Source organism: Nothobranchius furzeri, chromosome 17 (assembly GCF_043380555.1).
Source record: "Nothobranchius furzeri strain GRZ-AD chromosome 17, NfurGRZ-RIMD1, whole genome shotgun sequence".
NCBI lineage: Eukaryota > Metazoa > Chordata > Actinopteri > Cyprinodontiformes > Nothobranchiidae > Nothobranchius > Nothobranchius furzeri.
The window spans coordinates 40,751,304-40,822,272 of NC_091757.1; the positions used below are offsets into that span (position 1 = coordinate 40,751,304).

Here is a 70,969-nt window from a genome sequence, read left to right on the forward strand (position 1 = left end):
TTGTTGAATAGTGTAGAGTAATAGAATCTAACTGAGCCTATTGAGCTGAACAATTGTTGTCATATGTAATTATATTTCCAGAGCTACTGAGAATTATTTTAATAGACAATCAAATTGATGTTATGTTAGTTGAACTGTGAACCCAAACATGATTGGCTATGCCAATAGAGTGAAGCATTTGTTTAAGTCTGTAAGACTTTATGCTGTGATGTGACGAGAAGGGTCGATGCCAACTCGCTAACAGTCCTGTTGTTTACAGGCTGGGTTTTTTTTTTTTCCTTGGGTTTGATCCCGACTCCTATGATCACTCACTTGGAACGAGAACTGGATTTCTTCCTGACGAGGGAGATGGCGAGCCTTAACCACTGAACGAACCAGGACATCTCAAGTAACTGAAGAGCAGACTGCTCTCTTCTGTGAACAATCTCAACGGTGTGGTAGGAAAAAATCGCACCACCGGACTGACTTTCACCCCAAGCGTGGGGATTTGACTTGACGCCGGCTGACTTGTGACTCATATGATCAAATCTCATACCGACCATTTTACTATTGTCGATTGTTTTCATCTGTTTTTGTGTGTTATCTTTATGTGTTATATTTCCCATTATTATTAAAATTTAGTATATAAACCGTTTCATGCTATACCCGTGACTCCAGTCATTCTTAAACAACCTCCAATTCTCCCCGAACCTAATTATTGGCCCATTTGTTTATTTTTTCTTTTAATTATCTTATTGTATCCTGTAATCCGGTTACACTAGCATTTGGTTTGTAGCTACTACAAAGATCACTGACACATGGGTTTCTAAAGCTTATGCAAACAGAAAAATCTGGCATGTAGGTGAATAAAAAATATAAAAAGCATAAATTTGGCACAATCATTTGAGAAAATTACAAACTTCACGATACTCAAAGTCCCTTTTGTCCAAATGAAATGTCCAACATTCCTGGATGGTTTGACCTACACTAAAGTGCATCTATTCTTCTCTCTTTCAGATCAAAAGCATTTAGATTTCTTGTTATTCATCAACGTTTGTGCAAAAATACATTTCATAAAGTTAGGAAGAGCTTTGTTGTTTGTCTAATTTATCGGAGGCTCTTTGAAGCGGTTTCAGAGATGATTTCATTATTTTCACAAATCAGTGAATGGCACCACCTTCCTCCCAGCTACAAACACCTCCATGATGTTGCGATCGTCGCCTGTCAGAATAGAAAGGTAAATATCAGGAGAAAACCTTCTGGATATAGACAAAAAACCAATAAAAACCAATGAATCCAAAGCGTGGGAGTGCAGTAGGTCAGGAGGAAAGGGTTGTCAGTCAGACGGTTGTAGGATTAATCTTAGATTCTGGCTCCTGGTAGAGAAGGCTGCTGTTGTGTCCTTGGGCAAGACACCCACCTTGTCTGCTGGTGGTGGTCAGAGGGACCGGTGGCACCAGTGGCAGCCTCGCCTCTGCTAGTGTACCCTAGAGCAGCTGTGGCTACATTGTAGCTCATCACTACCTGGGTGTAAATGTGTGTGTGTGTGCATGGGTGAATGACTGCTTGTGTTGTAAAGTGCATTGGGGGGTTCTAGGACTCTAGAAGGAGCTAAATCAAATACAGGACATTTACCATTCAAAACTCACCTAGATTCAAGAACTTTTCCAAAAGATTCTGTAATTAAAATGATAAAAAGTGAATAAATCATGTTCTTATTTTGACTTGTGTTAAATAAAGACAGTGCCTAATTACCTTTGGTCTATCAGACTGGATCAGGTCTATGGGTCCACCGGGAGCTGCCACATTAACCCTTAGGGCATCAAAATCTTTCCCCACTTCAAAGTTCCCTGTGTGGTCATCCAGAGACAAGGCTACAAACAGAAGTGTCATCAGAAAAACTAGAGATCGACTGAAATGGGTTTTGCTGATACTGATAACGATATGTAGAGGCCACGGTGGCCGATACGTGCTGCCGATTTTTGTGGCTGATATCTAGAAGTTTTGCACTTCAAAAGCAAGCTAAAATTTCACCAGTAACAACCGTGGATGCAAATGCACCATTTCTGAACCTGAATCGTGTTTGAATTCTGAATTTAACCAACTCTTGAATTTTTATTTTGTGGATTGCTCAGTAATAAAACAAAACATTTAACCAAAGTTAATCAATAAACTGAAAAAGTAATAAATATAAAAAATGTCAGCTGATGATGATGTTTTGTAGCATTTATTAAGCAGGTGTTTTTTGGGAATGTACTAAATGTTAACTCAAATATATTCAGCTGCAGCACAGGGCTGTCTGTGAATGTGCCTGACTTTAAATCCCCTTTACTAAAGAGGAATATCGACTTATGGGATATAGTAAAGAATGGCTAATATCGGCCTGATATACCAACTTAGTAGGGATGTGTATTTGTGAAATTCTGGTGATACGATACGTATCACGATACAATATATCACAATATATTGCTATACATTGAGTCAGACATTATTAGCAATTTTCTTTACTGCACTTTTAACATGAGGTATAATAACAGAGGGATGTACATTTTAATGGTGTAAACAAAACCTATCGCATACTGCTGCCAACTAGCGGTCAGTATTTGAATTGCACCAAAAGAAAAGAAAATACACAAATGTTTGCATGTAAATTCTTCCAAAAATTAGATGCATGGCTTTTGAATATCGATATAATATCACAGCAAAAAATATTGCGATATTTTGCCAAACTGATATTTCCTTACATCCCTACAGCTTATCATTAATAAAAATGGTTAAGATTCTCATTGTGGATCATAGCAGAGCCTATGTTTATGCCAAAATAAGGATTTGGAAAGACCAGAGACCTGTATCCATGACAACAAGACTAGCTGAAGACTTGAATATTTCAAATATTCGAAATGATTCTTGTGTGTTACCCTGACTGCCTCCCAGTGTGGCCAGTCTGAACACTTCCTCGAAGGTGAGCGTGTTGTGTTCTGGATTCTGGATCGTTAGGACTTTGGACGCATCCAGAGCTTTTCTCACAGCATCGAGCATAGAAGAGGAGTAGCCCCCCGCCACATCTGATGCACCACCACAGACGCGTTAAAAACAAAGATGCACACAGTCACAGTTACAGGTAAAGAAATAACTTACTTTCTACCTTTTAATGCATTCCTCTAAGACAAACACCTTCGCTGCAGTGAATTAACAACAGAACTGGATGAACTTCTAACCCACCTGTACCCAGCCCACACTTCACTTTGTGATTCAGGACGTTGCGGACATTTAACACCCCGCTGCACAACCTGGATGAGGTGAAGAACACAGCATAACTTTAACTTGCTTCAAAGATTTTTGAACGCAGCTCTGAGTAGAAACTTACGAAAAGTTGGAATTGGGACAGTGGGACAAAGAAGTTCCTGTCTCTCTGAACAGAACCAGCTCTTTGTCACTGAGATGGCAGCCATGGGCCATCACTGTCTGTGAATCATCAACATCAGGAGTTAATATCTGTCCTTCACATGTTTTAACCAAAAAAAAAAAAATTCTCCAACTGTGCGTCCAGACCTTCTCGGTGAGAAGATTGGACTTGTGATACACATCCGTGTAGGACTCTGAATCAGGAAACAGCTCCTTTACAAGCTTCACTTCCTCAGTGTTTTCACTGATGTGACTCTAATTAGGAAGTAAAAATCACTTTTTAACTGAGAATTTTGAAATAATGCCGTGGTATAAGGAAATGTGTCATAAGCTATCTCCTCTTTTGGTTGGGTAGTGAGCTCACCTGAATGTGCAGGTTGTTATTTTTAGCTATCGCTCCCAGCTGCGTGAGCAAAGCTTCAGAGCAGGATGGAGCGAAGCGTGGCGTCACCACCGGCTTCACTAAAGGGTACTACCACCACCAGCATCCCCAAAATAACAACAAAAATGGAGAAAAGCAAACATTTCTGACAGGTTTCTTCTTAGGTTTTGTTTCTCATTCCACTCCTGATTGTATCAAACTTTGTTACCTTTTGGTTCAAGAGCTCTTTGATGAACCTAAAGGGAAGAAAATATTATTTATTTATTTATTTAGCACAGCTGCATTTACAAGCTACAAATTAAAACAACACGTTTCTGCAGGACACTTTGCATTGCATAATTTAAAGGTGCATTGTGTAAGAATGAAGTAAGAATGACATCCTGTAGTCAAATGCAGTTACTGCAGCCAATTTTCCAAACACACGAGTCACTTTCTCACTTCTGTTCATTTCATGGCTGTTGCCAGCTACGGATCAGCGCGAGAAGGCTCTAGATGACGGGCAACGAGTCCTACACAGTAAGTTATAATATCGAGTTGTTGGTAATTGAAAAAGTAGCTTGGGATATTTTTAGAGCCAACTATTTGTTTCTAATTCACTGTTAACATTGTTAGCTCAATGTTAGCCTTTAGCCTTTTCATCCAATATTAGGATCAAACAAAAAGATGCCGTGGCCTTTTAGGATTACAAGAAATCCTTTCTGGGTCACCCCTGTTACTGGCTCAGGTTCTTAATACACTAAACAAAAATATAAACACACTTTTTTTTATTTTTTTGCTCCCATTTTTCATGAGCTGAACTCAAACATCTGAAACTATTTCTACATGCACAAACCCCCCATGACTCAAATATTGTTCTGAAATCTGTCTACATGTGTGTTAGTGAGCGCTTTTCCTTTACCAAGATAATCCATCCCACCTCACAGGTGTGGTATATCAAAAGGCTGATTAGACAGCATGAATAATGTACAGGAGTGCCTTAGATTGCCCACAATAAAAGGACACCCTGAAATGTGCAGTTTGATCAAACCACACAATGCCACAGATGTTGCAGCCTTTGAGGGAGTATGCAATTGGCATGCTGAGTGCAGGAATGTCTACCAGAGCTGTTGCCCGTGAAATTATTTCTCTACCAAAAGCCGTCTCCAAAGGCGTTTTAGAGAATTTGGCAGTACATCCAACCGGCCTCACAACCGTAGACCACATGTGACCACACCAGCCTAGGACCTTCACATCCAGCATGTTCACCTCCAGGATCACTGAGACCAGCCACCGAGACAGCTGCAGCAACAATCATTTTGCAAAATCAGAGAATGTCCGGTCGCCAACTATATTTCAAACAAAAGTAATCATGGGCTGTAAATTTCACTTTTGTGAACAGAACCAGCTGAGATGATAAACTGGAGTGATGCAGCGCTCCAGGAGCTTCTCTATGTTAGAGCTGGAGGTCAGATCACCAGAGACTGCACAGGGACTGTGAAGGACAGACACCTTTAGGATTGGTTTGTTAAAAAAAACTTAATGAGCGCAGCTTTGATCACATTAAAAAGCTACTGCTACTGCTGCATTTACCAGCCGGTGGTGAACTACAAATGCCGGTGCAGATTCAACAACTCACAGATTATAACCAAATACTACGTTCCTCTTCGGCCATTTTGAAAGAAAAAAAAAACTGGCAACCCCTCCAGCCAGAAGGAAATCTGTTTTGATTTAACCTTCCTTCCAACATGATTGAGACATTAGACTGAATGTTTACATATTTTATCTTTAAAGGTTGAATATGGAGCATTTAAAATAAAAAGCTATATTTTAAATGAATAATACCTCCATGGGACATTTAGAGGTGTGCAGAATGAACAGTTTTTCCTTTAAAAACTATATAAAAAAAGAATATTCAAATTTTAAGTCTGTCGAGCACAACACTGGGTTTGTGTTTACATGTACCAGCCACTAGAGGCCACTGTTGTGCTAAAAAGTCCACTCAGCAAGGCGAGGCTGGGACTGTTTAAAACGGCGGACTTGATGAGTCAAGCAGCTGATTCTGAGCCCAGAAGATGTTCTAACATTAAAAACTGTTGTAAAATAAACTTATTAGTAGAAATTAGTCCTTACTCTGTATGATTGTCACATGGTGCTGGTTCGTCACTTAACATGTTAGCAGTGAACCAACACCCCAACGGCTGGAAAATGTTTTCTGTTGTTGAACTACCACCTCTAAACACTAGATGTCACCATTTTCCATATTCAACCTTTAAGGTTTGTTCAAAATCAGACCAAAATCAGACTCACCTAATGTGATAGCAGCATTTAAGTTTAGTTAGTTGAACAGATTTTGAAAAGTAAAGCGATAAATAAAAAAATGCATAAATATAAATGTGACCAAATCTGTAATTGGTGCACTGGGACAACGGATTGACCCTCATCTTAAATGTGAAAAATGCTATACAGCTCACTGCAGGAAAACATCCAGCAGTGGAGGTCAATGGGATACCCTGGACAGGCTGCAAGTTCATTATAGGATAACAACTTCATAAACCAAAATAAGCAGGCGACATGAAAAGTAAGACAGCCGTCATTAGGTTTATTATAGGATAAAGGATTATTAGAGAAAAACAGTCTGCACCTACACCATAACAAATAATAAATTTAAAAAACACAAAACTATTTAACAACTCAAATAAATGAATTTTCGCAAAATGTCAACAAAATGTAATTTTAGGAGTAGTCGGGCTCCTTTGTCTTCTTTTTAGATTAGAATACATTTTAGCAGTTTGACTTGTTTATGTATGGGAAAAAGCTAATTATTCCCATGATATATTTATTTATTTATACATACATTCAGTTACTCACCGGTAGGTTTCATTCTCAGACTCCTGAGAGGTTTCTTTGTAATGTTTTACAGAACTGTTCCTGTCCATACACACCTTCCCCACCAGGGCACGCTGTCCGAAGTCATCTGTACAAATGCACACAGCTAAATTTCAACAACATGAATGGATAATAGTGAGTGGAATGCAGTGGGGCCCCCACCCTGGAGCAAACCTCCACATCCTGCACCCTCAGGAGAACCAAGGCCTTCTCTGGTGACCACCCCTGTTTACCCTGCTACCCTCAGGAAGATGCTGCAGGTCAGTCAGCTTCTTAAATAGGGGCATCAGAAATGCAAATACTCCCCGACACACACATCATGCATGAACAAACTGCACACATTTTTTATGCCCCTTTTTATCATGATTGAATAGAGACATCAGTGTGTTGCTTCCTCTTTGTGTTTTTGTCTTTGTATCTGTTTTTAAACAGACTCATGAGTTTAGTCTCAGTGGGAGCACCTCCAGATATGGTAATAAAGGACTATTTTATTCCATTTGATTCTTTACATTGCATTTTATAATGGTAATTTAGCCAGTTGCGATTATTTGAAGCCCCTAACATATAAGTCTGGTCAACCTCTCATGCTCCTATCAGCCTTTTTTAACTAACAACCTCAAATTCAGTCATGTTTTTTGGAGGATAGGGGTGACATGAGCATTTCATTTATGTTTGTTTACAACTTTATTCATTTATAGGAAGGATAACTGACCCATAGCAAACCAGATTACAGGTTTGCTGCTGCATTTCTTGTCATTTTCTGTTTGAGCTTGTCTTTAGTTGCATTTATAGCAGGTCTATGGTGGGGTTATGTGGACTTATTTGTATACTTCTGTAGATAATCATGACAAACTGTAAAACAATGTTGGAAAATTACACAGTCAAATGTTTCAAATGCAGGTTTATAGGAAATAAACAGCTTAACCTTGATGTCAGAAACAAAAACAATTATGATTTCAATAAAGCTGCCAATAAACTTCCCTTTTGGTATGTAAATTATTAACTCATGACAGTACTTCTCTACCAACAGCTGTTTTTAAGTTAGCTTATTGTTTTGTTGACACAGTCTGAATCATAAATTGGATAAATAATCCACCTCGTCTTAAGTACCCGATAGGCCATCAAACAGCTGACATCAGCTGTGGACTTGTTGTGTTTTTAATAAACCATGTAATGAGCAGGCTACTGGATGTCTGGCAGTACAAAGTTAAGGGTTCAGTGACCACGATTACATAAAATGACCGAGTGAGGCTGCAAAACCTCATGTACGATTCCGCGTTTTCACCGTTACTCATTTATGTGAGCCTGCGTTCGGCGTTATGCAACAAGACAGTGAGATGATAAGAACAAGGCATAAAGGTAAAAGGCTGCTCTGCTTTTCAGCACATTTCTGCTGAGTCCAGAGGAACAGTTGGTAAAAATAAAATAAAGCTCAAATATCTGATATGTTCCTCTTTCAGAATCAAGCCAAACATGTGACGGCTTGATCACATTTTTATCTGCTGATCTAAAGGATTTCGGGCATGACATCATCAATTTCCCTCTGGGATTAATAAAGTATTTTTTGAATTGAATTGAATAATCCCATGAATAGAAAGAGCATTTTTGTGTTAAGTCAGCTAAAGAGGATAGATTTTCTTGTTCTGCAAGATGAGAAGTTATGCAAAAAAAAAAAAAACATCCAAAACAATCAACTTGATTTTAATGGAAAATGTATGTTTAGCTAAAAAAAAAGAAAAGGTGGGGTATAGATGCTGCAGTCATGCAAATTAGGAGAAAAGTCAGCTTTCTGCTGTGAATCAATCCTGAATCATGAGCTCAAATATGCTGTTTAACGAAATGTTATTCTTGTTTTCTGCATTGAAAGGCTGATTTGAATTACAGTGTTTCCCTGTGCATGTGTGCGTGTGCAACTTCGTACGTGCAATCCTCCCCAGCAGAAGAGAAGAATCCGTGTGAATAGTAGCAAAGTAACAGGCTGTAGTTGTTCCATTTCTTAGGGTTCTTTTCTGTAAAACACAAGCTTACATTACAGGAAGACCACTTCATTTCAAACTTTAACCCTCCCACTGTCTTTATGGGTGACCCGCGAGGAAAGTTGACCATTGAGCAGGATTGATGGTTTATCCCTTGAGGTCCATGTGGCAGGGGTGAGGTGGTGCTCACTCCTCCCCCCTGCCACATGGACCCAAGGGATAAACCATCAACCATGCTCAATGGCCACCTTTCCTCGTGGGGTCACACCCATTAAGACAGTGGGAGGGTTAAACCAATGGTGTCACTAAATTGTGAACTTGGGGTAAAAATTCTGCATCCTGCTCACCACTACTTGTGTGTAGACGTTATGGGCAAACTGTAAGTCCTTGAAACGGGACTCCACAGGAAAGGTGTAGGTGTTGAGCCACTGCAGCAAAGGCATGTCTAGGGCTGTGCCAGCATAGCTGTACTGGGAGGCATGAATGTGTGTGTCCACCATCCCAGGCATGAAGAACTCACTGTAACACAGCAAAAAAACAAAAACAAAAAAAAAAGGTGTGTAAATGTGTTTATTTGTCTCATAAGGATTTAATTAAGTTAATCTCTGACTTGACCCGTCTAGTGTGTCATAATTCATTCTCTTACTGATCCTCCAGTTGGATGACTTTAGATGGACTGAATCCAAAGGTCTGAGACAAATCCTGTAACTCTCCTCCTTTGTCAATAAAAGCAATCTGATGACAGAAAGAGGTAATTAGATGTATTTATAACATGTGTCAAGCTTTTAACCAGAAAACCTCACCCTCTTCCTGTATTGATATTTACCAAAAAGTTCCTGTATTTCTGCATTCTGTTATAATTTTATTCAATAGGTTTATTTTACAACACCTAACAAAAATGTAAGAAGGTTTTTTTTTTGTCTAAAGTGGATATATATAAATGTCACAAGGACTGTCACATATAAAGAAAATCATATATATAAATTAAAACATTTCTTTTTATGTTTTATGTTAAATAATAACACTAACCTGTTTGTCTGGGTTACATAATGAATAAATTGTTTTTCTTTAGTAAAGAATAGTTTCACGGAAATTGCTGAATGAGAATTTATTATAATAAAAGCGCAAATGATCAAGTCACCGGGAAACAACTCAAGATAAAATATTATAAGTTTATAACTTTTCATTGCCTTCGTTTTATCAGATCATTTATTCAGTTGTCAATTTGAAAAAGAAAACATAAACTGTAAATAAACCCGATCAAATTAGAGGAGTTTGTCAAACCTTTCCTCGGGTGTCCACTCCCAGGAGCGCATCTTCTAGGATCTGGAGCGGTGTCTGAGGCGTCGAGTGGACAAATGTCCCCCTGTAGACAAACGCAACAGCGGAGCAGGACCTGACGGAGGAGTCCATTACTACAGCAGTGTGATATGTTGCGGTGAGATACCTGCTGCAATAAAACGCGGCTTTTATCTTCCTGATCACCGTCCACTAGAGGGCGCCTCCACCTGACCGCAGAGCCGGTACGCAGCCAATCAGATTAGAGGATGGGTGAGGTGTGTGTGTGTGTGTGTGTGTGTGTGTGCGCGCGCGAGCAGAAAAGGTACGCCAAGTTCACAGATGAAATGAAAACAGCTTAAAACCAAAACACAGCTTTACACTAATCTTCATGTTGTATCAAAAAACATGTTCATTTTTATTTTTAAGGCCCATTAATTTTTTTTGTTTATGAAATAAGCAGTTTTTATTTCCAGAACTTATTTACAAACTCACGAGTTAACAAGAAAACATTAATGACTGAAATTACAAGATTATTATTAAGCATCATGTGTAAAAACACATGATGTTTCAGTCATGAGTGTTTCAAAGTGATGAGAACCTCCATGACTAACACACGCCACGATGATGAAAAAAAACGGATAAAGTTCGTTCTTGATTTTATCAGGATCACATGACAGATGAAAACATGAATTCTTTAAGATGACATCATACAAGAAAATAAACATTTTATGGACTCAGGTCAGGATGAGAAAAAAGGCTGTCAGAACAACTGAAATAAGGCTTAATAACATGGAAAATAAAGAAATAATGTTATTACTTAACATTTATTTATAATTTAATATAATCCTGTGGTGAAATTGTGATATTTTCTTTTGTTTTTAATATGCTTTTAGATTAATGTAATGATGCTAAATTGGTGATTTTGATGTTTAATATTGTTGTGTTTCAAAACACCGAGGTGTTATCGTTTTTTTTTTTAGATTTAACTAATTAAAAAATATATTGCAACAAATAAGCCCAGTACAAAGGGATATGTACCCTACAGGAATCTATCGTTTTACTACCCAAAAGTGTTCAAAGCTTTTACTAGTCAGAATTGTACTTTCACTTTAAAATTATATTAATAATGTAAACACGCACGCACGCACACACACACCAATAACCAAATGAAAAATAAAACAGAATAATTTTTGGTTTTATGACCATGACATGGATTAAAGCTTATTTCTGTTTATGAATGAAACAGTAACATTTATGGATGTGGCATGCCTGAAACATGAGATAATTATAAATCTAGTTTTAAAAATTATTTGTATTAGCTAATGCTAATAAAACAACTTTATAGCAAGTTTTTTTTTAATTTTATTCGGCAATTATATAACATTAAAACCGTAATAAAAGAATAAAACCATGTCTTGACATATGTACATTCACCTGAAGGATTATTAGAAACGCCTGTTCAACTTCTCCTTAATGCAATTATCTAATCAACCAATCACATGGCAGCTGCTTCAATGCATTTAGGGGTGTGGTCCTGGTCAAGACAATCTCCTGAACGCCAAATTGAATGTCAGAATGGGAAAGAAAGGTGATTTAAGCTATTTTGTTGGTGCCAGACGGGCCGGTCTGAGTATTTCAGTCTGCTCAGTTACTGGGATTTTCACCCACAAGCCACAACCATTTCGGGTTTACAAAGAATGGTGTGAAAAGGGAAAAACATCCAGTATGCGGCAGTCCTGTGGGTGAAAATGCCTTGTTGATGCTAAAGGTCAGAGGAGAATGGGTCGACTGATTCAAGCAGATAGAAGAGCAACTTTGACTGAAAACCACTCGTTACAACCAAGGAATGCAGCAAAGCATTTGTGAAGCACCAACACGCACAACCTTGAGGCGGAGGAGCTGCAACAGCAGAAGACCCCACCAGGTACCACTCATCTCCACTACAAGTAGTAAAAAGAGGGTACAGTTTGAACAGCATCACCAAAACTGGACAGTGGAAGACTGGAAAAATGTTGCCTGGTCTGATGAGTCTCGATTTCTGTTGAGACATTCAAATGGTAGAGTCAGAATTTGGCGTAAACAGAACAAGAGCATGGATCCATCATGCCTTGTTACCACTGTGCAGGCTGCCGGTGGTGGTGTAATGGTGTGGGGGGTGTTTTCTTGGCACACTTTAGGCCCCTTAGTGCCAATTGGGCATGGTTTAAATGCCACGGGCTACCTGAGCATTGTTTCTGACCCATCCTCTGATGGCTACTTCCAGCAGGATAATGCACCATGTCATAAAGATCCAATAATTTCTAATTGGTTTCTTGAACATGACAATGAGTTCACTGTACTACAATGGCCCCCACAGTCACCAACACCTGCAGATCCTCCACCAGGGGGCAGTAAACATCAGAATTGGCAGTAGAATATTGGTGTTTAAAATCTGATTCTGTGAATTTACTCAAAAACTCTTTTGCAACATTTTCAAACTTTAATCATTCACACTAGACACATCCAGGAATGTGGCGGATTTGTTCTGTTTATTTTTCTTTGTCACTGTCAACGTCTTCTTCTTCTTCATCCTCAAGACCAGCAAAGAAATCCTCATCATCACAATCAAGATCATCTACGTCTTTTTTTCGTTGTCTTCGTCCTTTCTTTGTCAGTTCCTCTTCTTCTCTGTTGTCTGAGTGTGAGTTTATCCTGCATAGCGGTGGAAAATGAATAGAATCAGCAGATGATAAACTTTTATGTGCTAGAAAAATTGACAAAAATAAACAATTTTGCTGGATATAAAAAATTACAAAGAAATATCTGGTGATAAATGGATCCTAGAATTCCCCCCGAATGTGACGTCCATGGAAGAAATCCTAGCAATGTGTCATAATATCCACTAGATGGCAGAATAAGGCAGAATGCAGCACGTAAAAAATCATTATTACGACATTAATATACCTTACTCCATGGTTCAATAAATAAACTTTTATTAAACTTTGATATATATTTTTTAAATTGAAAGAAAATTCAGGACTAAATGAGAAAACTTTTGCACTTACGGAATAATAATATCCTCTTTCTTCCCACACTTACAGCAGATGTCCAGCTGGAGCGAACAGGGCTTACAGACTATGTGATATGCATCTTTCACTGTCTTTTGAGAGCACTTCACACTGTGAATAGAAAACATGCATCTGTTTTACAACAACAAATTTACTGAGTGAAACTTAATGCATTCAACTTTGGGTTTGAATTTCCTTTTATTCCAGCAGGCTATAAACTACTTTATTAAACTTTTTTTAAAATATGAGGGCATGCTTGCTATTTTGTCAGTTTCACAATATTGTAAAATAAATAAATACATTTCTTTTTATTAAATCAGGACATAACGAGGTGGCGGGGGCGCAGGAGTTAAGTGCTCGCCCCGTAATTGGAAGGTTGCAGGTATGAGCCCTGCTCAGTCTGTCACAGTCGTTGTGTCCTTGGGCAAGACACTTAACCCACCTTGTCTGCAGGTGGTGTTCAGAGGGACCGGCGGCGCCTGTGTATGGCAGACTCGCCTCTGTCAATGTGCTCCAGGGCAGCTATGGCGGCAATGTAGCCCATCACCACCAGGGTGTGAATGTGTGTGTGAATGACTAATTGTGTTGTAAAGTGCCTTGGGGGGTCCCAGGGCTCTAGCAGGGTATCTGCAGGTTTAAGGGACCAAATTTAAGACTTTTTAAGACCTTTTTTAAGGCCATTTTGACCAAATTTAAACAATTTTTTAAAATTAAATATAAGCTATAATTTCTAGCTATTGCCTGCAACCGGTGCTAACGACGTCTCAAACGTGGGATTAACATCCAGTTACCATTAAACTTGCACTTCCCCATGGCACAAGCTCCCACTAGCTTAACCAGCTAATGTGCTCATCTAAAAATAGCCCCCTTTCACAACCAACTGAATGTGTACGGTTCCGCTTATGCCAATATCATACACATCTTATAGAAATAAAAGAATGTTGTTTATTGGGTCTTTGGACATTTAAGACCTTTGGAAACTGTATTTAAGGATTATTTGTCATTTTTAAGGATTTTTAAGGCCTTAAATTTGGAAAAGCAAATTTAAGACTTTTTAAGGACCCGCGGATACCCTGTCTAGAAGGTGCTATATCTAATACAGACCACTTGCCATAAAAACAATGGACTTTTTACTTATCAAATTATCAAATGGAGTAATGGATAATGTTGTTTTTGTTAATGTGTATAATTTCAGTTTTAACCCAGTTTTAAAACTATGCGACATGTGTATCAGATGTTGAATTGAAAAAGATGTATTTACTGTTTTGTGTGCATCTAAACTACTGTGAATTTTAGCTAGATTAGAAATATCATTAACTAAGGTGTCCTACTCACCATTTTCTGGGCTGGGTTAGGGGCTTGTATTTGTTGTACTTGACTTTCCACTCGAGAACACCCTTACAGTGCTGACAAAGCCCATCGTGGATCTTTGAATTTGCCTTCTATAGTTAGAAAATATCAGTGGAAGAATTGATTAAGTGTTAGAATAACAATATAATAATCTGAACGAGAAAAAAAGATAAGTTAATGCATCGTAAAAAGAAAAACGTTTATTTTTTTGGTTTTGCATTGCAATACATATTTTTTATTGCCAATGCATAAACAAGTTAAGAAAAAGTCAGTAAAGACGCAGTTTTTACAATGAAAATAATTTCTCTGCAAACAATTTATAACTGTATTATCAATAAACTTAATTTTTTTATTTATTGTAAGATTGTGATCAAAAGTGTTGCAAGTGCCCAGTCACACATCATCTATTTCTATACAATAGCGTATTTAGTCAAGAGTAAAAGCGATAAAACACAATTTTCCTGTTTGCGCACACACATACACACACCGACCTTCACTTGTAAACTCGCTCCATGTTTATCATTTTTGAAGGCAGTCGAGTTTTGATGCTTCTGGCCTCGCGATCGAGATATATTTCCCTTTTGAGAACTCATTCTATCATTTATTGTTGTAGTTTAAACACACTCATTTAGGCTAAACAAAACCAACAAGCACGCCGCTAAGCAGGACAGTACAACCCGGAAGTAATAGGCGCACTTCTTAAAACGTCACTAAGGTCAAAACTATCTTCTCAAAGATAAGAAAACAATCTATATATATTATTATTATTATTACAAATTACAAATAACACATGATTTTAAATGTCGTTTATTTTGTAAATATTAATTTTAAAAACGTGTTGTAAATGACGTCAACAACTGACTGAAACGCCTTTAACAACGCTGATTGGAGCGTTTTTTTGTGTAATACGCTCTGATTGGCTGTAACGGATGTCATTGATAAGACCAAACCGAAACGTTGCGGCACCGAGAAGAACCTCCCAATCACTCCTCAAATGGTGGAGTGGCTGGAAGCTACATAAAACTCATTGCAATTGGCCTTTGACGCTGTCAGCCGCCAGGCTCAGCTAAACATCCATAACGAAGACGTAGATGTTGTCGGTAGCCTAGCGATACTGCCGAGAAGTGTTCAACGAACCACCTCCGAGCTCTTTTCGGGATTTAGAAGTGGATGAATTTTGTTGAACAAACACTAATGTCGCCGCTGAGCCGATCAAACCGGAATCTCGAGAGTGGGTCCATCTTGTTGTTATTCCGGACCATATGCTGAGAAAACAACCGAGGAGAGAAGGAAAAAGAGGAAGAGGAGCCAGAGGAAGCAGCCTGTTCAGAGCTGCGGTTCCGAAATAGGGATACTAGCATCAAAGCTGGGCTTGAACATCCTCCTCCTGGTGTCGAAAATAACACCAGACTGCTTCGACATCGTATTATCTTAAAAAAAAAAAAAAAAAACTAGCTGTGGTTCAGGTAAGGTTGACTTTATTTCCTAATGAAACAGAAGTCACATTAAACATCATAATCTCACAGAACACAGTCATTCGTGAGGGTTTAGGGTTTAGTGCCACTTCAGCAAGATGCTGAAATAGCACCGTCCATCCAGTGAGAGGCACTTAAAGAGACAAGTAGCTTTTCTTTTATGATCACAAGAGTTTAGTCACATGCTGTTCAACAAGAGGACTGGGAAAACTTGTAGAGGCAAAGGTGAAACATAACACTTGGGCAGCATGCCAGTGTGTACTCTCTTACATTAAAAGCTGATGTTTGTCACAGTTGAAGAGATTTTAGAGCTCTGTTTCCAGTTTAGGAATGGCTTAATTATTTACATATATGTATTTGGATGTTAAGCTACACTCAACTATTCCATTTATTTAGAACTTATGAACTTCATCAAGTGCAGTTTTGCTTCAGGACTTGAAACCAGATGTTACCATAAATCTGGACAGAGGTTCAGAAATTTTGCCATTCAGAATGTCATTCTTGTGCACAGCTGTAGTTACTAGAAATCAATGAGACTCTTCAAATGAAGGGAAGTTTTTTTTTTTTGAGGGGATAAAGATTATTGTTTTGTTTTATCATTCTTGGTCTAGAAGGTGTTTTTTTAACCATTCAATTTTTCCTGTTGGTGTTTTAAGGATGAATCACCTATCCTTCAGTGAGCTATGTTGCCTGTTCTGCTGTCCACCGTGCCCCAGCAAGATTGCCGCCAAGCTGGCCTTTCTGCCGCCAGAACCCACTTACAGCCTTATGTGTGATGAGAGTGGCAGCAGATGGACTCTGCACCTCTCCGAACGGGCCGACTGGCAGTATTCAGCCCGTGAAAAGGATGCCGTAGAGTGTTTCATGACCCGTACATCCAGAGGGAACCGCATTGCCTGCATGTTTGTGCGCTGCTCACCCAATGCCCGCTACACACTTTTATTCTCTCACGGGAATGCAGTGGACTTGGGCCAGATGAGCAGCTTCTACATCGGCCTGGGTTCACGCATCAACTGCAACGTGTTCTCCTACGACTACTCAGGTTACGGCGCCAGTTCTGGGAAACCCTCGGAGAAGAACCTGTACGCCGACGTGGATGCTGCCTGGCATGCGCTCCGGTCACGGTAAGAACAGATGAGCCAAATTAAAGAAGGATTATGTAGTGACACCATCTAAGCCCTCAGATAATGTGGGACCAAATGTATTAATGACAGCTCCTTGTGATTTGCTTTTGCTTTGCTGTGAATGTTGGGACACAAATATGGGCAGATTTCACAGCGTTGAGAAAGGATCACAGGAACCAAAGCAGGTGTGAGAATCGGAAGGAAAAGCACCTAAACCAGTTAGATCTGGTTTACAAAGTAAGATAACTATGACAATTTTTACCTGATTCTCCCCCTCTGACAATCTTAAAGGGACTTTACGGAGTTTTGAATTTTTATGCTCGCGATTGCCCCCTCAGGTCAAAAGCGTAACGGCAGCTTCAATAGTAGGCTCTTGCACGAGGCGCGCATGCTGTACGTGCACACTCCTTAACGAAAATAACAGCTGAGACAGTCCCTTGTGTGTGTGTGTGTGTGTGTGCGTGTGTGTGTGTGTGGCCCGGAGGACAGGAGAACACGCAGCTAATTAATTAATTTGGTTCTGTACCTTTCTCTTCAGCACAACTGACAAAGGTTTATGATGGGTCAGTCCTCCTGCATGCTCAGATCGTTCCCTTCCCTTGCTTGAAAAATTGTTCCAAAATGAAAGTTCAACCCACATCTTTTTTTTATCTGTGAATTCAGTGCCGTTCGGCGAGTCTCAAATAAAAATTTGGGCATCTTACTGTAAAAAAATATATATCATTAACTCATTCACTGCCATTGACGACTAAAGTCGTCATTTGAATTTTTTTTACTGTGTGGGTGTTGGACGAGCCCCCGCACCGTGAGAACAAACATCTCAGCTCTAAAGCCGATCTTCATACGCGTACGTCACACGTCACGTGATCAGGAAGCAGAACATCCACGTGTTAGGAGATCGTTTTGGGCCGCTGCTGTAAAAAAGGTGAGGCGTGAACCGGAAAAGCTTCTGCCGATCACAATTCAACAACGGATTATGAAAGAACGGATAACGCTCGAAACGCGCAGATTCTTCCTGATGTAAGAGGTGAGTCTCCACTTTGTTTTGGTCGTTTTGGTGTTGACATCATCCTAGAGCGCAACGTTCTGTGACTCTTAAAAAAACAATAAAAACGGTGAGAAACGCTGGCAGCGAATGAGTTAATGTAAAAAAGAAACACTAAATAAACTATGTTCACATCCTGAATCGAACCCAGGACTTCTGCACGAGAGTCCGACGTCTTACTAGGTGAGCTAAAGCACCAGTGATGTCCTTTGTATCTGTAACATTTATATCCTTGATGACACCTGAAACAACGTCAAACCAAAGAACGGTTCAGAGCGAAAATGGCTATTTTGTTGCTAATTTGCAGGAAATATCTAGGAGAAAGTTCTACAGAAAGTAGCTAAGGGTCCTCAGAAATGTAGCTAGGTTCGTCACTAGGCGTTAAGAACAGCGACAAAGTGGCACTGCCTCTCTCTGCTGCTAAAGCTACGGATAGAAAATGCTACGGGCTATGAGCGTGAACACGCTTGAAGCAGCCTGCTCGACCCGAGCAACTCTCTTTTTCTGTGATTTTACAGAAAAATAGGCAATCACAATAAAAATGCCAGGGCTCATTTTACAGGACCAGGGCATTGCAGGAGAATGTATGAAGAAGAAATTTATTATTTCTATACATGTTTTGGCTGTCAAACTTCCTTAATGCCCCTTTAAAGCCTGGGGCACACTGACGACAGACGCGCCACGCCGTCATAAAAAAATGCTCTTATCGTTACAGAGAGTGGTTACACGGGGAGCGTAGCGCCTTGTCCCAGAAGCGCCGCGCTGAAGATGGGTGCCTGTTCTATTTGAAGCGCCGTGGCACGGCTGTTTACAACGTTGTGAAGCACAGACATTATGACGTGGAACAGCTTTACGGCACAAACTCAACCGCACTATTGATAAATTTAAAGTACTATTGATCTTCAAATATTCTAATAAATAGCGTACTTACCCATTTTTAATGAATTAGTCTCTCAAATCGTTACGGCAAATCTGATCACATAAAAACAAAAGAGTCACTTTCCGCTCCCTGTTCTCATGTCCCGCCTGATGTTGTGACCATCGCACGACTTTCCAATAAGTGCTCAGCGGCACTTCCTGTGTGACCATTTGATTTCCCAAAACTACGGCGTGTCTGTCTCCAGTGTGTCCCGGGCTTTAGGGATGCCCCTGATCTAAAGATAATCTTATCAGATATTCCTGCACCATTGCGGATTGCCAAACGGTTCGCTCGGCACAGCAAAGCTGGCATTGTGGAAAATGGCAAACTTGGAGAGTCAAGCAGCTGCTTCTGAGCCCAGAAGATGTCGTTACCCTTCTCAGAAAAGATGCGACCATAAAAGATCTAAAACCAGAGTGAGTTTAGGTGAAGTCTACAACAGATGGACCCAAATGAAAAATTCTCCTATCGGCAGCGAACCTGGTATCCTAACGACTGGAAACCTTGTTATGTTGTTGCAACTACAACCTCCTCATACTAGATGTCGCTTTGGTGTTCGTGATCCATGTTCCACCTTGTAACATGTTGGATTGTCCCGGTCTGATTTTTGGAGACAAACAAGGGTGCTGCTGCCTGTTGAATGTGATATGTAGATAATCAGAAAACAAGGTGACAGAATCACACTCATTCTTTTATGTTCGGTTACTCCGAAGTCACGTTTGATCTCGAGAGATTTTACGAGATTTCCTGTCCGACCAGAGAACGTTCATGTGTGACATCTGTTTTTGTTGTGTGTAGTTGTTGCCGTGTGACTGCACACCACACACTCTACAACCAAAACTTGTACATCCATGATTTTTTTAGTGTCACGTGTGGCCTCTCACATTTTGAAAACAATAGGATAAAGTTCTGAAGAAGCTGAGGGAAGGTGTGATTACTAAAGGGATGAAATAAATGAGAATGAGTTCTCAATCGACTCCTCTGGTTAGATAAAGGTTAAGTAAAAAATAACGAGACATGTTGTGTATTATTGATATGAAGTATAGTTTCTGTTGCCTACTCCATTCATATGAGCTTGAGTTTATTCAAACAATCATGAATTTGACAATGATCTGGAATTTTTACGGTAATTGCTTTCAAAGGCACAGTAAATAAAATTTTGGTCTATTTTTTTCCCTGAGTAATTTAATATGTGTATTACAACTTTTTTAATTTAGTATAAATCTGTCTCTAGGCCAGTGTTTAGAGTATCTGTGCAGTTAGAACATTAATTCTAGCAGAAACCAGCCAGTAGCAGACCGTGGCTCCAGAATGAAAAGGTCAAGTTTTGCGTCTTTTAAAGCTGAAGCACACGGTCAGATATTTAAAGTGAAATTTCAGTCGTCCCTGTTTTAGCTTAGCTGAATAAGCTCTGTTCAACAAATAAGTCCCGTTTCCACTATGGGAACATCTGGGTAATTTTGCCAGCCGTGCATATGTTTTGACAGGTTGACCCACCAGCTTGTTTGAGTTGATTAAATAAAAATGCAGTTCACCAGTTTTAAATGTACAAAACTAAAGAGTAAATCTAACCAGAGGAATCAAGGAATCTAAAATGAGCCCGTACACAGATGATGCTGTCACAACTTTCAGTAACATTTGTATGCACTACTCATCCTCCGATAGGACTTTTCTTCATGTACGCTATATTTATCAGTCTGTTTAGCCTCACGCTGCTCATTTCCTCCCATCCATGTTGAAGGATGTCTGCTTTTTGTCTCCAGCCCTCCGTCATCTCCTTCTTTTGTGCTTTTCAACAGCATAGACATTATTCTCCACGTCGTTAGGTCTGATTTATAACAGGAACTTGTGGATTGTTGTCATAGACAATACACCCTGTGTCAAACTCGGTTCATTAAATGATTGGTTTTTCAGGTGACAATCTTAAATGGCACAAATTCTGCTAATAAACCAAGATTTAACTTTTTAATGTTTTGTTACTGTTTGAAAATAACAATAATTGTAACATTATAGTAAACAGATCACAGTAAAAATGACTTTAGTTTAAGGTTAATGGAGGCAAACAAGAACAGAAATGCACACCTGACAGGTGATGGAGTCAATTCAGTGTTTTCTAGTGATTTAATACATCTGTCTTCTTGTTGGAGGGTTTTTGTTTTGATATAGTCATTGATCAAATGGGGATCATACGTCATATTTAGAGCTAAAAGGCCGTCCAGAGAGTTATTTTGGTGGTTGAAATTCGGTTTTATAGCTTGAGACCAACGGTTTGGTCAAACAAAGGTGAGGTCCAGGGATTGGGTAACGGAAGGTTTTAAAACCAAACAGCTGTATGATTGCTTTAATGTTTAAATGAGCGATTTAAAGGTGCTTCTTGAGATCCTTGACGGTTCAAAACAAAGAAAAGTAGTTGTTTATTAGCTACTGACTTTTGCTGCAAGCTACTAAATCTTTTTTCCCAGAATAAATCGACTGTCCTAATAAGAAAGTTTTTCAAAAGGAAGTGAACAAGTTAAACAGGAAACATGGTGATGAATTAGCAGCTTCTGCTGTGAAGGAGACCAACCTGCTTTTCTGGAGATGTCACTCACTTTCTACCTCATGTGTATTCACTTGTAAGTCGCTTTGGACAAAAGTGTCTGCTAAATACATAAACATATTCAGCCCTTCTTCTGTTCTTTGTCCTCTTGCTTTAATGTTGAGGTGTCATCATGGATACCATGCAAGAAAGAGGAGTGGTAAAAGCTGCAGGGTGTTATTTTTTTCATCTTTCATTTTTGTTGATTCATCAGGGATCAGCCCTACTCCCACTAGCAGTCATAATGTTCAGGCATTGGCCTTGGGTTTCATTACTTAAAATAATTGAACCAAAGTAATTTAATAAAGTGGTAGATATGTAATATTTCATAAGCAGGAACACCCATGTAAAGTTTTTATTTAAAATTTTTATTCAATTGTCAGACCTGACCTTATGTTTTATTTGAATTAACTTGCCATGACATTTAATTAGAATCTGGGACCTGATGAAATAGATCAAATTTAAATGTAAATAGATGTATTGGTTTGGTCACTTGTTCAGATTTGAAATTTTGAAGGAAATATTTGTGACAGCGAGAGATTGATGTTGTGTCTGCAGTGATGGGGGGGGGGGGGGGCATTGTAGCGGTATGTGTTGGTGAAAAGAGCTGAGGCAGAAGGCGAATCTCTCAATTTATCGGTCGATTTACATTCCAACCCTCCTCCATTATTACAAGCTTTGGGTAGTGACCGAAAGAATGAGGTGGCGGATGCAAGCGACTGAAATTAATTTTCTACGCAAGATGGCAGGGCTCTCCCTTAGAGATAGGGTGAGAAGCTCCGTCATCCTGGAGGGGCTCAGAGTAGACCCGCTGCTCCTCCACATTGAGAGGAGCCAGTTGAGGTGGCTCCGGCATCTGATTAGGATGCTTCCCTGGTGAGGTTTTCCAGTCGTGTCCAACCTGAAGGAGACCCAAGGGAAGACCCAGGACACACTGGAGGGACTGTCTCTCAGCTGGCCTGGGAACACCTTGGGATTCCCCTGGAGTAGCTGGCTGAGGAGAGGGAAGTCTGGGCCTTTCTGCTTGGGCTGCCGTCCCCACGACCCGACCCTGGATAAGTTGAGGAAAATGGAAAGATGGATGCTTGTGACAGCCAAGCTAAAGCCCAAACAATTCCTGTTCTGTTTTCTTAAACAAATGACACTTATGTAACATGAGTGATAAGTGACTCCATCATTCCTTGTTTTACTGCGTCTGCGTCCTTTGTTCTGTCTGATGGCGCTCTCGTCTCTCCAGAGTTAATTCTCATCCGTTACACCGTTTAGAACTGGGTGTATTTGTACAGCACAGTTTGAGTTTTTCTTAACCAGAGAGTTTCTGTTGCTGCACCTTGCAACCGCTTTGCAATGAAGCCTTAGTCTCACAACCCCACTTCAGAACATTTGTATCCATTTAAGCTCTTACTCCAGTATATACTACCCCTACTGGGCTTGTTTACGCACCCATGTCTCTTCCATTTATATTCCTGGTTGCAGTCTTCAAAGCTCCGTGGCACTCGTGGCGCCGTTCTCCTCTCTGGGGGCTGTGCCAGTTTATAATCGACTGTCTTTGTGATATAAAGAGTGTACAACCTGGCCTTTTGACCCCACTGAACACGAATCAACTAGATGGTGTTTATTACATCAAAGCCCTCCCTGCATGGCCTCACATTAGTCTGCTGCCTGCGTCTTTCATGTTGGAGATTAGAAGCTCAGTCTGAACCGCAAAGTCGCTCTCACGTCTTCTTACTTCCTCTTGATTAATTTTTTGTTTGAGATTTTTTTCATCGTCTCTGTAACTTTCTGCCTTCTTGACTGTTTCGTGACAGTTGACACACTCATGTAGGCTGCTTTCATTTTGCTCCAGTCATGTGACGGGAACAACCACCTGTCATTCTGATGAGGATTTAATACCCAGAGATAACAATACACACTCCTCCTGCAGCTCAGCCACATTAGACGAGACACTCCCTTCACCTGGAGGGTGTCGGATGATGCACTTGGTGTGTGAGTCAGCAGGTTTCCACATCGTGAAACCTGCTGACTCCTGCTGACTGAAACCTTCTTTATCTCACCAAGTATTACACAGGATGGAAGAATGTGCCAAGTGCTTGTTGCAGCACCAGACAAGTAGTGGCACATAACAGCGTTATATATTTCTAATGCACATGTCATTTCGTAGCATAATGGCTTAACCCCCACAGATATGAATTATACACTAAATCTTCGTTTAGGGAGGAAATTATGTGTTTAAACAAGCCCATGTTGAGAAAAAGGGAAACTTTTTTTGCCTAACGATCAATGTACATCTTTAACTTGAATTTCAAATGTATTTACCATTTTATTTTGAAAAGGCAAATTAGATGCAACAGGAAATGTTAAAGTATTTTTGTTTTCATGTTTCCAAACAGAATCTGGAGCAAGTTCCCGGTTCAACAGACACTTCTGTGGTAATGAAGCTTTTAGACCCATCATCAAACGGTGGTGTGTGTGCGTGTGCGCGCTACTCAAAATGGCACCGTATCATTTCCTGTTCTTGTGGAGGTGGAGGCGGTCCAGCAGTCAATCCCACTAGTCTACTATTGAGTCATAGCCTAGCAACAGATTTTCAGCTTGGACCTTTCTAGGTTGTGGCCAAAACAAACAAACAAAAAAACGAAGAAAATAAAACAAGTGCTTTCTGGTCAGTTATTCTCATTGAGCATTCTCACCATCAAAATGCTATCCACGTTCTTGGACACTGAGCAGCGAGGAGGCTTCTTTCAAAGCTCGATTGTCTACGTAGGGTCGTGTTTTTCTGTAACTGAAAACTGAGTGAGTTGATCCCGTGGTTTAAGGCTGTACAGTCATTTGGGTGGAGTGCAGTCACTCACCTGATTAAACACAGAGCAGGATGAAGAGCTTTAACTCTTTTCTCACATCTTACCGTTTCCTTGTGTGTAAAAGAAGATACTTTTACTTCAGACACTGGCATCTATTGTCATCAAACCTCTTGAAGGGACAATTTCAATGGGAGGACTCATGTTATAATGTTCGAGGCTTAACGGGTCATTGAGCATTTCGGTGAAGAATCCTCCCACTGTGGTGCAGATGAATCTATTTATAAATGCTTTGCATATATCTAGGCCTCTGAAAATATGCACAAATCATACACTACTGCTAAGGAACGAAGTATTTTTGATCATGTGGGAGCAGAAGGTGGGCAGCTGAGAGGAGGAGTGATGCAGTGCAAAGGAACAAGGAAGAATGTGGTGCATAATGGATTGGATTTGTGTCAGGGGAGGTTTAGGGGGAGGACTGTAACCAGGGAGCCTGCAGTGTTCGATTCAGGCTGATGTGGAGTAAATTATAGACTAAACATCTGCAAGCTTTGTGTGGCTGTCTTTGTTTATGTGAATACTACAAGATAGAAAAAAGTGTGTGTGTGTGTGTGTGTGTGTGTGTGTGTGTGTGTGTGTGTGTGTGTGTGTGTGTGTGTGTGTGTGTGTGTGTGTGTGTGTGTGTGTGTGTTTTCAGGTGGAGTGCTCATTGCTGCTCTGCCCCTGATAATGGCACTGGTTGTTAATCATAAAACTGTAAACATAAAGCTCTTGGGATCCTCAACTTCTTTGTTTATTGCCACCTGTCCTGTCACCGGGTGGCTGATGGCTGTGATACACACTTAATATTACATTAACTTCACATCATGGTGACATCCACGGTGGTGTTTATCTCTTTTGCATTGGCTTCATTTTAGTTGTCTGATATGATGGGATTATTGAAAGCAATCAAGCCAACAGATAAGCAGTGTTGACAGTTTCATATACAGTTTCTCTTTTCGTGTGTAATTGGCAACAACCCAGCAAACTAAAAACCTGAGGAGCTGCTGACCCTTGGTGTTAAAGGGACTTTGGAATTTTTATGCTCGTGATTGCCCCCTCAGGCCAAAAGCTTCAATAGTAGGCTTGTGCACAAGGTGCGCATGCTGTACGTGCACACTCTTGAACGAAAACAACAGCTGAGTCAGTCCCGTAACGGTGTAATTTACAGTGTAATGGATTCGAATTACATTTAATTAATGACCATAAGACATTAAAGATTCATATAGAGTATGAATCCCATCTAATGGACACTGGGTTATTTAAATCAGAAGATTGGATCTTTTTATCACAGGGAATTTAAATGAACACTTTGCATGAACTGAGAGACAAGAGAAGAGAGAGTCTTTCAAATGTTTAAGGAAATGTATTTACTAAATAATTTTAAACAATTTAACAAGACTAACTCTAATGATGAATGTTCTGTTGGAATGAAATTTGAGGTGAATGGTGTGTGTGTGAACGATGTCAAGTTCAGAACCTCCATGTCCGGAGAAGCGAGTCTGAGTGGGAGATGATGCTTTGCTCCTAACTGATCAAGTTTGAGCCCGTGGTCATAAACACATGAGACGCCAGTTTGTCACATCCACATACCCTTCAGTGAGACCTCTACGGTGGATCCAGAATGCCCAGACCTTGGACCTTCCTTCCGGTACTGGAGCCAATGGTACAGCGTCACAGCACGACAGACATGTCCTTGGATTGTCTCCAGGTAAAAAGCGACAGGTGTTTCACAGCGTCAAAAAGGGGGCTCTCCTTGGATCAGCGAGTTCAGCTTTTATTCTGAAGGAACCGTTGTTGGTTGATAACAACGACAGATTTTTCCCAGCTTGATAGTTCTTAGCTTAAAAAGAAAAGTATAGATGGCCTTTCCATACTTCACTTAACATGCGGTGAACTTCAGGGGATCTTGAGATCTTGTTGAATACTGAATTAAAATGGCGTTGGAACTGTTTTATTAATCTGGATGTTTTTGATTCTGGACGAATCAAAGCTGACAGAATTAATAAACACCACAGAGACTATGCCACGCTTCAGACTAGGAAGGTTCTGATTGGATCAGAACAGCAATGTGTCTTGTGATTATTTCTAGTGACTAAAATAAGTTATTTACTTAAAAACATATTAATCATAATATTGTGATTTCACAGATCGTTCACATTGTATTATTGACCAACAGTTGTTTTGATTAGCTTTAGTGAAAATAGAGTTCTTTGATCTAATGAAAGAAAAGAAGAGTCTTCATCTTCTGTCTTCATTGCTGGAACGTAAACAGTTTAGAAGTGAATGCATGACCTTGAAGCTGTTTCATGCACTCTGGCACTGTGTCAAAGGGAACAGTGGTTAGAGGATAATAACCCTGAGAAATGGCTCCTTCATCACATTACAACCAGGGATGCACCGATGGATCGGCATTTGATCCCAGTCGGCCGATAGCGCCCCCATCGGTTTTGATCGGAGTTTTCAAAATAGATCAAAGCAGACCGATCAGGTAGGGTTGTCACGGTAACCGGTGTAGTGGTAAACCCCGGTAAAAAAAAGTTGACAGTAATAATAACCGTCTTGTTTTAAAAAAAATATATCTCGGTGGGTTTACCGTGGCTGCAGTGTAGGCGCTGTGACCCTTACCAGCCACCGTATCATCTGCTGGAGTTGCCGGCGGCACATGCGCGCTTTGTTGTTTACAACCAAAACTTTCTTGACGCTAAAGCTGAAATAATGGCCAAAGGAGGAGACGGCAGTGCTCAGGACATTTATTATCCCTCAAAGAAGACACAACTCTACAGTCAACGCAAGGCAAGCTAACGTTAGCGTTTTAGCTAAAATGCGTGATCCGAGGATTTGGGTTGAGGGAGAATGCAACGAGTCGCTATATAAAGCAGCCGCAGCGCCGCTACCTATTATAAACCGTGTCGCGGACACCCTCACGTTGAAATGACGCTATGCATTACGGGGCTCCCAGGGGCAGATAAGAGTTGGTCTCTCTCCGAGAATAATTATGAATTTAACTATTACTGTCTGATGACATTTTCCCAAATCTGCAAAGCTCACTGGAAGGACACAAACCGAGGACAATATTTTCCTGATATAGGGTTTATTACTCAAGTAAGGGTAAAAAAGTATCTGATTAGAAGGCTACTTGAGTACTGAGTATCATCTGATCTAATATTTTTAAAATGATGACATCAAACAGACATAAAATAAGAAGTTATGGGCAAATATTGGTATTTTAAAGACTAAAGGGAAAAATGTAAACAAATAAACAACATAATTACAAAATAACACATTTTAGGCAAAATTTAGACATAAACTGAGGACAATATTTCCTGACATACAGGGTTTATTTAATAGTGTGAAAATGTAGCACGTTAAAAAAAATACCGCGATAATACCGAAAACGGTAGTAATTTTGGTCACAATAACCGTGAGGTTAAATTTTCACACCGTGACAACCCTAATGCAGACCATTTTAGATTAGGTTACATTTCCTTTATTCCCAGATTATGTAGTTTGTAGCACTCATTATAATGTTGTAGAAAATTTCTGGCCAATCCACGTGATCGGTATCGGTGATCAGCATTCTTTGATGTCGGTATCGGTGATCGGCAGCAAAAAATCTGATCGGTGCATCCCTAGTTAACAATGTCCTTGATCCATCCAAGTATAAGCTTTTGACCAGAAATCATTCCAACCTGTTTGAAGGCAAGAAAAAGTTGTAATTAAAATAAAGTCTAAACAAGCCAGGATTACTACCATCATAATACATTTTCACATACAGCATGAAGTGTCAGATTTTTTGCGGCGTGCCAGACATCAAGTAAATGGGTAGTATCCTGATCCTTATATCTGCCCCATTCTGGATCGGTTCAGAAAACATTAAAAACAGTCTTTTAACAATCTGGTTTCCAATTACTAGTAATAACTCAGAAGTTTTTTGAAATTCTTATGCATGAGGGCAGCCATTTGTACATGGGCATCAGTAACAACCTCCTTGATGTTCACCTCCTTTGTGAAATTGTCAAATGTCTGTATAAAGGCAGCCTTCTCCATGACCCCACCTTAACGGCCAACCCATCTTTTGTCCACATTGACAACACTGATGATGTCCATGGTGTCTAGCTCCATCGTTGTGTATGTACAGCACATTTCTGAGTGACCTTTTTTTTTTTAGAAATATACAGAAAATTGAAAAATAACAATGAAAAGAAATATTTCAACTGATCTAAAATGCTTTTTCATTACCTGGAGAGTCCATCCTCCCGTCAGCTAAAAAAGAAACAGAATTGTAAGCATATAATTAATATGAGCCTTTAAAAGTAAACCTATTTAATTACCAAGAGCAACCACGCAGTCTTTTGCCTGCAGTTTCTTGATAATGGCATTCCTCTCCTCCCAAAACTGCTTTATTGTTTTTATACAGTAGGTACCCTGGACTGCATAGAAGGTTGTGGATGCCACCATGCGGATATTCATGAATCTGAACAGGAGAGCGATCTTGGAGAAGTTGTTCCCTGACAGCAGAATCTTGGTTGACAACATGAAATCACCTCCTTGCATCCCATGTTTCAGCTTTGGCTGGCTGTTCCAACTCCATAATTTATGTCCACGTGGGCAAAACTGTATTAAAATACAATAAAAAAAAAAGTGGAAATGGCGCTTCACACAGATTTTATTTTCCTACAGTTGTACTACTTCCTCATAACATGTGTGGCCAGCATTAGAATATAAACTCACCTACTCAATTATCAGAGCTGTACCTCTCGGACGTGACTTTACATGAAAAAGAGTATGGCCATCACAATATGTGCCTGTGCTGTGGTCACTTTAGTGGCATTTACTGAGAGGCAGTTAGAGGAAATTGGCCATCTGGAGCAAGCTTTTGCTGTATGCTATGCTTGCTTGCTGGTTTATAAGGTCACTTTCAACAAGCACTTGATCATGTATTGGGAAAATTGGAATGGATCCTGCTGATGGCTCTTCTAAATTCTCTTCCAAATCTGCCTCCACACAATCAGCAATGTCCAATACAGCATTATCCAGGCCAATGCGAGGAAGTTGGTCAACTTTATCCTGTGAGGCACACCTATTGCACAAGAATTTTTAAAAAATATAATCAGTGAATAGAAAGTGAGAGTGGGGATGTTACTATGGTATTTAAAAAAGCCAATTATGAAACATACCTTATTGATATTGGAGGTACGTAATCGGAGTCATACGGGTCTAAAGCTCCTTCTCCTTCAAACTCTAATCTTGAAGTAAAAACAGCAGCAAAATATGACAATATATACTGACACATATCATTTCAATGACAATAATTTGTTACTTACAAACTGTTTTCCAAACTATTGGCTTTTTCCTCGTCTAAATAGTCCTCTTTCAGCTCCATCGATTTGATTCTACAAAAACATACAGAATACATCAATTGTGAAAACATAGGTTATCCATCAAATGATAAAAAGCCCTGCATATTTACCTTTCCTCCAACATTTCTACCCCTTGATCTGCTTTTAGAGGTTCAACTCCTGCGATCTGGAAGTCATCCCTGTAGATAAGTAGTGCACAGTATTTCTTTTATTTGATGTGGAGAACAATAATCTGAAATAGGAGTTACATTTAGTTTACAAGTAAACTTACCTATCAGATTCCCCTGCAGTTACTGAACTGGGGCGATGGGGCCCTGCAAACACTGCTGTAGATGGCCCACGTGGTGTCGATGTTAGTGGTCCCTTTGATAAAGCGTGCTTCTCATAGCTAAAACAATAAAGCAACTTTTAATACTCCAGTCGTAATGTGCACATGTTTACAATTGAGTCAGCTATATTAACACTTGATTTGATTTGCGACATAGTTTTACAAAGTTTAGACTGTTTTACACAATTCTAGTAAATTACACAAACAATATACTCTGATGTGTAGACACACTAGACAAGCAGCCTATGAATGTTACTACTATGATATACGAAAAGCCTCCAGCTTGCTTTGAAAGCATCCACAACCATTTCCCCACATGTGTTTAGTAATAATTTACCTTTCCAGTAACAATGATGACAGCTTCAGGCCTGTTTTCATACCAAGAGACTCACTCAGCATTTTCCACTTCTCAAATGCCAGACCGATATTTATCCTCATTTGTTTCCTTCGGCAATCACACTCGAGTTTTGCCCTTTTCGACGCGCTGGAATACACTCTTCTTAGTTTCTTTGTCTTGTTTGGGATCTGAGCTGGAGTTCCGCTGGTGCTTGAAGCAGCTCTCTTCTTGTTCTTTGCTGAATCCATGCTACCAAAACCACCTCTCGCTCTGCTGCTAAGCTATAGCTAGCAAACAAACGCTGCGGGGCTATGCCTGAGCGTGAACTCGCATGACGTCATCACACATTACGCTGCCTCTGGAACACACTGGGGAAGCCTGCATGCTCGACCCGAGCATGATCTTTTCTGTGACTTTACAGGCCTACAGAGGCAATCACAGTAAAAATGCCAGGGCTCATTCTACAGGACCAGGGCATTACAGGAGAATGTATGAGGAATACATTTAAAATTTCTATACTTGTATTGGCTGTTAAACTTCCACATAGTCTCTTTAATGGTGCTGTAACGCCCATCAGTGTGGTCATCCTTTCCAATGCTGTGCTGGTTCACTATTTATACTCTGTAGACCAGCTAACAATGGGTCAGTAAACAGTTCCTGTTTTGCTGCTGATTGTCTGACCAATTCTGCGTTTTCTCTCTAGTGTTCCTTACTGCCCTTCAGATGCTGGTTTCTTATAGCAACAAGCCTGCATTAAAGTCCTTGTGTCTCATTAGTTTAGTATTAGAGCTTCAAGAGGCTGTCATGCTAAGCTGCTAATGTTGGTGCTCGTTGTTTAATAGTCGTGCACGACGTAACCATGCTGCAGTAAAGACAGTGTTGCAGTGTTCTCAAAGTGGGATTCGGGTTGTCAGCAGACTGCTTGCTACAGTGGGTCACGTTAGCCATAATCAGCTGTGGAATGTCTTCTTCTCCTCTTTGCCTCCATATTCTTAGTTTAATCCTCACCCTCAAAGTGGCAGTATTATCTTTTCTGCTACTTTTAGCTGGTTTTCTCTTTTCCTGCTCAGTCAAGGATAGAGAGGAGTACTGCTTTGTTTCTAAAGGTTTGATGTTTTCATTTTCGTAAGAGGTGATGTGTGACAGGGGTCATGCGGGATGTTTGTGGCCTTTCTGTCTTTAAAATGGTGTTAAATATTCTGCTGCTAAAGGTGAATCCAGGGATGTGGATCAAAAAGTTGCCTAGACTCTAAATGCTATATTGTGCCATTTTGTTAACACTTGTCTGTTTTTCTTTTTCATCATTTTACTTGTCCCTGTCACAGGTATGGCATCCGCCCAGAGAGCGTGATCGTGTACGGTCAGAGCATTGGCACTGTGCCCTCTGTGGACCTAGCATCTCGCTACGAGAGTGCCGCAGTCGTCCTCCACTCCCCGCTCACCTCCGGCATGAGAGTGGCTTTCCCCGACACCAAGAAGACCTACTGCTTTGATGCCTTTCCAAAGTGAGTAGACGCTGTGCACAGATGGCATGTGTGAAGACAGGGATACATGTATGACAACAGCTGAAAGGCACGCCACCTCCTCTGTAGGGTTCAGATCAGAGTGTGCTTACGTACTCTTGTTTTAGTTTATACTTGCATTATAGATTATACTATCACAGGTCTGTAAAGCGAGAGCTTGCATCCAAAAAAACACAAGCTCAAATCTGTAGTTTTGATTTCATAATGTACTTCTGTCTAAATGAGGCACATAAAGGATAAAGCATCTACATGGCACCATCTAGTGGTGCATTAGTAAAATGCCAACAGTTTCCTTTGCTGTTCTTTACTACAGTAATTCAATCCTAGTCAAATTTCTACCTTTTTGTTTGTTCTTTTTCTCTTTTCCTTTTTAAACATCAAAGCATTGACAAGATTTCAAAGGTCACGTCACCAGTCCTGGTGATCCACGGTACCGAGGACGAGGTCATCGACTTCTCCCACGGACTGGCCCTCTACGAACGGTGTCAGCGTCCTGTCGAGCCGCTGTGGGTGGAGGGCGCTGGACACAACGACGTGGAGCTCTACGGACAATACCTGGAGAGGCTCAAGCAGTTTGTGGCACACGAGCTGAACAACTTGTAGAGGTGCTAAAAATAAATCCATAACAGGGTGGACAGGGAAGAGGAGAAGGGAGAAACACTGTGGTTTTTAGGATAGGTGGATTTATTGTTTATTTTCAATTAGTGATTAAAGCATTATTAGTGCCCATTTGCATTTAACTGTTTTGTGGTGACTGACTTCTTATTCTCAAACTCCTCATCTCCTGGCTCAAGGCCTCCACTCCAACCCTGCAGCCTACACACCTCCAACGTTCCATTTTGCTTTCTGGATCTTTCTTAATTGATGTTAACCATTGCATGGATGAAAAAGCCGAAAGTGCTGACGGACACGGACGACTTATAACACATTCATGCAATAATAACAGTGTACTAAACATGTTCATGTTTATTCTTCCTGCCTTTTGAGGATCCATACTTGTTAATGTCTACTCAGCTCTTGGAAAATGGCCTTTTTACAGAGAAGTTGCTGGAACTTTCTCTGACTCTTGAGGTCAGCTGTGGCCCCACACATCGAGCTCATAATATAGATATTTTATTTCCCTTTGCTTTAAGGACTGTTTCTACCTTTTTTGTATGTTACATAATATTTGCACATATCGTTTGTCGCTGACGAGCTGAACAAGACAAACTCAGATCTTACCCAGCTGTGCCAGTTTTGCCAAATGATATCTCAGACTTTTGTTAATTCTGTCAAATCAACACTCATCATTTTAAAAAAATGATCCAGTTTGATGTAAACTCTTTGTTGGTTGGCTGAAATTTTGAGGATTGTCAGTAAGGTGTTGGACATTTCCAGCTCTGTCACGTGAACTGTGTAATGTGTTGCTTTTAGATGGTATCACACAGCTGTTGATGAGAAAAGGATGGGCACCTTTCCTGGGAGGGGAAAAAAAGAATAATCCACCCGGTAGTGGTTATGAAGCCCAGGTTGGACAGACGTTCCTGCCTGCGGGTCGTAAATATAACAAGTGAACTAATATGTGTGATGGTAATTATCCTTATGGAACTGGAGCAGATCTTTTTAATTGTAACTTTTTAAAATATATATGATGAAACGTAGCTACTGCGAGAGCTGCTGTCAACACTCTGATCACAACCTAAACCACTGACGCCAATCAGGACGAGCAGTAAATCGCACGATCACTGCTGCTCCTGAGTTGTTGTTATAGTGTGGGAGTTTTCATTTTTTATCTTTTACTCCATTATGCTTGAACTGAAGAATGAATTGACGCCACACTTTGTTTTCGACTCACTGCGTTTCTACTGGGACATTGAGCTTTGCCAAAGTGACTGGCTCAGCGTTAAAGACCTCCATCATGAACAGATCATTTCATGTTTGTCTTAAGTGTCTTTCTTCTGTGCGATGATTCTGAAGCCATTGTTGCACATTACTTTGCCCTTTAATGCTGAGATAGGAAATGTAAAGCTCCAGCCCCTGAAAGACAAATGTCAAAGTGCTGCTGCATGCCATGTACTGCGTTTATTTTTATTTTTGCTTTTGGTTTATTTTGCAGTCATTAATGTCTACAGATGTCAATATTTTCCAGCTGTGTCAAACGTGAGTCTACTTCTACTAAAGGAGACCATTTGGAGCCAATCGGTGCTACTGTAAACCTTCAGGTTTGGATACTCACCTGCTCAGAAGCAGAGAACGTGATGTTTGTCAGGTTGACCAAGTGACCAATCAGGATCAATAAATATTTAATGCATGATCTGTTAACATTTTTATTCTACTGACATTTTTATTTGAGTTATAAACTTGATTTTTTATTGTAGCATGTTCTGCAACAATTTGTTTGTGTTATTTTTCCTTCTTGGGGTTAGATGACCTTTTTTAACCAACCTCCTCCACAGGTCTTTCCTGATTAAAGTTGTGAAGCATACTCTAAAAAAAGACTTACATTATAGTTATTCAACCATGGAAACAGTAAAATAAAAATGTATTTTAAAAAAACATGATCTTGTTTGACTAAAATTGTGATGATGCTAAAGGTTCTCCGTCAGCCAGGTCATGGTAATCTGAAGGGGTTTGAATGAACTGGACTACGTTTTGCTTCTCATCCTAAGAGCTTTGTTCATTCTGACAGGAATATGGGAGAGTCTTAACTTATAAATTGTAGCTGTCTGTTGTTGCTTAATCAACTGAAACTACCTATGAATACCCCCTCTTGAACCCGTGATGGGTCGTCGTTATGGCTCATTGTGTGGGAATGGTCATGCAGGAGTCCCTCCTGAAACTTTGGATCATCAGCATGACATTTGTTTCATAATTTTTAATAGTTTTAACAGATTTTAGAGCTTTTTTTCTATTAGTAATTTGACGTACCAATTAAAACAATTTCTAATATTACAAAAAAAAAATCTATCACAATATACAGAAATGAGGGATTGTTAGAAAAAATACAGGTCCTTCTAAAAAAAATTAGCATATTGTGATAAAGTTCATTCTTTTCTGTAATGTACTGATGAACATTAGACTTTCAAATATATTAGATTAATTACACACAACTGAAGTAGTTCAAGCCTTTTATTGTTTCTAATATTGATGATTTTGGCATACAGCTCATGAAAACCCAAAATTCCTATCAGTACATTACAGACAATAATGAACTTCATCATAATATGCAAATTTTTTGAGAAGGACCTGTACACTTACTGATTTTTCAATTATTTATTTATTTATTTATTTATTTCATTTTCATTCCTCCCAGCAATGAAGGCAATGGACTGTAGACTATATGAACCAGCAGGTGGCAGTGTGGCTCAGATTTTAGCCTCCCAGTAGGTCAACACTTGGAGGCTAAAGTTATCTTGAATCTTGGGAAATTAATTTGTGGCCATTTATGTTTGGAATTAGATGCAGAATTAACCTTTCTGCACAAAATCAATGAAGGTAGCCATTTATCTGTGCTCAAGATATGATCCCAGATGCATTAACAGCTTAAGGGCAACGTGTTATTGCTTTGAAATTAATTTATGGAGCCTTTTCTAATGATTTTTACCAGTTTCAAGTGGAAGGCAAATCAATGACCTAAAGCAGAGACTGAACATTGTCCTTTTGCATCAGAACACTTTAACTCTTCCCAGTGTTAACAGAGAAACTTTGATGTATATGGATTATAAAAAGTTAACACTTATAAAAACTAAGATTACTATAGCACTTAAATGTAAATGATTATCAAAGTAGTTCCAGCAACTGAACTGCAGCAGGTCTTCATTTAGCAACTGGGGATTAACATTTGCGCGTAACTTTTTGCTGCAAAGGGAATCATCTAAACTTGTTTTAATTAACTGACATGCCTCATAGGCAAAACAAAAAAACAAAACCCTGTAATGTGGGAGGTCACTTCAGGGCCTTTACCAGTGATATAGCATTTTTAGCGTGCTTGGCTGAAAAATGTCTCCTTGAACACAAGTTGACATATTTATCTTTTGAGGCAAACAGTTTAGATGTTAGTTTTGAGTTAAAAGATTTAACATTTGGAGCCCAGTCCTGGGAAATTTTCATTTTCACACGCCTGTTTGGTTATTCTCAGGACAATGTGATAATACGTGCTGTACCAGCTTTATGCAGAGGCTTGCATTTCCAACGGTGAAATATTAAACAAAAATGAGACAAGTCAGTATTCTCATTCTGCACTGTCATTAATTTTATTATCACCTTGAGTGAAACGCACCATTCACATGGATTATTTGTGGTGGATGTGAAGCTGAGGAGATGCTTCCTTCTGTCACAGCTGTTTTTATAACTCAAATACAAAAACATGAAAATAAACATTATTGTTAAGAGGAAGCTGCTTTTAAGAAAAAAAAAGACTAATAAAAAGACTTGTGTGTTTAACTGAATTCAGTACATGTAATCTGGTTGTTTTAGGGGTGAATGCTTGGCTTGAATGCACGTGTATTCTTGGATTTTTACAGATGTGTTTAATTGTTGCCAGAGGTAAATCCCCTTAGCTAAAATGTGGCATAAAAATCACAGATACATATTTCTTAAGTAACAAGTAGCAAGTTTCCTAAAATCTCATTGGTTAGAACAGCACAGGTTAAGGAGATAATAGAGAGAAGCTGGTAGGGATGCAACACGTTCAAACATAACACCAGGCTTTGATCTGCCATACCCAGACCTGATGAAACTTAAGACACAGCATAGCTGTGCTTCCCAATCCTGGCCCTGAAGTGCTGCTATCCAGGATGTTTTAGTTTTAACAGTTTGAACACACCTGATTTCAATCAGCAGGTGATGTAGGCTTCTGCAGTGTATGATGAGGTGCTGCACAGATGAGTCAACCACTGAATCAAGTGTGTTAGAGCAGAGAAACAACAAAAATGACCGGCCCTCAAAGACCAGGATGCAGAACCACTGGCATAGAGGGCTAGAACAGAGGCCTGCAAACTGCAGCTCTGAAGCCACATGTGGCTCTTCAACCATTTTGAAGTGGCTTTTTGTAACTTTAACCAAATGCCATGAGTCTACTATTATAAACTGACAATGAAAAAGTTTTCTTTTAACAGTTTTCACATCTAAACTGTTGCAATAAGAGCAACAGAATGAGCCTTAAAATACAAAGGCAGCATATTTTTGTGATATAGATGATGCATTGTGCAACATTTTTCATCATTTACAGTTCTGTCATGGGCTAAAATTGGATTGTGAGATCCGTTTTATTTCGTTGATGCAACTTTCTGATTTGCAGTGTGGTTGCTTTCAACTTCAGCGAAAAAGTCAGCCAAATTTCTATGAAAGTGTAAAGTAGTATTTCCAAGGACAGCGACACGGCAATGTGGTAAACTCCATAAATATATTATCTTAAAATATACAAAACAAAGAAAAAAATAATCTAACTTCTAAAATTACCTGGAAAAATAAGAATTTTTTAAAATAAAAGGTGTGGACGTATTTTTCTTGATTTTCTTTTTTTCTCAACGTCCTTGAACGCACCACTTTTTTTCTTTCTCCTCCAAGCCGCGCCTGCTTCCTCTTGGTGGGGTTGGAGGCTGACCGACGGGCGAGAGGCAACCTATCAGCGGAACACATAAAAAGGAAGAAGGACATGTGGAGAAAGAGGCTCATCTAGAGAGACGCGGCTTGCGTAACCTCATCAGCGTGAATTGTTTTGTGATTTTCGTGTCACCAGCACAAGGGTCCGTGTTTCTTCTTACGGACAGAGCAGTGAGGGAGCAGGACAACTCCGGGTAGACCTCACCGTCCACCCGGCCGTTCCCACTGTGTCTCAGTCCGTCCGTCAACCGTTGGGGGTCGAAGAGGATTCACCGGCTGGGTGAGCCTTTTGTTTCCTCATTGGGGGGGCTTTATTTTATATTATAAACATTCAGAAGGTAGTTCAACACTGAAAAGAGCTCAGGCTAAACAAATTGTTGCTACGTGTCCCGTCTATAAGTTACGGTTGTTAATGGTTCTAAACTTTATGGTTCCCCTTTTGTGATTTTCTTTGGAAACCAGACACCCTCCCTTTACCTCGAGTGCATAAAGAACGTTTTTTTTTCTTTAATACAGCGAAGAAGTCATAAACAAGTCCATAAATAACCACAAAATGACAAACAACAACAACAACAAAAAAACAAACAAACAACAAAAAAACGCAGTTTTATCCCACTTTTCGTTCAGCTTGTGGTTCTAAAGTTGGTGACAGCGCAGATATAATGCTCTGCTTACAGTGAGCTAGCGTAGGAAACACATGGCTTACTGTTTAGTGTCCACGTCCAAAGCAAAAGGTGATTTTACAGCTGAGGAATGTGTGATTGTCAGCCCCGCTCGGATTCCAGTGTTTTCCCCCACATCTGGTTGATATTCAGTAGCTCTAAAATCAACAAAATATGTGAATAAAGGCGGGAGTCCGTGGTCTTCGTCCAACTATGCTTAGTATTAGGTTTAGTTTGACCCATTTTACTGTGAAGAATGAAAATATGTCATAAGATGGACTTACTGGTGGATCATCAATTTCCATCACATGATGAAAGAACATCTTAAAGTCTTATTAGCATTCATTCACTCTGGATGAGGTTTAGATAGTTATCCAATTACTGTGAAGGTTTCAGAACAAATGTAATGGGATCTTCACGTGGAAGTGGGCAAATCAAAGTCATGGAGCCATTGCCCTGCAGTCCTTCAGTGTGCATGGTTTGTTTACGAGATAAAGAGGTTTATTGTTTGGTAAAACGATTGTCATCTCAAGACAATGGTCATTTGTCAGATGGGTAAATGATGTATTTGTGTTTTTAAATGTGATGCACTTTTGCATAACCAGGTTGCTCATTAACATATTTGATAACCCCAGATACTGATTTAGAGTTTGACAGTAGTATGTTATGCACCTGCGCTATACAAGTACAACAATAGCAAGTTTATTTTAAACGAAGGAGTAAATGGGCACTCTGTGCTTCATCCATTTGAGCACCGGTGCGTAACAGCTAGGACCAGCAGATGTGAAGTGGAAGGAGACTGGAGACAACAAAGACAGCATTGTTGAAACTTTAGTTTATTTGTTTGCATTGATTAAAGATTTTTACTTTGGCACGAGTGCTCCAGCTTCTTCAACTTTTATTTTAAAGTTATGGTTAGAGTTTCCGAAAAGGTTGTTCACTGAAGCTACTGTTTGAAATTATTTTAAAGTCCAACCCTCTTTGTTCAGGCATCTTCCCCCCTGGTCGCACTTCCAGAATACAGGAACGTGCAATGTTTGTTTTATAGTTTCGACTAGTTGTTAGCGTCTTTTCTGCCATACTTTACAATTTAACACCTACTTAACCGAACAGCGATTTTGTTGTATGTTGGCTAATATGGTTTGGCGTTTTCAGTCTTCGCCTGTCTTGGTTTATTTGTAACTTCAAAATCACAGCAGCTCAGGGCCACCATCATTCTGATAAAACTCGCAAACAACTGGTCAAAACCAACAGAACCCACCCAGAGTTCCCCCTCACACACACGCACACGCGCACACGCATTACTGAGCAGCTCTGCCAACAGAGGATAGGCTGTATTGTTGGAAAACAGCTTTGTCGTCTAAACCGAACCAGACTCTAAACAGCTCCTTAAAGGAAATTTGCAAAACGGACACTCAATCCTTAACACTAGGTAGCTTAGCTCTGTCTTCACTTCCTGTTCAGCTGCTCCAAGATGAAAACACACATAGAGGTAGAGGGAGGAACATTCAGAGGGCAGTTTGATGGATGGATAAGAAGAACACGGCATTCAAAATGATTGGATGAGGTTTTTCCGGGATTGTTTGTTCGAGAGGCGATCACAATTATTCTACTTTTTGACGAAACAACAAATTTATTGGTTACCATCGGTACATGAAGAGCATTTAAAATAATATGGAAAACACTGCTCCAGAAAAACATCCTCTACTGCACTTTTGACACAAACTAAACAAATTTGCTCATAAAATGTTTCATGCACCCATTTTCTTTTTAAGCCTGATATTCCTTTCATGCCAGGGTTTTACACTACAATCATTTTAATGTTTAGATACCCAGCTAAAGCCATTTTTGCCTCCAAATGTCACGCAATATCACCAGATTCTGCACTTGACTGAGTCATATTTTGCTTGTGTTTGCTGGTGTTGTGGTGACCATCCTGAATGGTGTTGACTCTAAAAGTGAAGCTGTTGTTGAAATACATCCAGAGATTACACTCTGAGAGTTTAATTAAAATCTATCCTGTGGTTTGTGAAAATAGTTGTCGAACAGGCAGAGAAAACACACGCACGCACGCATGCGCACACACACACACGCACGCAGGCAGGCAGGCAGGCAGGCAAAGCATCTCAGCCAGCATCTTTGTTTATAAAGCAATCATCAATATAAATTATTAATGTTCCCATGAGGGCTTTGATTATTATTATAAACTAATATTACTGACAAGTTTTTCTGCCTCAAGGCAGAGAAAATAGATTAGTTGTAACCTTAATATTTTAACCAAGTCTTTCAAGTTGGCCTGTGCTTTTGCCTTTACTAAACTCACCATTTGCATTTATTGCATTTATATGTTGCATCTGCAACAGTGCCATCTCCTTCTGAGCACTTGAAAATCAAAAGTGTGAATTTATTACACATGATACAATGGTAAACAGTCTGTATTTGCATAGCACCTTCTCAGAGTTCTACAATCCCCCAAGGTGCTTCACAGCACAATCAGCCATTCACAAAACCATTCACACGCTGGTGGGGATGAGCTACCATGTAGCTACAGCTGTCCTGGGCTCACTGATGGAGAAGAGGCTTGCTGAACATAGGCGAGGCGGGTTAAGTGTCTTGCCCAAGGACACAACAGCAACATTCTCTGGTCGGAGCCGGGATCGAACCTGCAACCTTTCGATTACTGGACAACTTGCTCTATTCCTGAGCTACTGCTGTCCCAAAGAGTGGTTAGGTGCGGTGGCCTGTTACTGCAGTTGCCCCACAGCAGTAAAGTTCTGGTTCAAACTTTTTAGCTGAATTACCTCCATGTGTCTGCACAGGTTTTCATCCATTCTCTGGTTTTCCAGTAGTCAGAGAGAGTTTGAACCTAATAGTTTTAAATGGCAAGTTGGAAGTTTTGTCATGTCTGTTTTTCTACTGACACCAACCCTGTTCCAACTCAACCAGTGTTGGTCAGATTGGGCTCCTGCCTGCAGCTGTCCAGTATATAAAAATAACACAGTAGCATACAGTGTATAGGGTGTCTTGTTCAAGAATAGTGCATTCTAAGGTTTTTTTTTCTTGCACTGTCATTTCCCATATGCTTGTGTTTGGCCTTTGCACATATGCCTGTTTGAACCTTCTCTGTGCTGTTCAGTTTATACAGTGACAGCCCAGGCCTACCTCACCACTAATAGGGCGAGTGTCCTGCAGTTAAAAAGATGTGTGCACAATGAATTGGATTAAAACTAAAGGGATTTATATCTGAGTATGCCTTCTGAAATATTGCCTATGTGTATAGGTGTTCATGGCTTTGGTTACTTTCTCAATTTATGTAAAATAAACATGTCAGACCTCCTTTCCTACTGTAACTGGTGCCATCTGTTTTGGCTGTATTTTAGTCTGAGGAATGTTGTGATCCATTTTATTCATCTTTTTTTGTTTTTGCTAACAAGAGCAGCAAACGTCATCCTGCTTCAGACCAATCAGATGAGTATAGTTGGCAATCTGTAAAGTAGATAGTTTTACTAAACAGTCTCTAGATATTAACCTGGAGGTCCAAAACTGAGCCAGTTGAGTAATTGCTTGTTTTCCCCAATTCAGATCCTTTTGCTTTCTCCACCTCCTACTGTTTTTCCTCAACTTTGTGTGCTTGTAGTGTCTTCTTGCTGTACTGTGACCTTCTCTGTCTTAATCTTTTTTTAATTTGTTTAAAATTGATTTTCTGTTGCATTTGTTTAATGGTGTGATCTTGTTCAGTGATCAAGTATCTGAATTACTCACTAAAAACATTTCTTGCACTCCTTTCTCTTTTAAAAAAATGTCCTCACAGATAAGTAAAGGGGTGTACCATGCTGACGAGCAATGGTCCCGGCCGCTTGCCTGCCTTTATGTCGCCGACCCACAGCAATCATCCGAGGTGTCCGGGTTACCTTCCTGGACGGGTGGCTCCCATCCGCTCACCCCCACCTTCCAAATCGCCACCGCCTCCACCGCTGAAACCACGTGGCCGATCACTGGAGCAAAGAACTAGACAGCAAACTACACTCAGCCTGTCCGAGGAGAACCAGCGCAGGGTGCATACTTGGAACCTCCAGCGACGAAAAAACGCGCTGATCTGCTGTGGCGTGTCTCTGGGTGCTTTCCTTGTCACACTCATACTTGTCTTCTGTCTCAAAAAAGGAAATGTCTTAGATGGTTAGTATTATAGAAAAAAAACTCTATTCCTGTATATCATTCTGTGTAACCCACAGTTTGTCAATTTTCTGGAGAATTTCATCACAACTGTTATGTTTTCCAGTTGGTTACTGATGTATCATTTTTACAGAGAACTGTCCAGACCATAATCCAAGTCTAAGTAGCTGGAATCCAGGCCATCAACCAGACAAGGCTGTTGTTGTCAAAAGGGGCCATTTGTTTAGACTGGAAAGTTCTGCCACCTTTCTTTCGCTCACCATCCAGTCAGGAGGTAAGAATGTTGGCATGCAGGTGTTATTAGGTAGCATCTTAAAGGGGTGTAACACAGGGGAAAAAAAAAATGTAAATCTTATTCTGGATTATAATCGATCACTCTGAAATTTTCATACAGATTGAACATGAAAATGGTCGGTCTCCTACACCTATCTCCTGCATTCGTTTCTGATAGGAAAAAGATGGTGAAACAGTAGGATTTGAAAACCCTGACAGATCTGTCACACTGCCACTTAACATTCATGGACTCGCTCATCTTGACTGGAGATGAGGAAGGCTGTTAATGATTTAGCGTCCAGGAAATTGCAGAGGAGTTCTTGACTAGTAGAAGCTAACTGTTAGCATTAGCAACTCCACCACACAGCAGAACCTCTCCAGTCTTGTATTTGTGGAGGTAGAACATCCACGTTGCATGCCGGTGGTAGAGGGGTGTTGCTGTTCTCTGAGGGGAGATGTCCTAATAAGACTCCCAAACCTGCCGTCTGAGGCTCAGCTGTTAGTACGACTCAAGGTCTTCAGTCCTACTGGAAATTAGGGCTAGGAGATGTGGCCTAAAATCAATATCACGATACGTTTAGGATTTCACCTCGATAACAATAGACAATAACTACAGGTATGCGCAGAAACAAACTGTCCACTAGATGGGGCTGTTTTACGTATTACGTTGAGTCACATTTTTACGTCGATGCAGCTTCTTAAAGAGACATGAATGTTGCCAACCTACACACATTTAAAAAATTTTATTATCAAATTTATTGACTTGCGAAAAATTATCTAAGTCAGAAATTTTGATAATAAATTTTCTATTTAATTGCCCAGCCCTACTGCAAATGTATTGATCAAAGAGTGTTCAACACCCTTGAAGCTATAAGGATACAGATTCTCATCCAAAAACTTCAATTAAAATTGGCATTTACCCTGTTTTTGTTCAATGCAGGCAGCTTAGGGTGTCGTATATCCCAAATCATAAAGTCTACCACCTCCACCTGCTTCCCAATGCAAGTTAGTAAGGTAATGGCCACAGAGAAATGTATTATTCTGTCATAAGATTAGATACACCACCAGAAGTAACAATGTCCCAAACAACCTCAACATCAGCTACAAGGGTTGGAGACATGCTAACCTCGGAACAATGCTTGCCCGAGCCACTGCTAATGGACTTTATCAGATAACAGGAAAATGACAAAGAAGAATTTCAGAGCTTGAATACAATGTTCCAGGGTGTTGGGAAGATCCAGAATTCAAATGAATGCCAGATGGATCCATAGCTTGCCTATTGAGTTATCTGGTTAGTCTACACAGCTGTACAGTTTGTAGCATCAGACAGCGTCATAGAGCCCTCCGGTTAAACTGTCCAATCGGTGCACACATTTAATATTAATACCCTGGCCAAAGAACGGAACAAACCAGTCATTCCATTGCAGGGTTTATTACGGGCTGTGTTTGGCTGATCTTCAGAACTCCTGTGCGAGTTTGAGTCCTAACAAAGTTTCATTAGTTCTAAGAGGCTCACAGAGCAGTTGTTCTAGGGGCCTTTCAGTTACATTCAGCAGATGTAATTCAATTTGTAAACCTTTTGAAAATGACTTTTCTTCTGATTTTTCACAGGTCTGTTAGTATTTGCTGACAATCCCGATGGATCCAATAACATAACTATAAGAACACATCACATCCTTATAGAAGATGGCGGAGCCCTCCATATCGGGTCACCCAAATGTCCCTATCGTTCTCTTGCAACCATTGCCCTTAGGGGTCGTTCAGATGACAAAGCAGTTGCGGAGGTCCCCGGTCTGGGCCGCAAATTCATTGGTGTCATGGGTGGAGGAACTCTGGAGCTGCATGGCATTGAAAGAGTTTCCTGGTCACTGTTAACACGAAGCATCCCAGCCTCTGGGCTTGCCACGGGGGGTTATGCCTTGCAGAAGAACTTCAGTCGAGGCATCAACCTTCGTGTGTTTGACCAGGATACGTCAGCTTTGCTGTTTGATGGACGCTTTGACACTCACGACTCCCGTAATGACAGCTGGAGGCTCACGCAGCTGCTTCGTACACTGCCGGCTGGCCGCATCGTTGCGCTGGCTGTGGGAGACTCTGCTGTGAAAAGTTTTCTGGATGAAACCAAGAAAGCTTTTAAGGAGGTACTTGGCAGCAGATTTGCCTATGATCTCAAGTTCAGGTAAGCATACTTCCAAACATACGCACTGATTATTGTTGGCTTTCTCTCGATGTCTGTTTTATGTGTAAATATGCAAGTGTCTTTTGGTTCTCAACGGTGTTAAATATATGCCTGCTCTCGGTAAGGAAATGTCTTTGGGAGTGTTTTGTTTAATCTTGCTCCCTGGTGCCTGATAGTAACGATTAATGGGCTTTTCTTTGACAGTTAAAGAAAACACTCCCATCCTACAAGCCTCAGAACATGAACTGACAGTATCTGCGTTCAGTTCCATGCACATCCTCCCAGGAAAAAAAATCTTCTGTGTCCCTCAGTTGGCATGCTACCCTGAATCTTGCTTGTCTTCCTGTTGCCCGGGTTTCTGCTGTATCACACTCAATAACAAAAGGAAGCACGTACAGGATAACGGGGCCATGGTCAAAGTTTACAGGATTTGTATCAAATCTGGCAACTTGTGATCATAAGAATAAGAGACAAAATCTCATAACTGATGCAGAAGTTTGTACCTGCATTGGTGCTCAGTGACAAGATTAGAGAAGAGGGTTTTCTTTCACTTGACGCTTCCTTTTCTGTTGCTTTCTCGCAAACACAATTATACACAAAGTCAGCATTTTCAGTCATTGTAGCAGCTGGGCCTGGTTGAGTTCATGGTTAACTCAGAGGCCAGGTCATGTTTCCTACTGAGGATGGAGGCCAAAGGCAGTGTGGGGATTTTCAACTAAATTCCCTTCAAACCCTCATCAGTCCCGTTCAGACCACAGGTTCATAAAATGTTGGTCGAGACCCCCTGTGGGGTGTAATGCACCAAGTGGTGGGGTCTTTAGATGTGTTACAGAAATCACTTAAACTTATAGTTGTTGCCAACATTTAGCATGTGCAGTTTTAACTGTTAATGCTAAAGACCTTTACCAGAGATGATAAAGTACAAAAAATGTAATGGTTAATGATGCTAAATGATGATAAACAGCTTTTTATTTGTGTTTAACCTGCAACAGTTGGGGTTGTGAGTTAGTTTGTTTTATTTAGCTGAAAGTTTTGGGATTTAAACATGTCTCACAGCAAAATTTTAGACTTTTATTACAGGTTCAGTTTGAATTAGCTTTATTTTATGTTTATTTATTTGGCAGACGCTTTTATCCAAAGCGACTTACAATTTATAACCTATAGGGCATGTTGTGATCTGTGGGGGAAACTGGAGTACCCGGAGGAAACCCACGCATGCATGGGGAGAACACGCAACTCCACGCAGAAAGGCCGCAGCCGAGTTTCGAACCTGCAACCTTCGTGCTGTGAGGCAACAGTGCTAATTGCGCCACCATATATAGGTAGTCTATGTATTTAATTGTTAAAGCTGAGTGATGGAGACGGTGAGCTGTGAAGAGTCCTGTTGGATGGGGTATGATAAGTTGTTTAACGATGCAAGAACTTATTACAAAACAAGAACTGTGGCTTTAACAACCATGGAACCAAATCAGATGGGTATTTTGGGGAAATGTTGAAATAAACTCTTGGTCAGCTCTTTAAACTTCTGACCTCTAACATACTGCTGAGTTTACTTTTACCCATTTAATCTGAAAGGGTGGGTGTGGCTGTGTGTGTTTTACTGGAACCCCCCCCCCCCCCCCCCAAAAAAAAGAAAAACCAACCTTTTGATGTTTTAAAAGTTGGCTTCTTTAACATCAGCAGTCCTTCCTGGCTCAAACCATATCTGCTGTTGGCCTTCATCTTTAATCTTCATATCCCAGTAGCACGCACGCACGCACACACACACACACATGCACGCACGCTTACACACACACACACACACACACACACACACACACACACACACACACACACACACACATTCAAACCATGCATACAGGCTGGTCTGTTGTTAATTGACCTCTGACCTCCACGTGTTTGTTATTGCAGTCAAACAATGAAGCGGTTAATATATGATCAAATCAAGGATGAGGGTGAAAGGATAAAGACGTGGATCCTGTTTATCATTAAGAGCAGGAGTCTCAGGCTCGCGGCCCACGGGCCAATGATTTGTGGCCCCTGCCCTAATATGAAAATTGAATATTAGTGCTGCCCACCAGTTTGATATGTTGGACACTTTACAGTTTTGTGTGGGGAGCTGAATGAACAGACCAATCATGGTGAGGTGGGGGCGGGACATCGGCCACACATGATGCAAGCAAACATTTCTCTGAATGAAAGTTACAGCAGCGTTGCCTTGGACTGGCCAGTGTTTTCTCACTGCCTGGCAGGCTGAGATTCGTCCCAGCACACTGCGTTCTCAAAACTTAAAATAAAATAAAAAACCTCTGAGGAAATGGAACCGCTTCATGTTGAGTGTACACGTCTTTTTTAATTTTATTTTTGCAGTTTAAACAGTTTACATGTCTAACCTACGCGATCAGGAAGCAGAGCGAACCATAAACTGTGGGAATGTGGCGTCTGAGTTTTCTTATCAGTCTAAAAAAACATAAAGAAGCTAAAAACAGTCAGAAATCAGTTCAGTGTCACAGTGGGAAAATGGATTACAGGAGCCAAGTGGATTTTTTTTACTAAAACACATAGTCAAGATAAACCAGCAAAGGTAAGACTGAATTCATGCTTCTGCCATTATGAGACGAGCTGTTTTTTGCTGCTTTGCTTGAAGCTCCATGAGTTTTGCACATAGTACTTGTATTGTTTGAAAGATGAGTCTGTGCTTTAATTTAATGGCTGCTTTTGTGGATAGGTTCATTTAGCGCTGTCGCTACTGCATGTTTTTCTCTATATAAATTTAGTGTCTTTTTGTGTTTTCATTTAGCAGCTTTTATTGTTGGAATTGGGTGTTGTTGAGAAAATTATTAGATGAGCTTCTTCTCGTTAAGAAGATGTAACCTTGTTTTTGGAGTGACTTTGTACCCGAAAGTGCATGCGGACCCGGGTTCATCTTATGGGCCATTCCCATCTGTACCGGGTCGGCCCGGGCCGGGTAGCGTAGGTTGTTTACATATCTGGGTGGCCTGATATTTTTCTGGGCCAACCAAGGCTCATTCTCAGCCCTCTTCTCGAGGGGGTCTGCTTCAGGCCGACCAGGGCCAACACACCCACTGCTGACAGCAAATTCACACCTTCCATTAGAGCAAGCCTCTGATTGGTGGGTAGAATCAGCCCACATGAGCTTAAGACCAGGATGTGTGGAATCAACCGGAGCAGGCTGGGGCCGACTGGGGCTACCCGGCCCGGGTCGACCCGGTACAGATGGGAATGGCCCATTAGTAGCACAGTATTGTTTCCGCCTTTTTCCTTTAACAACAGCACGGCGGGTAACAGTGAGACATTCAACGTGCGTCGGCCAAGCGCTCTCTAACAAAACACTGACACCAAGTGGAGTTGTATATTTTAGCACCAAACATGTCTTTTTCAAAGCCTGCAGTGAAGGGAAAGGTTGGTGATGAGCACAGACAGTTTCAGGAAAAGTGGGAAATGCAATACTTTGCTGAGCACCGGGGCACCCCATGTGTCTTATTTGTACAGAGAAAGTAGAGGTACAGAGAAAGTAGAGGTGAACAAGGAATACAATTTGAAACGTCATTACACAACTAAACATGCTGAGGAGTATGCAAAATACCGAGATGAGGGAGCCAAACAGATTGGCAATCCGTTTGGCAATCTTAAAACATCTGTTCTGAGGCAACAATATTTCTTCAAGAAAGCAACCAAAGAGAGTAATGCAGCAGTTGAAGCTAGCTACATGGTTAGTGAGATGATTGCTACAGCAGGAAAGCCATTCACTGATGGTGAATTTGTCAAAAAGGCTGCAAATATAGTCTGTCCAGAAAAGAAAAATCAGTTTAGCAACATCAGCCTTTCAGCCAACACAGTAGCAGATCACATTTCTGATCTGTCAAGTGACATTTATGACCAACTGTGTGAGAAAGCTAAATCTTTCAGTGTATACTCGGTCGCTCTTGATGAGACCACAGACATCACCGACACTGCCCAGCTCGCCATGTATGTCCGTGGTGTTGATGACAGTTTTGAAGTGTTGGAGGAGTTGCTCACAGCAACTCCAATGCATGGCCAGACCACCGCTCAGGAGTTATTTCGGCAGCTCTGTGATGCCATTGAGAATGTGGGTCTGCCATGGAAGAGGTTTGTTGGAATAACAACTGGTGGAGCCCCATCAATGACAGGGAGGAAAAATGGACTGGTGGCACTTGTTAAAAAAAATGGAAGAGGAGGGTGTGGAGGAGGCCATTGCTCTACACTGCATTATCCACCAGCAGGTCCTTTGCAGCAAATGCCTGAAGTTTGAAAATGTGATTTCTGTCGTTGTGAAATGCATCAACCAAATCAGATCCAGGGGCTTAAAGCACCGACGGTTCCGTGCCTTTTTAGAAGGAATAGTCAGAATATGGGGATGTGCTCTACTTTCGCGAGGTACGTTGGCTCAGCAGGGGAAACGTACTGAAGAGATTTTTTTGAGTTGAGAGCAGAGGTGAAAGGCTTCATGGAGAAGGATGGAGTGGCTGTTCCTGTGCTAAGTGATCCCAAATGGCTCATGGACTTAGCTTTCCTTGTTGATATCACACATGAGCTGAATTTACTGAACAAAAAGTTACAAGGTCTGGGGCAACTTGTCAGTTCTGCCTATGTCAGCGTGAGCGCATTCTCCACAAAACTTGTTGTGGAAAGCCCAGCTCTCTCAGACAAACCTTTGCCATCTCCCAGCATGCAAGACACTCGTGGATGCGGGCACACCATTCAGTGCTGAGAAGTATGTTGGTGTCATTTTGAGGCTACATGAGGAATTTGATCAGATTTGCAGACTTTGCAAGATGCTCCCCCTGTGCTTCAATGGAGCTTATTGAGCTGCAGTGCAACTCTGAACTCAAAGCCAAGTTCAGGGAGATGAATGGAAACGCAGACAAGCTTGGACAGTTTCTCAGAGAGTTGACCCCTAGCTTCCCTGAACTTTCCCGAATGTTCAAGCGGATGATGTGCCTTTTTTGGGAGCACATACTTGTGCGAAAAGCTCTTCTCCACCTTGAACTTCAACAAGTCCAAGTACAGGTCCAGACTTACTGATGATCACCTTCAAGCCATACTGAGGGTCTCAACTGCTTCCTCCCTTAGGCCAAATGTCAGTCAGCAATGTAAGAGGCGGCGCTGCCAGGTCTCTAGCAGCAAGGATTAGGCAAGAGAAACTGCGTTCAGAAGAAGGTTAAAGAACTGTTAATCCAGACATTTAAATCTGAATACAGCCAATATAGGTTTCTAAAGAAACCCAATAGTCGCTGAGAAATCAAATAATTTTATTTATTCATTACTGATTACTTTTCTTATTCATTACTGATTAGTTGTATATTTTTCCATCATATTCAGTGTTAAATGAAAATGAGATTTGAGAAGATGTTTTTTAAAAAAAATTTGACATTGCTTTTCTTGTGGAAAACCTAATGTGGCCCAGCCTCACCTAGAATTTGCCTTCAGCGGCCCTCAGCTAAACTGAGTTTGAGACCCCTGATTTAGGGTCATTGCTACTTTGGTGCACAAAAAACGTTTTTCTTTGTCTTTTAAGCCGTCATCAGATTTGGGTTTTAAATTCACCTTTAACAACACAGCTTGAACGGTTTAAAGGAGAATAAAATGTAATGTGTTTCACTGTGTTTTAGATAATAGCATATTATTTATGTGTCAGTCCAGTACTGGTTCACACGGAAGCAGAATATTAATGCTATAGTTACAATCATGATGTTTGAGCCTCAGTCTGAACTGCAGTACTCTGCCTTGATTTAGCTCCTATGCCCCGGAGAAGCACCCAGCCCCATTCCTTCAACATCCACACCCTTTAGATGGTTTTATTTTTACCATTCATCTTGATGTTTTTACAAAATAATAATCAAGCTAACTTATTCTATAACTACGGTGAATGTGGAAGTAACATTTTTCTAAGCTTTAAATATTCTTTCTGATCTAGTGCTGCTGTGAGTACACTTATATGTGACGGTCATAACACAACAATAATCATTTCTGACGTTTAAAGCACTTGATAAAGGATTGCAACTACGGTTTAAACCAATGTGAGCTGGTGTTTAGGCAGATAAATAGATAAAATATACTTGATTATTGCCCACCATTATTTTAACAAATTATGGGAACACCATAGTTAGAATATTTTAATACTATTATCTATAAACTTTAAACCTATAATGTCCTCCTGCTGTTTGTGTCTCACCTTTTTGTTTTGTCTTCGGGGTGTCTCCAGGCAGGCCTGGGCTTTGGTTTCTGTGGTTGGAGGTGGAAACACGTCCTGCTCAGAGGATATGAGAGAACATGAGAACCTCAACACAGGAGGAAGAGCTCTAGCTAGGTGCAACTTCACCACTGTGGATGGAGTGGGCTTCTCTGTCACCGCCCACAGCGAGTGGAAGAATGGTGAGAGCTTTGCCTCAAACTGTCATCAAATGTTTATCTGATTATGAAAAGTTATTAGGTGTGTGTGTGTGTGTGTGTGTGTGTGTGTGTGTGTGTGTGTGTGTGTGTGTGTGTGTGTGTGTGTGTGTGTGTGTGTGTGTGTGTGTGTGTGTGTGTGTGTGTGTGTGTGTGTGTGTGTGTGTGTGTGTGTGTGTGTGTGTGTGTGTGTGTGTGTGTGTGTGTGTGTGTGTGTGTGTGTGTGTGTGTGTGTGTGTGTGTGTGTGTGTGTGTGTGTGTGTGTGTGTGTGTGTGTGTGTGTGTGTGTGTGTGTGTGTGTGTGTGTGTGTGTGTGTGTGTGTGTGTGTGTGTGTGTGTGTGTGTGTGTGTGTGTGTGTGTGTGTGTGTGTGTGTGTGTGTGTGTGTGTGTGTGTGTGTGTGTGTGTGTGTGTGTGTGTGTGTGTGTGTGTGTGTGTGTGTGTGTGTGTGTGTGTGTGTGTGTGTGTGTGTGTGTGTGTGTGTGTGTGTGTGTGTGCGAGCCGTGGTGCTAGAATTTCAACCATGGTGCAGTGCCACGGCTGAGTCTATGTAGGGGACACAGTGTGCTAATATCTTGCAAATTAATGTTGCGTAAAAAATCTATTATTGCTCATGTTCAGAGTTATCAAGGAAACAAAGACAAACATGGCTGGAATCTCACAGTATTCCCTCATATCAGCAAGTAGGGAATGATAAAAGGATGTTTGAGGTATTTTGGTCGCTGCAGTATACCTGGTTACACAAACAGCAAAAACAAATCTAGTCAGTCATGGCTAAATAAAAAGAACACTTCATTTCCACCTAATTTACTTGCCTGAATAAGAAGAAATGCGTGGAAATGCTCACTGTCCCCCCAAAAGTTCAAAACGGCAAATCTGAGTGCAAATTCTAGGTCAGAACATTACCCCAGCAATTTCTACAAATTTAGAGAACAATTTTTCTGTAAAATGTATCGCCACATGATTGACTGGACGTTTAAGATGGACAGAGAAGCAGCAAGCTAACAGGAACAGTGCCCACTACCTGTAGAAATTCTCTGGTTATATATTTGTGCTAGGGCTGTGCGATATCGCCTAAAACAGAATCGCAATATATTGAGGATTTCACCTTTAACGACAAATGGACGATAGCTACAGGTATGCACAGAAACAAAATTTGTCCACTAGATGGGGCTGTCATGTATTACGTTGAGTCACATTTTTACGTCACTTGAGGTGGTACAGCTTCTTAAAGGGACATGAATGTTGCCAACCTACACACATCTTTTCACTTTTTTATTATCAAATTAATTGATATGGGAACAATTCTCTAAGAGTCAGAACGTTCGATAATGATAAATTTTCGTTATGTTGACTAGCTCTAATTTTTACTGATATAACCTTTACTGAGCTATCTTGTGTCTTGTTTGAATGTTATTTTGTACATCCCAAGATGTTGTCTTGTCCAAATGTTGTGAATATGTTTTTGCCCCAGACCATCACAGTACCACCACCATGTTAGACTGTTGGTATACTGTGAAATACTTCATCACTGCTCTTTATTAGCTCATTTATTCAGTATTAAATCCATAAATACGTTTTGTTTTTAGTTAATATTGAATCATTCAGATATATAAAGCTGAGTGGTGGTATATTATTTTCCAGCTGTTATGAGATCTTGAGACCTTTGACTATTTTTCTTCCTTATCCTGTGTTACTCTCATTACTTGTAAGATAAAAACAAGTTTTACACACTAATGCATTTAGAGATACTGATTGTCCAGTCACTGAGGTGCTGATTAAAATAGTGCTTTATTCATCATATTCATTGTGAGCGCTAGTGAAGAGAATAATTTCTGATAAAAGGCTGAGCTGAAGGGCTTCCATACAAAATATGCTAACTACACTGTCCCACATCCTAAAGCTCAGGCTTTTTTGTTTATAAATGTAAAACACAGTTTATACTTCAGATATTTATTTGTTCTCAAGTTTAACCAGTTTCTCATTTTGTTCTCATTATCTTGCCATGTCCTACAGGCTACCCCACCATGGGCTTCCAGGTGGATGCTGTGGATCAGGTGGTGCTAAACCTGCAGGATGAGGTGCAGCAGAGCTGGAAACCAGGCGATGTGGTTTTAGTAGCCAGTACAGACTACTCCATGCACCAGGCTGAAGAGTTCACCCTGCTGCCTTGTCCCGAATGCAGCAGCAGACAGGTCAGGATACAAGGTGAGACAGAGGACATCACTGTGTCTCTGGCTTCTGCTGCTGCAACCATCGTCTGAATGTCAGCCCCTTTCATTTGCATGAGATACGTCATTTTTGTAGTTTTGTACCAGTCAGTAACGTTGATGAGAAAACCTAATGGGTCATGCGCAGGCAAAGTAATATAGTCAATAAATGTGATGGGCAGAAGTTATGCTAATAATGGTCAGGTTCAGTGGGGTCAAATATTCTTCTCAGCTGTTGTGATGATGTAAGATTTGAAGGGATTTATTAGCTTATATTTTATCACTAACATTATTTTACTTGAACTGCAGGAATTTCATGGCTTCCTCTGCTTCCTCGATGTTGTTTACAGTAATTACACTGAACAAAAATATAAACGCAACACTTTTGTCTTTGCTCCCATTTTTCATGAGCTGAACTCAAACATCTGAAACTTTTTCTACATGCACAAAATACTCACAACTTTCAAGTATTGTTCTGAAATCTGTCTACATATGTGTTGGTGAGCACTTTTCCTTTACCAAGATAATCCATCCCACCTCACAGGTGTCTCATATCAAGGGGCTGATTAGACAGCATGAATAATGTATAGGTGTCTCTTAGACTGCCCACAATAAAAGGACACCCTGACATGTGCACAGTTTTGCTTTACAGGGGGTGGTAGGACAGAAAACCAGTCAGTATCTGGTGTGGCCACCATTTGCCTCACACAGGACAACACATCTCCGTCGCATAGAGTGGGTCAGGTTGTTGGTTGTGGCCTGTGGAATGTTGACCCACTCCTCTTCAATAGCTGTGCGAAGTTGCTGAATATTGGCAGGAACTGGAACACGCTGTCGTATACGCCGATCCAGAGCATCCCAAACTTGCTCAATGGACGACATGTCTGAGTATGCTGACCATGCAAGAGCTGGGATGTTTTCATCTTCCAGGATTCGTGTACAGATCCTTGCAATATGGGACCGTGGATTATGCTGCAACATGAGGTGATGGTCGTGCATGAATGGCACAACAATGGGCCTCAGGATCTCGTCATGGTTCCTCTGTGCATTCAGAATGCCATCACTAAAATGCACCTGTGTTTGTTGTCCTTAACATGCACCTGCCCATACTAGTACCCCACCGTCACAGGTTCCACAACGTTGACATCAGCAAACCGCTCACCCAAACACGCAGTCTGCCATCTGCTCTCAGCAGTGAAAACCGGGACTCATCCGTGAACAGCACGCCTCTCCAAGGAAAAATTCTCACTAACATGCATTTAGACAGATTCAGAACAATATTTGAGAGTCTTGGATGTTTTGTGGATTCAGAAAAAGTTTCAGATGTTTGAGTTCAGCTCATGAAAAATGGGAGCAAAAACAAAAGTGTTTATATTTTTGTTCAGTGTATCTATCTGACATCTCTCATTCCTCTGTGGTCAAAAGATGTCCACTCCCTTCCTGGAGAGGGGGGTGTATCATGTTCTTAGTTTGCTGCTGCCTTGAGGAAAGGCTGAAAAGTCTTAAATATGACCAAAACCAGCTGTGACTGTAAGGAGAAGTGGTGCCTGCATTATTAAAGAGCTGTTTGTTTAGTTTTTGATAACTTTTGTGTTCTTTATTTGGAAGCTTCAGCCAGTCTAGTGCTGATATGAGACTCTTTCTGTGTGACTTGTCTGTGGCACCCAGGAAAGCCTCGATACAACCATGTCGGGGAGATCATCGATGGAGTGGACATGCGTGCTGAAGTCGCTCTGCTCTCTAGAAACATTCTCATCTATGGAGAAATGGAAAACTCCTGCTATGGAAACAACAAGTGCCAGTTCTTTAGCCATGACACATTTGGAGGCCACATCAAGGTGTGTGATTATTGTAGCGCGCAGTGTTTGGGTGGTAATTTGTGTCTAAATTTACTCCTGCTTACCACAACTTTAGTTTTTCATTAAAGGTCATGATGTCTGCAGGAATCTGCCTCAGTTTCCCTGTTCGGAAGCCAAATGTTAACTAAATCGGTTAGGAGACATTGATTATGTTCTCTTTTGCTTCTCTTCTAGTTGGCAGTAAGCTTTAATTTCTCCTATTCAGCCTTGATCTTCAGAGATGTCTTAAACATAAACATGAACGAGCATTAACCCCTTTATACAGGGAGTGCAGAATTATAAGACAAGTTGTATTTTTGAGGAATGATTTTATTATTGAACAACAATCATGTTTTCTGTGAATCCAAACAACTCATTAATATCAAAGCTGAATGTTTTTGGAAGTAGTTTTTAGTTTGTTTTTAGTTTTAGCTATTTTAGGGGGATATCTGTGTGTGCAGGTGACTATTACTGTGCATTATTATTAGGTAACTTAACAAAAAACAAATATATACCCATTTCAATTATTTATTTTTACCAGTGAAACCAATATAACATCTCCACATTCACAAATATACATTTCTGACATTCAAAAACGATACAAAAACAAATCAGCGACCCATATAGCCACCTTTCTTTGCAAGGACACTCAAAAGCCTGCCATCCATGGATTCTGTCAGTGTTTTGATCTGTTCACCATCAACATTGCGTGCAGCAGCAACCACAGCCTCCCAGACACTGTTCAGAGAGGTGTACCGTTTTCCCTCCTTGTAAATCTCACATGTGATGATGGACCACAGGTTCTCAATGGGTTTCAGGTCAGGTGAACAAGGAGGCCATGTCATTAGTTTGTCTTCTTTTATACCCTTTCTTGCCAGCCATGCTGTGGAGTACTTGGACGCGTGTGATGGAGCATTGTCCTGCATGAAAATCATGTTTTTCTTGAAGGATGCAGACTTCTTCCTGTACCACTGCTTGAAGAAGGTGTCTTCCAGAAACTGGCAGTAGGACTGGGAGTTGAGCTTGACTCCATCCTCAACCTGAAAAGGCCCCACAAGCTCATCTTTGATGATACCAGCCCAAACCAGTACTCCACCTCCACCTTGCTGGCGTCTGAGTTGGACTGGAGCTCTCTGCCCTTTACCAATCCAGCCACGGGCCCATCCATCTGGCTATCAAGACTCACTCTCATTTCATCAGTCCATAAAACCTTAGAAAAATCAGTCTTGAGATATTTCTTGGCCCAGTCTTGACGTTTCAGCTTGTGTCTTGTTCAGTGGTGGTCGTCTTTCAGCCTTTCTTACCTTGGCCATGTCTCTGAGTATTGTGCTTTTGGACACTCCAGTGATGTTGCAGCTCTGAAATATGGCCAAACTGGTGGCAAGTGGCATCTTGGCAGCTGCACGCTTGACTTTTCTCAGTTCATGGGCAGTTATTTTGCGCCTTGGTTTGTCCACACGCTTCTTGCGACCCTGTTGACGATTTTGAATGAAACGCTTGATTGTTCGATGATCACGCTTCAGAAGCTTTGCAATTTTAAGACTGCTGCATCCCTCTGCAAGATATCTCACTATTATTGACCTTTCTGAGCCTGTCAAGTCCTTCTTTTGACCCATGTTGCCAAAGGAAAGGAAGTTACCTAATAATTATGCACACCTGATATAGGGTGTTGATGTCATTAGACCACACCCCTTCTCATTACAGAGATGCACATCACCTAATATGCTTAACTGGTAGTAGGCTTTCGAGCCTATACAGCTTGGAGTAAGACAACATGCATGAAGAGGATGATGTGGACAAAATACTCATTTGCCTAATAATTCTGCACTCCCTGTAAATCTGAACAAGGAAAACAGGAAGGACCCATAAAGCCAGCTCCAGAGCCACGTGGCTCTAATTTTGAAAATACACACGAAAACATTTAACTCTCCCTTAAATGTAAATTTTCTCTTAACATTTTAATAAAACAAACTCCCAATCTGTTACAAATAAAAACACATTTTCTTGTATAACAGGAATTACAGCACTGGGACTTTCTGAAGTCTTTTCCTGAACCTTTGCAGATTTCTCTCCAACTGTGCAGGATGCGGCGAGCTTGCCCTTGCCTGAGGCATCGCCAGCCGTATCAACTGTTTTACGTGCACGTGTGTTTGTGTAAATTTCAGAGAGAGAGGGTGAGGAAGCTGGACAGTAAGGGCAGGCTGGGTTTTAGTTTGCTGAAAGGATTGGCCAATTCCTCCTTAACAGAAACCAGACTCTCGTGGATTGTGCTTTATCCACAAAAGACCTCCGAGAGAGCTGTGTACGACATGTTTGCACTGGATGACATTCACATTTTACAGTTGTGTTTTTGTTTCATGCTTCTGTAACTGACATCACATTTTTCATCTAAGTCTGTGGTTTAGGGCTACTTGGACTTGCTGACACTGGCTCTATATTACACCAGTTGGATTCTTTGAAGAACAGAAAAGAAGGAAAATTCTGCAGAAGATCTGAAATATTTAATTAATCCTTTATCAGTCGGCGTGTATTTTCTGTCATCTGTAACCGGTGCAATTGTTTTTTGGCTTGTTTGTTGAACTGTAACTGGGCTGCATAAATGATTTTGACATCCCGTCTGGTGCGGCATCTCTAAACCAACTTCTCTGGGCTCTGCCAACACAGATCTTTGCTAACTTCTCGTCGGTGCATCTGTCCCATGTGGAGCTGAAGAACATGGGGCAGCAGCGAGAAAAGGGCCGCTACCCGCTACACTTTCACATGTGTGGGGACGTGGACCAGAAGGGAGGCTACAGGGAGCCCACTTATGTGGACGGGCTCTCCATTCATCACTCCTTCTCCCGCTGTCTCACTGTCCACGCCACCAACGGCCTGCTGGTTAGTAAAGTGTTTACATGTGTGGGGACGTTTATAAACACAAGTGTAGGAGACAGACGAGTACCATGGTATGTTCAGCCATTTTTCTCCTGATGGGTTTTCTGCGCTAAATAATGAGTGTGTTTTTCTGGTGTTTGTGTACTTGTTTGTTCTCTTTCAAGATCAAAGGGGCATTGATTATCCTGAGGGCAAGAGACGGAAACATTCCTGACATTCTAGAGTAAAATCAAAGTGTTCCATTAGAATCCATCATGTTTCTAAATACTTTCTACTGTCTTTGTAAGGAGCTCTTGGTTTACCAAGTCTCTCTTCACATTTTATGTTAATATTTGCTCTGATATTTGTAACGTTCAGGGAAGCAGACGCATGGAAAACTCTGCAGTTTCCTCCGGGCTGCTCAAGTAAAGAACCAGATGTTACATTAGACTCCATATTTTCCAGGATGTTTAGCATTTTATTGTGAAACCGTATTATTTCTTGGAAGGAGGCTGTTGTTTGGCATTTATTTCCCTCTGGTTGTGCCATTAATTCTTCTTTATGCTGTGTGGTCTTCTGTCTTTGACCCAGGTGAAGAACACTATCGGTTACGACACGTTGGGACACTGTTTTTTCCTTGAAGATGGAATTGAACAGAGGAACACGTTCTACCACAACCTTGGCCTGTTGACTCAGCCCGGGACTCTGCTGCCGACCGACCGCAACGAGACGCTGTGCACCAGCATCAGGGACAACGTCCACAAGAGCTACATTCCCTCGCCAAGCACAGAGTGCAAGTAAGAGACTGTTATGTATGATCTTTGAAGAAGTTATTATATTTTTGAGTGTGTTGTAAGTTTGATTTGTACTGCGCTGTAAAGTGGTGTGTAAAAACGTAAGGGGGCAATTCTTGCTATTCCTTAAACTATCCCAATCCTAAACAGATTCTATGTTCAGATTAAAATCTATTCAAATCACATCTGATTATTCAAGCAGAAAATACCCGTTTAACGCTTTTAAATGTATGTTGGTGTAAAAATAATCATAGAAATCTGAGTTAGGCACAGAAACTGAACGAGGAGGTGCAGACAAGCTGTGAGAAAAAACAGATAAGTTATGTCTACATTAGAAGTGATACCAAACTGAATGAGAGCTATCAGCAGGCTAGTTTTATCTATTGAAAAACAACCGTTCCTCCCTTTTGGGATGTTTTTATATCGTAGGAATAACAAGAGCAGTCAGGAGGAAGGTTCGCCTCCATGGCTGTGTGCTGTGTGTCTTGGCAGAGCGAACCTGAAGGGATTATTGAGCAAACTGAGGAAGATTGGAATCAATCCTTTAGGGCTGGACAATAATTCAACAATGATATATATATCGATCAATAGACATGTGGTTCCATAGGAAAAAAATTGATAATTAAAAACTTGAATTAAGGTTTCCTTTTTCCATTATAGCCTTGGGTAGCTTTATTTTAGAGTCATTACTAGCCAACCAAGTAAAAACACAGACCCAAGCACACTTCATCACCAAGCCCTCCCCTCTCAAACCTAAACCTGTGACTTAAACAAGATGTTGCAGCAAGGAGAGGTGGAAGAAACTGCCCCGAAAAGAAGTTACAGTGCTTCACCAGTGTGGCAATATTTTCATTTTTACAAGATAGACAAAAAACAAACAGTGGTTTGCAACAGAGAATCAATTAAAAAAATAAAAATAAACAAAAAAAACAAGTCTGGTAATGCAACCAACTTGTTTTATCATAAAGTAATGGCTTAAGATGGCCAGGGCTGCACTTACAAGATGTTTTTGACATTTTTATAGTTTTCTAGGGATGCACCGATAAGTTAACCAATACCAGGAACCGATACCGACGCAGTTGCTTGAAAGCGACTTCACTGTAACTTGTCATTTGTGTTCACCTAATATTTTAGTTTTGTGATAATTTCTATTCATATATTTAACTTTTATCTACCACAGTCTTTTCCTGTGGAAAGCAGGGAAGTAAATAAAACCTGTTTTCCAATTAATTGCATTTTTTGTGTGGTAGAAGTATCGGTAATCTGTATCGACGAGTACTCTGATCCAAGTAGCTGTATCGTATCGGTTTGGAAAAAAAGTGGTATCGTTGCATCCCTATAGTTTTTCAATAATTATTGATATTGATCAATGAATAAAAAATTTTTTTTATCGATGAGCTTTTTATCTATATTGTCCAGCCCTTCAATCGTCTACTAGTCACTAGTTGATGTGCCAATGTATTGTTGGTAGTGATGCACCAATATGAAATATTTGGGCCGATGCCGATATCAAGATTACCGTTATGGCCGATAACCGATATTTGCCGATACCGATATATACCGACATTAATGCTTCTAAAATCAGCAGATTTTGTATAGAATAAAAATTATTAAAGCTGAATTTGTTATTATGCACACACAACACACACATTTACGCTTTTGAGATGATTACTGTCACATGACTAAACAGATACACATCACTCCCCTAACCCTCTGAAACACTCAAACAAATGGAGACAAGATGGAAAAAATATCGGTTGTTGATATCGGCCCAGTTTAATTTATCGGACCTATACCGATATGTTAAACGACTAATATCGGCCGATATTGTTGCAGTTATATTGTCCATCCTTAATTGTTTGTTTATTTATTATAATTGTGTATGATTGTGCTGTTTCCAGGGCAGTCTCAACATTCTGGATCGCCAACCCCAACAACAACCTTATTAGCAACGCGGCTGCTGGTTCTCAGGTGATGTTTTTATGTTAGAAGGTTCAAAGAGACTCATGTGTTTTTTTTTCTAAATGGATTAAACCAAAATGAACAATTAGGACTTCAACATAATAATTGACTTTTCTGGCTGTAGTGTTTCTTATTGTTGCATAATCAAAATAAAATGAAAATATTTTCTTGCTCATAACAAACTGACCCCTCAATAAAACAGGGGTAAGATGAGTTCTGTGTTTGAGTGAGACGTGCAATAATGTTGTAAGACTTAATCTATGAAAGGATTAAAGAAAATCCCTCATTTTTATTTTGGCTCAGCCAACATGGAGCTCCACAGGCTAAGGGTAATAAAAGCTGGAAAACTCAGGCATGGAAAACAAAGGCGGTGGGGATCGAAGGGGTTTGAATCAGATCCCTTTGACCCACGTTATTATTACTGCGGGACGCAAAGGACATGAGAATAGTATGAGATCCTACTCAGGCTGTTGCGTCTGTGTTCTGTAACATATTCTGTATCTGACTGCTCTCTACTCCCTCTTTCCCCCAGGATGCTGGTATTTGGTTTGTGTTTCACCGCTCTTCCACTGGAGATTCTCACGGGCTGGTACCAGAGACCAGAGCAGAGCTCACTCCTCTTGGAATTTTCTACAACAACCGTGTTCACTCCAACTTTAAGGTATCTCTGGTGTTGCTTGTCTCACACACACTTTTACACCAGATGCTAAAACAAAACAGTTAAAAAATCAATTGTTTACATACTTGGTTAATGGAAACACACATACATGTGAGCGGGCTCTACAATGGTGCTCTGTTGTGTGATGACAGAAAGCGGGCAGGTAAACTGTGAGCTCTTTATCCAGTCTGACCACAGCAGCCTCCAACAGAGGAAGGAGCCCTGCGGTCAGAGACTAACCCTCACTTATTCCAACTCACAGCACGGATTTCCATAAGACGCAGCGATTCATCATACAAGTCTTATTTATTTCCCCCCATTTAGAACTTTCGAGCACTTTAAAGTACATATTGTCTGACTCATGTTAGTTTGACCGAAATCCTCAATGTTTAACTGTTTTTAATCTGAATCTTCTTAGGCAGGGCTGTTTATCGATAAGGGAGTGAAGACGACCAAAGCTAACGCCGCAGATCCACGGGAGTACCTCTGTCTAGACAACACCGCCAGGTGAGCAGTGTTTTCACTCGTAGCTGCGCTCTGCTAACTAGTCTGTGGTCGGTTATCACATCCGTCATGATGCTCATTACACCCAGTAAATATTTAGGTATCGGTGGTTTGCTAATTTATTTGTTTAATGCCACAGTTAATAAATGAGAACGAATAAAGTAGTTGTTTTTATGTGCTGGGGCTTGGCCATTGACGGGGAAAGATAGCTACATGGTTTTATAACGAGTTGCTGCATTTCAGAGGAATGTCCGACAAGTCTGTGTTGACAGAGAAAACACAGCTTCACAGATAGTTTCCACTCTGCAGCTCCTTACCCAAACACAGCCCACGGCTGGATGGGAAAAAGTCCCGCGTACCTGCCGAGACCACTGGGCACGCACACACATTCACACTCTGTAAACGAGTGTGTGTATGAATAGGAAGGGAAATTATTTTTTTTTTAAAGCAAAAGGTTAGTGTTGTGTAACAAAAAAATAATCCAGTAAGAAGATACTTGAAGGGAAGGGTTGTTGCTGGTTTTGTGAACTTTCAGTTTCAAATCCAGGTCACATTTTCCCTGGAGGAGGACTTTGGTCCTCTAAGTTTATTTTTAAAACCTATCCAGAGGAAGTGTCTTTATGCTCCGTGGCTTTCAGGCCATCACATGGTTAGCCCGAGGATTTTACCTCTTAAATGTGTCTGCTTTCCTCCAGGTTGCATTGTGGGTAATAAAGTGTTGTGGTGTCTGCGATAGCTACGCAGAAATCATTAAATTGTTAAACACTCAGAACATTTAGAGTCGGGGGAAACTGCATTGATTATTTCTTACATATTTTAAGATTTCGACCTCACCAGAACTCCGACCCCACTCGTCCTCGTGTGACAGCCGTCATCGACACGCTGATCTCCTTCAAGAACAACGACTTAGGAGCCTGGATACGGGGTGGTGACATCATCATTCAGAACTCGGGGTGAGACGGCTGACTGGTTTCCAGTCAGACAAGCCGCCACACAGATTTCTTCAAATAAACGGAGCACGAAGCTTCTGGTGAAAAATCAGTTACGCTGCTGGAAATGGGATTTTTACTGGAAGTGTAATGGAAACCAGTATGACGGCGTCTCTTGTTTATTATACTTTTTAAAATTCAAACCAAATATTTGCACGACTTTGTTTTGTTTTTGCCTCACAATCAGTTGGTCGCTTTTAGAAGACAGGTTTATTTTTTGTGATTTATGGATTTTGAACATTTTCCACAGTTTTTATTTATTTTTGAACCATTTTCCTCTTATTCTCAGCATGCTGGAATAAAATTTAAGTTCAGTTCAAAGGAAAAGTTTATTTTTAAGATTGTTTTGTTGTATTTTTGCAGCTTTGCTGACAATGCTGTGGGACTGTCATTTGCCAGGTTTGAACTCTAAATAAGAGCCATAACAAACACGAATTGTCAAACCTGTTCTTGAACACAACTCAACACTTTTATCACTCGACTCTCCAGCGATGGCAGCTACCCTAAGGATGAAGGCTCCAGCCAGGAGGTGACGCAGTCCTTGTTTGTGGGCGAGAGTCAAAACCGAGGGACTAACGGGGGACAGAACAAATACTGGGGAGTCGGAGGGACAGATGGAAGGATGAGGACCCTGCCAAGAAACAGGTAAAGGAAAGAAGTCAAGAGGTTACTTGATGAAAATGAAAGATGAATAATAATAATCGGAGGTGGTGGGTCGCACCACAGCTGCTTCCGTTAAAGATCTGAGAGGAAGTTCAGGTTTGACTCGATTCCTCCTGGTTTATAAAAACTAACATTCTTAAGGAAAATGCCTTCAGATTTAAAAGACTTTATATCAACATCACACTTTCATTTTTCTTTTTTTCTGAGCTTCAGATGAATATGTCACAACTTAACTTATCTGCTTTCAACCCCTAATTGTGTTGTTTGAAAAGTTCGAGTTCTGGGTGTTTCCTGCTCATGATGCATTTAGTGCTTTACGCTCTTCCTGCTGTAGCAAAGAGGGAGTACTGTTCTCTGAAGACTTCCTGTTTTAGTCTGTTAGTGATACTGTAGTATAAAAGAACACTATGAGCAAGGCACTTTTACTTGAAACAATCCGTTCTGTGGCTCTGTTGGTTCCTCAGTTGTCACGGAGTCCACTGCAGCAGTGTTTAATAAAGAGACTTTGCTAAATAATTTTACTTTGGGTTCAACAAATACAGGAAATAAGTTTCACTTTAATGCACCTTGTTAAAACATTAGAACCATAAACTCTATAGTTGCAGTTATTTGAACTAAGGCTGTAAATGTTTGTCTTTTATCTGTAAATTCCACACCAGGACGTTTCCTATCCGAGGTTTCCAGATCTACGACGGCCCGGTGCGGCTCACACGGAGTACGTTCAGAGGGTTCGTCCCCACACCAGAGCGCAACACCAGTGCAGTGGGATTTAATCTGAAGAACACGTGGCAGCTGACCCCTCGAAACAACCTGTCCCAGCTCAGCTTCCACCCCACCGTCAGTTTGCTCTTTAATTTAACTTGAAATGTGTGAAAACGCAGAAGAGCTGAATGCGTTGACTGTTTGATCTTTTCTTCTGATGGTGGTTTTCAGAGCTTTCTTTTGGCCAGCTTTCTTTCATCTGTGTTGTTTCCTACTTTGTTGTTTGGTCTGTTTGTTTTCTCCTGACATTCACAGCTTATTCAGCAACTTATAAACCTTTCTTGAGTCGGCAAAGGAAACAAAATCTTGATTTAACGTTAGATTTACCTTCCTGGTTGAGCCATTTACCCTTTAGAGTTTTTTTGGCCGTTGGTTCCACCTTGCCAATATTATCTGCTGGATCACCTCATAAGTCATGTCTGGATAGTTGGTGTAAACCATTGGCGCCCCCTTCTGGTTACTCCAGTTTATTGCACAAGCCAATTTATAGAAGTATTTTCAGCTTATCTTTGGAACTCCAACACACCTGATTGAGTGGTTGAATCATCTGTTCATCAAGCTCTGCAGAAGCCAGTTAATCACCTGCTGATTAGTCTGGTGTGCTGAAGCAGGGAAACGACTAAAACATGCTGGATATGCTGGCTTCCAGGACCTGGACTGGGTTTCCATGCACTATATTATTGTTATTCACATCATAAAACATCACATTAATAAGTTAAACTGGTAGCAGAGCATTTCTGCCTCATAATCCAAAAGAGATTAGATCAAGAAATGAAAACAGGAGAAATTTGCTATTATGAAGGAGAACTCGGCTGTAATTATTTGAAGGTTTGTACCACGATTTTTCTCAGGCAACTCTTCGAGCGTTCTTCGGTCGCCCCGGGCAGTGGTTCGAAGAGAACGACCTGGACGGTGACAAAAACTCCATCTTCCACGATGTGGATGGGTCAGTCTCAGGTTACAGAGACACGTACGTGGGCCGAGCGGATAATTACCTGATCCAGCATCCTAACTGTGTGCAAATGCCTCGGTGGAATGGAGTGACCTGCAGCGGTCGCTACTCTCAGGTACGACACGTCAGAACCCACGTCACCTCTCTCCTTCCCTTGTAGAGATCTCTCCCTTGTCTTCATCCTCCTTTCCTTCAGGTGTTCATCCAGACACAGGGAGCCCCGAGCCTGAGCTTGTCCATCAGCAGAGATGACTATCCAGCTGCTCCTCTGGTACTGAGGGGGATTAACAGCCAGGGGGCGTCGTCTCAGCAGTACCAGCCTGTTCTGATGATGAGCAAGAGCTACACTCTGCACTGGAATGGACCTGCACCCAGAGAGGTTGTGCTATCTCTCATCAATTTTGATAAGTGAGTAGAAACGGACAGCTGCACGTCTGTCTCTGGGGACGTTCTAGTGTGGTAAAGTCTCTGGTTCACTCACTCAGAGACGACTGGGTCCTGGTGGGACTCTGTTACCCCCCAGACGCTACCTTTCAGATCATGGGCGACATTAACGACAGACAAAGGAACATCTTTGATGACATCACAGACTACGGCACCGTGTCATCTCTCGCTGAGCTGAAAGCGAGACAAACTGAAAGAAAGTACTTCTTTGACCAGAATGTCGGGTGAGTGAACGCAAACGCGGCCCTCAGCTCTCTGTTTGTCTGTGAGACACGATTAAGTGATGAGTAGGTCAGCAGATTTGTGACATTTGGCTTTTAAAACTGACTGATGCTTTCTCATAAAGGTCAGGTTTCTCATTGCAAAGGTTGGGCAGTCTGCAACATGAGTTTTCATTTATCATCAACCTCCCAGAGGTTCTGATTGTGCTCCGACTCTTCCCTTCTCAGCTTATTGTGGTTCTACCTGCGGGCCCGGCACGGTCGGGACGGTCACAGCTACTGTTCAACAAAAGGCTGTGAAAGGGTAAAAGTCACATCCACAACGTCGTCCAAACAGACCTGTAACTGCACACGGACGGCCTACCCCAAATACTCTAAGAAGCCCTCAGCGGTGGTGCCCATGCCTGCTCCAAACCGTCAGCCCTGCAACGACTGTGGTGCCCAGCAGGTGTGTTATACTTAAATAGCCCCTTTAAACACAAGCCAGCAGTGCTCATTGTGAGTTATTTGTTTTGTCTCAGTTTGTATTTTCTAGCGAGCCCTGGACCTCCTACCTTCTGACACAAGTGAAATCTGTCAGCGTCAAAGAGCAGCAGAGAGGAGATAACGCCTCCTTCATCACTGTGAGTTTGTTTAAAAACCAGAAACGGATCCAAACTTTAGGTTGATGACGTGGCTGAAAAACCTAAATCACCTTGGTGTTTCCCGTTACCTGCCAGGTGAACGAGGTGACCATGTCCTTCTCCCAGCCTGGGTTCTTCCTCGTCTCGGTGGACGCCTGCTCTGGAAAAGTCAACAGGAAATACTTTTCTGCAAAGATGGATTCCAAGATGGAGGAGTATCTGAGAAGTGGGATGCCAAGACCGTGAGTCACTGGAAACAAGCCCAGTATTGTTCACACACTATAACAGAAGTCGTGTAGGATAGTTCTTATTCGTTTGTCTCCAGGTCAATCGTGCTCATGGGAACTCGAGGCCAGCCTGAAGGTCTGGCTGATTTAGCAGCACATCTGGTGTCTTTTAGCTTGGCCAAAGCAGCTGATCTGACAAATAAAGGTAAGCTGAACACTTTTTCTCTCAAGTCACTGCATTTGTACCCCTTTTCCCTCACGCACGGTTATTGTCTACTTTCACCACAGAAAGTCTGGCAATGTGGGGCCTCCTGGGTGGTTCTTCATCACCTCCATGGGTTTCACTACAAGCCGGGCAGGGCGATGACGTCCTCGGGCTGCAGGAGCGATACTTGCCCCTGGCTTTGGAGTCTTATGGCTGTTCGCCACCTGCACCCCAAACACGCAAAGACCTTGAGCTTCTTAGAAAAGCAACAGGGCTGCAGTAACCAATGTGAACTGGACAACGTGCCCACATGAAACCATTGCACACAGATCCACAAACACAGCCAGTCGGTGAATGTGAACTGCTGAACTTTTAATTTATTAACAGGTGACAGAAGATGTCAAATTGGGGAGGAAGGAGTGTTGATATGATTGGGGTAAATATTTGATTTGTGTGTGTGTTTGTGTTTGTTTGCCTGTCTTAGGGCTAATAAGTCAATGCACTTTTGTTTTGGAGATATAACTTGTTTATATCAGCCAAAGCTTTTGGAAGGATCTCTACAGTCAATCTGCAGTTTCTCAGACCACAGGAAGACAATAATAAGGAAAAATAACAATGTATCACGTTCAGGAAGACTTGAAGTTATGGATATAAATGGTTTTGCCTCTGAAATGAGACTTTGACTGGAGCTAAAAGTGAAAATGAAATCGCATATTAAACCAAAACAGCGTTTATGGCTCAAATCCATTTTTGTGGTGAAACCAAACACCAACAAGCCATACTTACATTTATTAATAAAAAAAAAATGTTCAGTTAAATCATTCAAGCTGTTATACTTTTCTACCTGAAAATACTTTTAAATAGAGAAATTACTACTATGTGGGTCTTTTTTAACCAGCTGAATCTTACTGGAGAACCTCTGATCATCGTGCAGCTGTACAACTAAAGCACCTTCTTGTGGATTCCTACATGGACTTACTGGACCTCCTTTTTCATGTTCTACTTGTTCTTTTGTCTTTTCTGAAAACTGTGCCTCATGTGCAGCACAACAACAGATGCCTTCTATTTTCCTCAAACAGAACTGAATGTTTTCCCTTTCGTCTGTCTCTCACTTATGATCCCTTTTTTATAGGAAAAACTATGCTGAGATTCAATTACTGGAATTATTTTTTAAGTATCCAGTCTGTGCAGTGCTGAGCAGCAGACATGTCCAGATGAGAGAGATGCAGCTTTACTGTTCTTTAATATGTGCATGGATGTGAGCAGGGCTCCCCCACTGAGCTGCGATGGGTTCATGTTTGTGTCGATACGACCGTGAGACGGAGGGCGTTCTGTTCACCGTGTTGCCTTTTAACCACTCTACTGTTGAAAATGAGCAGAAGAATAAGAGATCCTCCATGACTTTTGCTCAGCTGATACTTTAAAGATGCACAGCCAAAGTTTGTCATGTTTTTATTCATTTATTATTAATGAAACATGTAAATATGGTTTAGGACTTGGTGTACGTAGAAATGTTAGTAAATTGTGTGTATTTGTTTATTTTTTTATATATTTCTACATGTAAATGTGTCTAATGAAATTGCCTTTTAAATAAAAATTAACCTTTGTGACTTTTATGCAAAGTATAATGCATTTTTCTATTTATTTCTTAATCATGGGGGGGGGGGGGGGGGGGGTGTGTGACTTGTGCAAAACCTCGGAAGACAGTGTACAGCCCTGTGCATGACTCGGATATAAAATATTCTGCATAGACCTGGAGTGCTCTCACTCATCACTCTTGCAGGACAGACTGAAGTGGCACCGTTTAGTCACATCCATGAGACCAGCAGCTCTTTGACTCGGATTTGCCACACACCTTTCACTCCCTCATAATTTTCATTTTTAGTTTATTTGAATAATCATTTTAGTTTTAAGTGTATATTTGTATGCCTTAATTGTCCGAGCAGAGGTCACAGCTGTTATTAAAATAAGTTAAATGAAATGTTGTTCCTGGTGTTTTTATCTCATATGAATGAGCAGAAGTTTTGTTATAAATGAACTTTAATTATGTAATACCACAGCTTTTGAACTGTGAACGCATTTAGCAAAATGTCAAGGCTAAAAATATTACGCTAGGGACCTGTGTGGGCAGCAGCCGCTAGCGTTACGGCGTACTTGTTTTCATGCAAGGGCTATATCTATGGCAACGCATTAGATAGCTGTTGTGTCCCTTTTTTTGTCTTTTAGCATCTTTAACATAGCAGAACATGTCTTCTCTGCTGCTCATCTCTGTGTGGAAGACAGAAAAGCAGAACTGAACTGGGATAAAGATCTTCAGAACGGTCTTCGTTCTTAATTTGCTGGATTCAACTAGGTGTTTGAGTCATTCCTTACAGGTTCTGGTCCATATCCAATTACATGGATCCATCTATGATGAGAACCTCTCATTCCATCTCAAGGTTCTGAACTGGATTAAGATCTGGTCAGTATGTTGGCCGTTGGAGTCCAGTGAACTCATAGTCATGTTCTGGCAACCAGTTAGAGATTATCTGAGATTTGTGACATGGAGCGTTATCCTGCTGGGTGTAGCCATGAGGAGATGGGTCTTTTGTGGCCATAAGGGATGGAGATGCTCACCAGGCTCATGTACTACGGGGTCCAAAGTGGGACAAGAACATCTCCCAACACCAGGAACAGAGCAGCAGTCTGAAGCATTGATGCAAGGCAAGATGGATCCATGCATTCATGTTGGTTACACTGAATTCTGACCCGACCATCTGAATGTTGCAGCTGAAACCAAGACTCGTCAGGGCAGGAAACGTTTTTCTGGTCGTGGTCCAGTTCTAGTGATCCTGTGTGAATTTAGCTGTTTCCTGCTTGTAGCCTACAGGAGTGACACCTGCTGTGGTCATCTGCTGGAGCCCATCTGCTTCAAGGTTCATCATGCTGTGGTTTAGAGATGCTGTTCTGCAGACCTTTGGTTGGAACCTGTGGTTTTTTGAGCTGCTGGTGTGTTTTTGTCATCTAGAACCAGTCTCCCCATTCCCCAGGTCTCTGACCTCTAATATCGATCAATCAATCAATCTCTTTATTTATCAAGCGCCTTCCGCAACCCTGTCAGGAAGCCCAAGGCGCTGAATATGGTACAGTAGAAAGTTAAATATAGTGAATAAATCAGAAAATAAAAGCAATTCAAATTACAGATTACAAATGACAAAAAAAGGGTGAAACATTCTGGTACAGGACAAATGTGTAAAACAAGGGATAGAGTGAACCAATGAAAACTGTGAAATAAAATCAACATAAAAGATGGCCAAATTCAAACACGTTCAGGAAACGCCAAGCGGAGGAGGTGGGTTTTTAGGCGACTCTTGAAGACTGGCAGAGATGGGGACAGCCTAACTGAGGGTGGCAACTGGTTCCAGAGTGACGGTGCTAGGACTGAGAAAGCCCGGTCCCCGCGAGTACGACACGTAGAACGAGGGACAGCGAGCTGGCCTTGGGTATATCGGGTATTTTCATTCCATTTTCTCTTTTTCAGACTGTAAACCCCAGAGATGGTTGAGGGTAAAATGTTGGTAATTACTATCGGTAATTACTCACTTAGACCTACTTCCTACTGCTCGGTTTGAACAATCCTGAAAGCATTGAGCTGCTGCCATGTGATTGGCTAATTAGCTGTTTGTACCTAATAGTACTCAGTATTTACAAAATAAACATGAATGCATGGATTATTTCACACAAGGGGGGTATTACCCCCCTGAATCTTTCTGTAAATGTTTTTGTCTTTACATAAAAAAAGCTGAGCTAACAACTAATACATCGCTGGAATAGTTTTCACTTGGCCTCTTTGACTCAGGCTGTAATTAATAATCTTTGTGATCTAATATACAAATATTTCTATTAATAAATAATATTTGCATGCATGTACTCATTCTCAAAAAATTTCTGTTACAAGAAAGGTTACTAA

The 70,969-nt window shown here is 40.9% G+C and overlaps 4 protein-coding genes across 5 annotated transcripts; 2 read left to right on the plus strand and 2 right to left on the minus strand.

Annotated features, from left to right (window-relative positions):
- Window positions 1-694: 694 nt before the first annotated feature.
- gda (guanine deaminase) lies at window positions 695-10,077 on the minus strand. The gene is made up of 14 exons (XM_015972380.3): window positions 9,892-10,077; window positions 9,254-9,342; window positions 8,955-9,126; window positions 8,553-8,640; window positions 6,614-6,719; window positions 3,975-4,002; window positions 3,749-3,856; window positions 3,532-3,639; window positions 3,347-3,444; window positions 3,202-3,269; window positions 2,898-3,044; window positions 1,735-1,853; window positions 1,629-1,656; window positions 695-1,200 (listed from the first exon to the last, which is right to left on the minus strand). The coding sequence occupies exons 1-14, from the start codon at window positions 10,018-10,020 to the stop codon at window positions 1,133-1,135; spliced, it is 1,356 nt and encodes a 451-aa protein (XP_015827866.1). The 5' UTR covers window positions 10,021-10,077; the 3' UTR covers window positions 695-1,132.
- Window positions 10,078-12,394: 2,317 nt separating this feature from the next.
- c17h9orf85 (chromosome 17 C9orf85 homolog) lies at window positions 12,395-14,989 on the minus strand. Of its 2 annotated transcripts, none has more exons than XM_054731419.2 (4): window positions 14,777-14,989; window positions 14,271-14,377; window positions 12,967-13,046; window positions 12,395-12,579 (listed from the first exon to the last, which is right to left on the minus strand). In XM_054731419.2, coding segments are annotated over exons 1-4 (291 nt in total). In that variant the 5' UTR covers window positions 14,879-14,989; the 3' UTR covers window positions 12,395-12,577. The 2 variants fall into 2 exon arrangements, with proteins under 2 accessions (XP_054587394.1, XP_015827868.1); XM_015972382.3 differs by having other exon boundaries at window positions 12,933-13,046; window positions 14,777-14,988.
- Window positions 14,990-15,529: 540 nt separating this feature from the next.
- On the plus strand, window positions 15,530-32,453 carry abhd17b (abhydrolase domain containing 17B, depalmitoylase). Its single transcript, XM_015972381.3, has 4 exons — window positions 15,530-15,751; window positions 16,417-16,884; window positions 31,617-31,796; window positions 32,198-32,453. The coding sequence occupies exons 2-4, from the start codon at window positions 16,418-16,420 to the stop codon at window positions 32,415-32,417; spliced, it is 867 nt and encodes a 288-aa protein (XP_015827867.1). The 5' UTR covers window positions 15,530-15,751; window position 16,417; the 3' UTR covers window positions 32,418-32,453.
- Window positions 32,454-37,453: 5,000 nt separating this feature from the next.
- Window positions 37,454-67,650, plus strand: cemip2 (cell migration inducing hyaluronidase 2). Its single transcript, XM_015972383.3, has 24 exons — window positions 37,454-37,677; window positions 41,871-42,235; window positions 42,366-42,506; window positions 44,117-44,684; window positions 50,932-51,101; window positions 53,132-53,323; window positions 54,994-55,163; window positions 57,828-58,040; window positions 58,608-58,813; window positions 60,712-60,781; window positions 61,305-61,433; window positions 61,849-61,937; window positions 62,756-62,887; window positions 63,287-63,322; window positions 63,413-63,568; window positions 64,246-64,423; window positions 65,200-65,415; window positions 65,497-65,708; window positions 65,786-65,968; window positions 66,194-66,413; window positions 66,487-66,588; window positions 66,685-66,830; window positions 66,914-67,020; window positions 67,104-67,650. Exons 2-24 carry the CDS (start codon window positions 41,890-41,892, stop codon window positions 67,301-67,303), a joined length of 4,182 nt encoding a protein of 1,393 aa, XP_015827869.3. The 5' UTR covers window positions 37,454-37,677; window positions 41,871-41,889; the 3' UTR covers window positions 67,304-67,650.
- The last annotated feature ends 3,319 nt before the right edge of the window (window positions 67,651-70,969 follow it).

What these genes read in the sequence shown, in the direction of transcription:
- gda (XM_015972380.3), bottom strand. Translation starts at nt 10,020, where the DNA reads ATGGACTCCTCCGTCAGGTCCTGCTCCGCTGTTGCGTTTGTCTACAGG. An exon ending in AAGAGCTCTTGAACCAAAAG is followed by an intron (nt 3,857 to 3,974) that starts GTAACAAAGTTT and finishes TGGTGGTGGTAG; the next exon opens with TACCCTTTAGTGAAGCCGGT. An exon ending in GAAGTGTGGGCTGGGTACAG is followed by an intron (nt 3,045 to 3,201) that starts GTGGGTTAGAAG and finishes GTGGTGCATCAG; the next exon opens with ATGTGGCGGGGGGCTACTCC.
- c17h9orf85 (XM_015972382.3), bottom strand. Translation starts at nt 14,878, where the DNA reads ATGAGTTCTCAAAAGGGAAATATATCTCGATCGCGAGGCCAGAAGCAT. An exon ending in GAGCGAGTTTACAAGTGAAG is followed by an intron (nt 14,378 to 14,776) that starts GTCGGTGTGTGT and finishes TTCTAACTATAG; the next exon opens with AAGGCAAATTCAAAGATCCA. An exon ending in AAAGAGGATATTATTATTCC is followed by an intron (nt 12,580 to 12,932) that starts GTAAGTGCAAAA and finishes ACCGCTATGCAG; the next exon opens with GATAAACTCACACTCAGACA.
- abhd17b (XM_015972381.3), top strand. Translation starts at nt 16,418, where the DNA reads ATGAATCACCTATCCTTCAGTGAGCTATGTTGCCTGTTCTGCTGTCCA. An exon ending in TGGCATGCGCTCCGGTCACG is followed by an intron (nt 16,885 to 31,616) that starts GTAAGAACAGAT and finishes TCCCTGTCACAG; the next exon opens with GTATGGCATCCGCCCAGAGA. An exon ending in TGCTTTGATGCCTTTCCAAA is followed by an intron (nt 31,797 to 32,197) that starts GTGAGTAGACGC and finishes TAAACATCAAAG; the next exon opens with CATTGACAAGATTTCAAAGG.
- cemip2 (XM_015972383.3), top strand. Translation starts at nt 41,890, where the DNA reads ATGCTGACGAGCAATGGTCCCGGCCGCTTGCCTGCCTTTATGTCGCCG. An exon ending in GCCTATGATCTCAAGTTCAG is followed by an intron (nt 44,685 to 50,931) that starts GTAAGCATACTT and finishes GGGTGTCTCCAG; the next exon opens with GCAGGCCTGGGCTTTGGTTT. An exon ending in AGGACCCTGCCAAGAAACAG is followed by an intron (nt 63,569 to 64,245) that starts GTAAAGGAAAGA and finishes ATTCCACACCAG; the next exon opens with GACGTTTCCTATCCGAGGTT.